The following is a 70,834-nucleotide window of genomic DNA, read 5'->3' as shown; positions in this document are numbered from 1 at the left end:
TCACTCGGAAGTGAATTATATTTGACATTTAGTCGATTGGTTCTTCGCAGAACTCTTGTGATCTTGTGGCTCGCTACTCTGAACTGGAACACAAGCACACTCAACTCGAGCTGAGCCTGAAGCTGGTTCAGGAGAAGCTGACGAAGGCAAAGGAGGATACCGAAGGTATGTTTGGTGAGACCCTGACGACTGCTTTCCCCTTGCTTGTTTCAAAATCTGATCTTGCTGTAACTTGCAGGTAAGGTAAGGGAGGCCCAACAGAAGAAAGACCTTGAACTAGCTGAGAAGATCAAGCTTGCTGACGAGAAGTTAGCTTCAGTCACCAAGCTTGAACAAGACAATACCAATCTGAAAGCTGCTCTTGGGATCGCCAACAAGGAGATCAGTCGACTAAAAACTGATAAAGCTGCCCTGACCGACCAAGTCAGCAAATTGACTGGGAAGAAAACTGATCTGGAGGCCTTCCTGAGTAGTCTTGCCAAGAAGCTGTTTCTTATGCTTGAAGGTAAACCTCTATGCTTGGCAAACATTTCCAATTGTGGTTTTTCCATTCAACCATCCCCTTGACTTAGTGATCATCCTTGCAGAATTCTGTCAAAACTTTGAAGAAGAAACTAGCCGGCTGGAGCCAAACCTCGACCCCGTCAATTCTCCGGTGAACGATGAAGTTGCCATGGATGTTTTCTGACTGGAGTCTCGTGTCGCAGCTGTCGTGGACTATCTCGCAAGGCTGAAGGCCGCCACATCTCGCATCGACTCGACGCTCTGGCCTGAGGAGACACTTCAGAATGACCTTGAGTCGCTGATGGCCCGGTTGAACACGATCCCTGGTCGAGTGCAGGAATGGAAGAAGTCCTCGGCTCGGTGTGGTGCAGATGTTGCTCTGTGTCTGGCCCGAGTCCACTGTAAAGATGCGCGAGAAGAGAAGCTGGCGGCCCTTCGGGTGGCCAATACCAAGAAGCACGACTTCAGGTCCTTTATGGAAACTTTCCTTGCAGCTGCCACTCGGATCGCCGACGGAATTGACCTTGATGAATTCGTTGCTCCTTCCAGCCCTCCACAGGAGGGGTAAAAAACTTCTTCTGGCTCGACGCTTTAAATTTGCCTCGGTATGCCGAGTGGAATTGTAACCGATAAACCTTAACAGGCTTAACGCCTGAGCACTCTCGGTTCCTTTAGATATCGATTCAAACTTGAATTTGGTGCTTGAATACGATTGCCTTTGGCTCGAAATGTCTTTTGAAGGTTCAAAGCAAGGCGCCTTTACTGCGATCGACTTTTTCTTCAGTCCACTTAGGCGAGCACTGGGCTGCAGCTAAGCCCCCGAGTGAGAGGTTTACTCTTCACTTGGCAGGATTTTGATAACTTAGGCGAGTGCTTGGACTGCAGCTAAGCCCCCGAGTGAGAGGGTTGCTCTTCACTCGGTAGGATTTTGGTAACTTGGGCGAGTGCTTGGACTGCAGCTAAGCCCCCGAGTGGAAGTCTGGCTTACCACTCGGTAGGATTTTGATAACTTAGGCGAGTGCTTGGACTGCAGCTAAGCCCCCGAGTGAGAGGGTTGCTCTTCACTCGGTAGGATTTTTATAACTTAGGCGAAACGGATTCGCAGCTAAGCCTCCGAGTGGGAGTCTGGCTCACCACTCGGTAGGATTTTTACAAACTTAGGCGAAACGGATTCGCAGCTAAGTCACCCACTGAGGGGGAATTTTATTGGACAAAAATAAAAAGTGACAGAAATTATGGAGGAACTGTGACACTATTATTTTGAGGTCCATGAACTACAGAAGTATTTTATTGCAACTCATCCGAGTGATAAAACTTAAGTGTAAAATGGGCGGAGTAGCTCCGCGTTCCAAGCTCGGGGCTCGTCGATATTATGCTCGACGTTGTAAAGACGGTACGCCCCGTTGTGGAGGACCTTGGTGACGATGAAGGGGCCTTCCCAAGAAGGAGCAAGCTTGTGTGGTTTGTGCTGATCCACTCGGAGAACTAAATCCCCTTCCTGGAAGGCTCGACCTCTCACATTTCTGGCGTGAAAACGACGCAAATCTTGTTGGTAGATGGTCGACCGGATCAGAGCCATCTCCCTTTCTTCCTCTAAAAGGTCGACTGCGTCCTGCCGTGCTTGTTCAGCCTCTGCTTCGTTGTAGATTTCAACTCGAGGAGCATTGTGGAGAAGATCACTCGGCAAGACTGCTTCAGCTCCGTAGACCAAGAAGAATGGAGTTCTTCCGGTCGACCGATTAGGTGTGGTCCGCAACCCCCAAAGCACTGAGGGAAGTTCGTCGACCCAAGCTCCAGCCGCGTGTTTGAGATCACGCATCAGTCGGGGCTTCAATCCCTTAAGAATCAGTCCATTAGCTCGCTCTGCTTGTCCATTCGACTGCGGATGGGCGACTGAAGCATAGTCGACCCGTGTGCCTTGGGAGTTGCAGAAATCTCTGAATTCTTCCGAGTAAAGTTCGACCCATTATCCGTAATGATGCTGTGCGGGACTCCATATCTGAATATTAGTTCCCTGATGAAGCTAACAGCAGTACCGGTGTCGAGGTTCTTGATTGGTTTAGCCTCGATCCACTTGGTGAACTTGTCGACTGCCACCAGTACATGCGTGAAGCCACTTCGTCCTGTTCTCAAAGGACCGACCATGTCCAATCCCCATACTGCGAAAGGCCAGACGAGTGGGATGGTCTTCAGAGCTGACGCAGGCTTGTGCGACATATTCGAGTAGAACTGACATCCCTCGCACTTATCCACTATATCTTTTGCCATCTCATTCGCCTTTGGCCAGTAAAATCCGGCTCGGTATGCTTTGGCCACGATGGTCCGAGAGGACGCATGATGACCACAGGTCCCCGAGTGAATATCATTGAGGATGAGTCGACCTTCTTCTGGTGTTATGCACTTCTGACCAACTCCAGTCGCGCTTTCTCTGTATAATTGTCCTTTGATTACGGTAAAGGCCTTACATCGACGGACGATCTGTCGAGCCTCTTCCTCATCCTCCGGAAGCTCTTTTCTCAGGATATAAGTGACATACGGAACTGTCCAGTCGGGAATGACCACCAAAACCTCCATGATCAAGTCGACCACCGCTGGGACTTCAACTTCAGTCGGATCTGTGGCACTCTTGGGCTGTGGAGTTTCTTCGGTGAAAGGATCTTCTTTGACTGACGGAGTGTGTATATGCTCCAAGAACACACCACTCGGAATGGCTTCTCTCTTGGAACCTACCTTTGCTAGATCATCAGCTGCTTGATTTTTCAGTCGGGGTATATGATGGAGTTCCAACCCCTCGAACTTCTTTTCCAGCTTCCTCACTGCACTGCAGTATCCAGTCATGGCTGGGCTTCTCACGTCCCACTCTTTCATCACCTGATTGACCACTAAATCCGAGTCGCCATAGACCATCAGGCGACGGACGCCGAGTGAAATGGCCATGCGCAACCCATATAAGAGGGCCTCATATTCTGCCTCATTGTTGGAAGAATCAAAGTGAATCTGGAGCACATATCTGAGCTTATCTCCTCTGGGGGAAAACAGGACAACCCCAGCACCGGAACCATTCAACATCTTAGAGCCATCAAAAAACATGGTCCAATGCTCCGAGTGAACTTCAGTCGGCTGCTGCTGTTCAATCCACTCGGCGAGGAAATCTGCTATTGCCTGGGACTTAATGGCTTTCTTTGCCTCAAACTTGATATCAAGGGGAAGAAGTTCAATCGCCCATTTGGCCACTCGACCAGTTGCATCTCTGTTGTGCAAAATCTCTGATAGTGGAGCGTCGCTGACGACTGTGATGGAATGATCAGAGAAATAATGAGCAACCTTCTTTGTGGTCATGTATATTCCATACACAAGCTTCTGATAATGAGGATATCTCTGCTTGGATGGAGTCAAGACTTCAGACAAATAATACACTGGGCGCTGAACTTTGAGAGCTTTTCCTTCTTCTTCCCGCTCGACTGTTAGCACAATACTGACGACTTGTCCTGTGGCTGCGATATAGAGCAACAGAGGCTCTTTGCTGATTGGAGCAGCAAGCACCGGTTGGGTGGAGAGCAGAGTTTTGAGCTCGGCAAACGCTGCATCAGCTTCTGGAGTCCACTCGAACTTGTCTGTCTTCTTCATCAGTCGGTAAAGAGGCAATGCCTTTTCACCGAGTCGTGAGATGAATCGACTTAATGCGGCCAAGCATCCAGTAAGCTTCTGGACATCGTGCACTCGCACAGGGCGTTTCATTCGGAGAATAGTGCCAATCTTTTCTGGGTTAGCGTCGATTCCCCGTTCGGAAACGAGAAAACCGAGTAACTTGCCACCAGGAACTCCAAATGTGCACTTTGATGGATTGAGCTTGATATCATATCTTCTGAGGTTGGCAAATGTTTCGGCGAGATCAGCGAGCAGGTCGGAACCTTTTCGTGATTTGACAACAATATCATCCATATATGCTTCCACATTCCGACTGATTTGAGTGAGTAGACACTTCTGAATCATTCGCATAAATGTGGCTCCGGCATTTTTGAGGCCGAATGGCATGGTGATATAACAGAAGCACCCGAATGGAGTGATGAAAGCTGTTTTCACCTCGTCGGGTCCGTACAGACGGATCTGGTGGTACCCGGAGTAAGCATCTAAAAAAGATAGCCTCTCGCATCCCGCGGTCGAGTCAACAATTTGATCTATGCGAGGGAGAGGAAAATGATCTTCCGGGTAGGCCCGGTTGATGTGCTTGAAATCAATGCACATTCGGAGCGACTTGTCCTTCTTAGGGACCATGACGACATTAGCGAGCCACTCGGAGTGGTATATCTCTCGGATAAATCCTGCCGCCAACAGTCGAGCCACTTCTTCACCAATGGCTTTTCTCTTCTGGACGGCGGACCGCCGAAGATGCTCTTTGACTGGTTTTGCAGATGAGTCGACTCTTAGGCGATGCTCAGCCAGTCCCCTGGGAACACCTGGCATGTCAGCGGGCTTCCATGCAAAAATGTCCCAGTTCTCACGGAGGAACTGGATGAGCGCTTCTTCCTATTTTGGGTCGAGTGTTGTGGAGATGCGGGTCGGAGCTGCATCGGGGTCGGTCGGGTGAATGTGAACAGGCTTCGTCTCACCGGACGACTGGAATGCAGACTCTGTGGCGGGTTTCTTTGATCGCAGCAAGTCACTCGAATCTGCGTTTTGCTTGTATTCTTCGAACTCAACCGCTGTCACCTGGGAATCGGCAATCTTGGAGCCCTTCTGAAAGCACTCTTCTGCCTTTTTCCGATCACCGGTGACAGTGATCACTTCTTTGGGGCCGGGCATCTTCAATTTGACGTACACGTAGCATGGTCGAGCCATGAACCGTGCGTAAGCTGGTCTCCCCAAAATGGCATGATATGCACTCTGAAAATCCACGACCTCAAATGTCAACTTTTCTTTGCGAAAGTGTTTCGAATCACCAAACACCACATCCAAAGCTATTTGGCCGAGTGACTCGGCTTTCTTCCCTGGTATAACTCCATGAAAGCTCATGTTACTAGTGCTCAGTCGGGACATCGGAATGCCCATTCCTTTCAGTGTGTCTGCATACAACAAATTCAGTCCGCTTCCACCATCCATCAGCACCTTTGTCAGTCGAGTGCCTTCGACCACTGGATCGACCACCAAAGCTTGCCTCCCAGGGGTGGCAATGTGAATCGGGTGATCAGATTGGTCGAATGTGATGGGTGTTTGAGACCATTTCAGATAATTTGCTTTTGCTGGGGCAACCATGTTCACCTCTCGGTTAATGACTTTCAGTCGACTCCTGCTTTCCACATCTGCAAAGATCATCAGAGTGGAGTTGATATGTGGATATCCTTCCTCACTGTCCTCCTTGTCTTCGGCTTTGTCCGACTCCTTCTCCTTGTCCTTAGACTGTTTTCCCTGAAACTGCTGGATCAGGAGTCGACAATGGCGAGTGGTGTGCTTCGGGTAGATGATATTCCCCTCTTCGTCTTTCTTCGTATGGATGTGACATGGCATATCCATTACGTCGTTCCCTTCTTTATCCTTTACCTTCTTGGGGTTCCAGGATCCTTTTGGTTTCCCCTTAAACTTTCCTTGAGTCACGGCCAGAGCCTCTCCAGGAGCTGCCGGTTCAGCCTTCCGCTTCTGTTTCCGACTGGTGTTTCCTTTTTCCGACTGACTCGGCTTGTGCTTGCCGCTTCGGAGTCGGTCTTCTTCTTCGCCGTTGGCGTACTTGGTAGCAATCTCCATCATCCGACTCAAGGTCATGTCACCGGTTCGACCAAACTTCAAACTCAGTTCTCTGTTCTTGACACCATCTTTGAAGGCGCAGACTGCCTGATGATCAGACACATTCTCCACAGTGTGGTGCAAAGTGATCCACCTCTGAATATACTCTCTGAGAGTCTCATTAGCCTTCTGCACGCAGACTTGCAACTCTGTCAATCCAGCTGGTCGCTTGCAAGTTCCTTCAAACATTCTGATGAACACTCGGGACAGATCTTCCCAAGTGTAAATGCTGCTAGGAGGTAGTTGAGTCAACCATGCCCTGGCAGAACCTTCCAGCATGAGGGGCAAGTGCTTCATGGCCACCTCGTCGTTCCCACCACCAATCTGAACTGCCACTCGGTAGTCTTCAAGCCAAGTTTCAGGCTTAGACTCACCAGTGAACTTGCTGACTCCTGTTGCCAACCTGAAATTGGGAGGGATAACTGCGGCTCTGATAGCTCTGCTGAAGCATTCAGGACCAGAAACATGCACTCGACTGCTTGTGGGTACATCTCTGTCGAGTCCACCTCGATGGGCTCTGTTCTGGTCGACCAATCCTTGCACGATAATGGATCGCGCGTCGAAGCCTGGTTCTCTGGGGTCGACTGGAACCCTACGCCCTGTACTGTACTGACGCCTATCATCTGGCTGCCGAGGAGCGTAAGACCCACCCCTCGTAGGGGAATTGGGCACTCGACGCCTATCATCTCGGTCGAGTCTGTCGCCATATTGATCTCGCCGATTCTCGCGCCCTTCACGCCGCGGAGGCGATCTGGGGCTATGAGCTGACTGAACCGTATTCACAGTGACGGATCGACTGTGAATTCTGTTGCGCGACTGAGACACGGCTGAATTCTGATCTCCTGCTGCCCGGAGCAGATCCCTGATCTGCAGCAAACCTCTGCCAGCTTCCGACTGCGAAGGCTGGATGGACTCTGCTATACGGGTCGCAGCTGCTAAATTCTGAATTGGGGTTCGATATACCTGAGTTGGCGGGTAGAGTTGACGTCGACTGGTGTCGGGAACTCGTTGCCGCGCGCGCTCGTCGAGTGCTCGATGAAGGTTCTCCAGTCGAGTGCGCTCGGCCAAATTGGCCAGACGCGCCTCCTCCAAGGCACGAGCCTCGGGGGTTTCTCCTGCGATGGGAATACGCAGGGGATCCTCGTTCCTGCAGCAAAGTTCCTCTCTTTGCAGAGAGTCGAGTGGCTCGGGCTGGTACTCTTCGTAGCCTCGTGTAGGGTCGCCGCCGTCACCTGCTCCACCACCACGGGCGAAGCCAGGGGGACTGTGGGGCCCGTCGACCATCAAGATTTCCGCCGCTGGATCACTGCTACCGCACTCGGATGCAGTCTCTACGGAGCCAGTCGACAGATCGAACAAGCCGTAGAGAGATTCGTCGGGCTCGATTGCCGCAACTTGGGTGGTGGCCGATTGGCGAGCCACCGCGTGCCTCACCCATCGCTGAAGCCTTGACCGGCCCGAGCGCTTGCGCTGGCGGGATACCGGGAGGGTGGACGATGGAGGAGCCGACCGATACTGGGTCGACGGTTGCCGCAGCAGAACGCCGCGGACATATGCACGAAAATGCGTCGCACCGCGGACAGGGAGCGCATCAACGTCGAGTGGAGCCTCATGGAGCCACACGGAGTCGTCGGCGATGAAGGTGAGAGTGCCGAGACGGATCTCTTGACCCCCGACCAAAACTCCAGCAGACACCATGATGAAAGTACTCGGAAGAATCGCAACTTCTCCACAAAATCGCTAAAACACCTGCCCCACGGTGGGCGCCAACTGTCGTGGTTCTAAGCCTGACAGTAGAGTGGGGGGTAGGTATGGAGAGGCAAGGTCCTAGCTATGGAGAGGTTGTAAACACCAGGGATGTACGAGTTCAGGCCCTTCTTCGGAAGAAGTAACAGCCCTACGTCTCGGAGCCCGGAGGCGGTCGAGTGGATTATGAGTATATGAGTTACAAGGTGCCGAACCCTTCTGCCTGTGGAGGGGGGTGGCTTATATAGAGTGTGCCAGGACCCCAGCCAGCCCACGTAGGAGAGGGTTTAAGGTGAGTTAAGTCTGGGGCGTTGCTGGTAACGCCCCACATAAAGTGCCTTTACTATCATAAAGTCTACTTGATTACAGGCCGTTGCAGTGCAAAGTGCCTCCTGACCTTCTGGTGGTCGAGTGAGTCTTCGTGGTCGAGTCCTTCAAGACAGTCGAGTGTGTCCCTCGTTGGTCGACTGGAAGGCGTCTTCTTCTAAGGGTGTCCTTGGGTAAGGTACTTAGATCAGGTCCATGACCCTACCCTAGGTACATAACCCCATCAGTCACTCTTCGAAAGAGCTCACGAGGTTCTTCGTCTTCTTTCATTGCAAACTCATCGGCTTCATCTTGCACCACCTCATAGTTGGACCGTTGAATGCTAGCACTTCCACGATAGAGACCCTCGACACATTTCCATGCTTCTTTAGCCACGACATGGGGTCGAAGGTGAGGGAGATCTTCGGGAAGGATTGCATCTTGGATGATGAAGAGAGCACTTTCATTGAATTGATTGTCCACGGCTTCTCGAGGGGTGAAGTTGCTTGGGTCATGAGGATAAAAACCTTCTTCAATGATTCTCCAAAGGTTAGTGTTCACATGTTTCAAATGACGCTTAAAGCGATAGACCCAATTATCAAAATCTTCATGTTTCTCATATTTAGGAGGTGGACCGGCATGATTCAAATGAGTGGAGGGGATAGGCCCTCCATAAACCGGTGGTTCCACATGGGCAAAGATGCCGGTGCCATTTCTACCACTAGTAGAAGGACTCTTTTCATTGTTAGCTTCCCCTTTGTCGGAGATAGCATCTGTCACCTTGTTAGTAGGATCACCCACTTTCATAGGCGCGGTAGATAGTTTGAGTCCCTCTAGGAAATCATTAAACATGCTTTTAACCTCGGCCGTCATGGAGGTTTTCAATGTGTCTAAAGCCACATTGAACTCCTCACGAGAGACCGAGGTTCCCCCTTCGGCCGAAGATGAGATGGGATTCACACCGGAGTGTTCCTCCGCACCATCGTTGGTGTCAACCATACTCTTCGGACGACAAAGTCCTTAATAAAGAGACGAGGCTCTCATACCAATTGAAAGGATCGATATGGTTGACTAGAGGGGGGGGGGGTGAATAGGCAACTAACAATTTTTAACCTTTTCTTTACCAAATTAAACTTTGCAACAAATAGGTTGTCTAGATATGCAACTAAGTGAGCAACCTATATGATGCAATATCAACTAGCATGCAAGCAAACAAGAGATGTAACAATAAGTAAGCAAGCGAGAGTAAAGGCACGAAATAACCAATAGTGGAGCCAATGGAGACAAGGATGTGTTACCGGAGTTCCTTCCTTTTAAAGGGAAGTACGTCTCCGTTAGAGCGGTGTGGAGGCACAATGCTCCCCAAGAAGCCACTAGGGCCACCGTATTCTCCTCACGCCCTCACATGATGCGAGATGCCGTGATTCCACTATTGGTGACCTTGAAGGCGGCGACCGAACCTTTACAAGCAAGGTTGGGGCAATCTCCACAACAATCGGAGGCTCCCAACAACAACCACACCACGAAGCTTCACCGCAATGGAGTATGGCTTCGAGGTGACCTCAACCGTCTAGGGTGCTCAACACCCAAGAGTAACAAGATCCGCAAGGGATAAATGGGGGGAATCAAATATCCTTTGGTGGAAGTGTAGATCGGGCCCTTGTCACCCAATCCCGAGCAAATCAACAAGTTTGATTGGCTAGGGAGAGAGATCGGGGGAAAATGGAGTTTGGAGCAACAATGGAGCTTAGAGATGGAAGAGGTAGTCAACTAGAGGTAGAAGACAACCCTTATATAGTCGTGGAAAAAATCCAACCGTTATCCACTAGTTCTGCCCGCGACACACGGTACTACCGCTCCAAGGACGCGGTACTACCGCGGCGCCGCGTGGTACTACCGTGGTCCACCACGGTACTACCGTGGCAACTGCACAGGCCGGAACAAGCCTGAAGAAGGGGTTGTACTACCGCTCGTGCGGTACTACCGCTCCCCGTTGCGGTACTACCGCAAGGCAGGAGAGTCACGGCCTGGGAAGGGCGCGGATGAAAATAAATTACATCCGTGCAAACTTCCGCAGAAACTAGGGTGGTGCGAAAACCCGATGCGGTACTACCGCCTGCGAGGCGCGGTACTACCGTGGTCGGCGCGGATGAAAAAAATTTCATCCGCGCCTACTACCGCGACACTGCGGTACTAGGCCGAAAGGGCCACGGTACTACAACTCCAAGGGAGCGGTACTACCGTGGGCCACCACGGTACTACCGTGCTGGACGAGCGGTACTACCGTGAATGGCGCGGATGTAAAAAATTACATCCGCCCCCTACTACCGCACCGGAGCGGCACTAGGCCATGGAGCCGCGGTACTACCGCACCAAGGGGGCGGTACTACCGTTAAGAGCCGCGGTACTACCGCTCGTACCTGCGGTACTACCGCAAGTACAGCAGTAGTCGCCAGTTTTCCACACAACCAAGATAATGACGGGTAGCTCCAAAGTGCAAGGAAAGGAGGGACAAGTGTACGTGTGATTCCACCCTACCTTTCCGACGCGGACCCCCTCTTAATAGTACGGCTCTCCTACGACTCAACTCCACCAAGGAGAAACGTAGAACAATGCCGGCTTCAACAGTCTCCGAGGGGCACTGAATCGTCTTGTACCTAATGATGAGAAATCTGAGGGACTCAAGGCACACGATTAGTCCGCACAAGCATTTTCATCAATCACCAAAACACTTAGGGAAAAATATGCCCTTACACCGAGGACCCCGCTCCACTCGGCCGCCGCGGAGTCGTCGGGCCCGAGGACTTCGTCGCGGAGTTCGACGCCGTCGCAGCCGCCATCGCCGAGCGGAGCGTGCGCGAGGAGGAGGAGTGTCGGCGCCACGCCGAGGAGCTCGAAGCCCTCGAGTGGCGGCAGACGGTCGCCTCCAACCTCGCCGCCAAGGAGAAGGCCGAGGAGTGGCGCCGCATCCGCGCGGAGCAGGCGGAGAAGTTCATCGATCTCTGCAGCTCCAGCAAGGACGAGTGAGCGTCCGGCTCCTCCACGGCGTCATCCAGTTGCCACGACCTCGCCGCCGTTACCCCCTAGTACTAGTTTAACGCAGTATGTAGTATAACTATGCTTGTAGTTTGATGAACTATGTAGTATGCGATGAACAATATAGTATGTGTGATGAACTGTGTTTGCGCAATTTCTCCCGCAAAAGAAGTTTTTCAAATTATGCAGGTTTAGATATGGGTTCTGCTCGGACGCGTATGTTTTTGACCCGCAAAAGCGATTTTCGTAAACCCGCAAACACGTTTTGTGGGTCGTATTTTTGCGGGATCTGCTAGAGTTGCTCTAAGGGTGGTATCATGAGATATTCTTCCTAGATCAGCCAGTTACTACTACTACTATTCGTCACGTAAAGCTACATATCAGAATTTAGTCATGAGTTAGTACTACATCCACCCGAGACATACTACCAGGTGCTATTTGCCTATTTTGTTTGATCTACATAGTAATTCTGTTAAGAATTATTCTACAGGCTTATACTAATTTATGCACAATTTATGGACTCATGGCATCCATTACTATGCGGATTTCTTAACAGACGCCGCCCCTGCCCATGCCTGACGCCGCCGCTTTCCTGGCATCTCCTGCAGTCTTGCTGCATCTCCGAGACGCCGATAAGTCGTACAGTCACCCCTACCCCCCTCCCGTTCTTTTCACTTCACCTAGCTCGGATTTGAGCTCGCCCAATAGGATGCAGTGACCGGTGATGCGTCTCCAACGTATCTATAATTTATGAAGTATTCATGCCATGTTTACAATGATTTTATATGGTTTTAGTGCATTTTTATATGATTTTCATGAACTAACCTATTAACCTAGTGCCAATGAGTTGTTGTTTTCTGCATGTTTTTGGTTTTCCAAAAAATCCATACCAAACAAGTCCAAATGCACGAAAATTTATGGTGATTTTTTATGGACAAGAAGAGACCCATAGAGCTTAGGAGAAGGACTAGATGGTGCGTCTGGCCAGATGTGACTAGGTCACAGGGATGCCAGAACATGACAACGAGAAAGAAGAACAAAACCAGTAACAAGGAGACTGGTATAATGAGCATGAGACTGACTCAAGGGGATATCGGTATATCTCATCTTGGGTTTCATAAAGTATCACGAAGCAAAGGGAATAACATACGATAACAAAAGGTTCACTCGAGTATCATTCGTGTATTCATAGGGATCAATATGGATTTCCACGGTTCCCGCTATTGATCATTGAACAAAAGGGAGTTTCGTTCACGTCGATGTTTTACCGAATCTACAGGGTCACAAGCTTAAGGGAATCACGATCTATTGAGTGCTAGTGGAGTAAGAGTTATGAGGAAAAAAATTCTCGCAATAGTTCTGGGAACATCGAAAATAGTTTCGAGAGAAACCGAAAGCTTTTTAGGGTTACCGGAAGAGTTTCGGGGTTTATCGGGTAATACTAGGAAATGATATATAGGCGAAAAATATTTTCGAAGACTTTAAATAAATGATAAAAGGTTCTAATATTGATTATGAGGCTTTTAGAATTTATTTGATATCAACGGCTAAAGAAAATACTAAAAGGCCTATTAGGGAAAAGTTAATGGTCCCTAAGGTCCATTAGTGAAGGCGCCCCAATGGGAAGCCGAATTGGGAGGTGGAGTTGGACAAAGAGGGGATAAAATATTACTCCCCTAGGCCGGTGCACGAAGAGGGGAAACCCTTCCCCAAGTTGGCCACCCCTTCCTCTCTCCTCAACCTATGTATACTAGAGGATTATGGTCTCTGGAGACACAAGTTTTGGAGCCTACTCTAATTCTCTAGTTGTAGTTCTAATTTAGAGTTGATCTAAATTAGAGATAGACCTAGTTCTCTCTAATCCTCATAATAGAGAAGCCATGTGCGGTTCTCTTCTTTTCTCTCTAATTCTCTGGCGACGATAGCTCCCGACGATGAAGCGCTGCCAGATCATGAATGTTGTACGCTTGCAACCTATAGAGAGGTCGTGCTTTTGGTCTTTAGTTTGAGGGATCGTACATGAACGGTTCTAGGGACTTCATCAACAATCTACGCCAACTCTTCTTCCGCTGCAACTCAAAGTTGGTAACTATCCAATCTAAACCTCTAATGCATCTTCATAGTGTTCCTGGATCGTGATCATAGGACGGTTTTTTTTCTACCACCTTTCCCAACAGTGTTCTGAGTAGTTCCCTTGCGTTCTTAAGGATATGGGAGAATGCTAGTTGTCAAGTGCAGTATTTAATTAAAGTAAAGGTTGTTGATTAATCTTGTTGTAGTGTAATTCTCTAGTGGTGTTGTGTGAACCTTGACTGCATAACACTTCATCTTTATATTGTGTCATAATATGGTTGGATGTGAGGTTGGAGTGACAGGTATTACCGTTTGCTGAATTAATGAGTTGTGACGTAAGGGTGAATATGGACCCTAGAAAAAGTTATAGCTATGGTTGGGTATTTACATTAATAAATCTTAGTATTTGAGTAACTCATTGAAAGAACAATCATAAGTATGTGCATTCAATGGTTTTGATACATACTAAATTAGACTCTATCCCTACAATATTGAATAAGCAACAACAATCAATGCAAGTTATATATGAAAATTGACAACTATATCGTTATCCCGCCGTCTTCAAGAATATTTAATCATCATAAGTAACACAACCAGCTTGTCTGACAATATCAAGGATTAAGCCACTTGTCGCACTCTTTAACAATTTTATTGTTGCTCGCGTTCCATTGTTTCACTACACCCATAAAACACAAAATCATCACACCTTTTAGTACTTGCAGTGAAACCTTGTTATTTTTGCGCTTACTATTCTTTCAACTCCTTGTGGGATCAATACTCTTACTTATCAAAAAGATCTACAGTTGACCCTCCTACACATGTGGGACATCAAAGCACAACCGGAAAGACCCCACACACTATGGTTGCCTCTAGCCGATGGCCCAACATCAGGCACCCCCGCACAAGCGAACAAAATAACACACGGGTCCAGGGCAACATGAGGCAGATGGCAGTCGACCAACATCCAACATTCGAGCAGCCCACTCCGACCACCTAGCTCCCAACCAGCACCTTGAACCGTTCGGCATGCACACGCACAACCGGGTAGGCTTCACGCATGGGCGTACCCTGCTGGCATGAACGAAACAACCCGGCAAGGGACAAACAATGCTGACAGGCCAACCGACACACGCGGGGCAATGCATCTGGCAACACAGGCGAGCACAACGAAAACCACCACAGAGAGGGGGGCCCGGCCGCACACGACCCATGTGTCATGGACCCTCGAGGAAAGGCAACCAGGTGCGGGGCGCCCCGGGGATCGGATGGCCGAGGGCGTGTGAGGGAGCCATACGCGGGAGGCGTGTGCGAAACAGATGGCGAGGAGGGCACTCTCGTGCCGAAGCCCCTAGGAGATGAGTACTCCAACATTCTTTACATGAGTATAAGGCCAATTCCATCGCGCGACCCCAAACGAACGTCCGTTTTGTTCGGATTCTGTCTGTTTGGGTAGGGCAATGAGGTCGTGTTCGGGCCTGTCCTCGGATGCGGTGGCCGTGCGCCCAGCGTGCGGACGCATCCCGGCCGCATCCTGTCCGCGTGCATTTTTCTTTGCAAGTATTTAACTTTTTTTCGTTATTCATTTTTGGTACATGAAAAATACATCATCACATTTTGACTAGTAAAGCAAGACAAAAAAATAACCACAAGAATACATTTTAGAAGATACCCAACTTCCATAACTTCTCCCTTAAGTTGGGTTAGGATCTTCTCGATGCACTCATTGCTGATCTGTGGAGGAGGCTCGATCTAGCATCCTCCTTTCTTCTTCAAGCCAGAAGTAGATGTTGCTTCCTCACACCTAGTGTCGTGTCTAGCCTCTAATCTAGCAACAAGTGCACTTGTCTCATTTACAACCTTTATGCTAGCTAAAAGTGCACGAACATGTACTAAATTTCGCTCTATCAATATATCGATGTACTCTTCTCCCCAATACCAAAACTTGCATCCATGCTACACAATAAAATTTGAAGTTAGCACAACTAGTCAAATCTAGAGCACAAACCGAAGCTAAAAAGAGCACATACCCCATCGTTTAAGCACTTGATAAACACCCATTCGGGATGTTCCGGCGTTGTAGACATGCGGCGCACGACCATCCTTGGGCAGTGGTCGCACTTAATGAGTGGCAACGGTGCGCCGACGAGCTTTTGGGCAAGCACCGAGCCTGGCCGACCGCCATTCGTGTATCTGCCGGCGGACCACCGACGATGCAGATCCGAGCGGCTAGAGGAGAAGCCACTACCTGCATGTGGCTTTGCGGCCCTACCAGGGCCTTTCGGCGAGGTGCCCGGCCAGTCCATGGCGCGGCCCGGCCTCCCACAGCCGGGCGAGCTCAAGACCGACCGGATCCGCCCCAAATCCGGCCGGGAGTGCGCAAGCCAGGTGGCTGTGGTTGGGTAGCTCCGCGGCGCCGAGCGAAAGGGGTTGGGCGAGCGCGCGACCGAACTGCACGGCTGCAATGGCGGCAGCGGCAGCGAGGGGAAGAGTGGAGAAGAGTGAAGGGGGGTGCGGCCGGAGGGAGGGAGGAGGGCGGATAGAAAAAGGCCCGCCCTGTGCCACCGACGGGCGGGCCAGGGGAGGACATACGAAGACGGCCTGCGCGTCCGCATGGTGTCCATTTCACCCCAAAAGCGGCACAAACTTGGACTGCGGATGGGTCGAAAGCGGACACAAAACGAACAAAGGTTCGTTTGCTCCCGCGCGCTGGGCCGCCTCGTTTGTCCGTTTTACCCCAAACGGACGGAGGCGGACAGGATAGGGTCGCGCGGTGGAGTTGTCCTAATCCATCCACTATCCACTTCCATCCACTACTAATAAAAGAGCAAACATTATCTTTGTTAAACGCACCCCACAAAACATACACGAACCCACTACTACCGCATGATTATCCCCACTAATATATATCCAACGGCTAGCCTTCACCTGATATGTTTTCTGGTGTGCACTTACTAATTTACATTGACTGACCGTACTCCACCGTGGAGAAAAACTTCCATGCGAAAGGAAACACAATCCCTACAATCACGTATCCCCCATTCCCACAAATAATAATAGACCTTCCAAATCCAAATCCAAAAACAAGAAACATATCCCACCGATATCCCCTTGCCGCTCAGAAACATCATCGCTTTCGCCTTCCTGGACGGCGACCTCGCCGCACGAAAACACCGCCGCCTTCCCTCGCCGCCCTCCACTGGCCATTAGATGCGCGGCTGCTCCTGCCTCACCTTCTCGCTGCAAACAGGTCGTCAGTTCCTTGCATCACCTGTGTCATCCTCTGAAAACATCAGGCAAGATTTTAATATTACACATTTCTTCTTGTTCTTGCAAGTTATCTTCTAACTTCCTTGTGCTTTAAGAAAATGCAATCTACAGATTTATGACAACATAACTTGAATCTAATTCTAACTAATATATGCTTCCAGTCAACCCTCTTGACAGATTTTTGACTGGAGTATTCAGTCTACGAAGTCGACGTTATGACTTCTCCAAATCACTCGGGGGCACGCACCCCATTTCAGGATATAAGCAACATCCATTCCTCGGGTAACTATCAGCCAACTGAGCGCTTCTTTTTTTCTGGGTTGATGAACACTTCTATAACAAATGTGCTAATTTCCATTGTATATTTAAACAGCCCCTAAAGAAATTAAGAGGCAGAGGGACAAAGAATATTATGCACGAAATAGAGAGGACATTCTGAAAAGACGTCGTGAGGCACGTTTAAAGAAGCAGAATGATAAACCTCTGCCGAATGATGAGCAAAATGTGCCAGACACACCCCTAGCCATGTCCCAAAGTAAGTATGGCCATATACTGCATGCTTACGTATTATTCAGGTAACTTATGATACTCTAAATCATACATGTAGACCCTACGGAGCTGAAGAGGCGACTGGATAGGGAACGGTATTCACAAAATAGAGACGAAATATTAAAGAGACAACGTCACGCCTAAAGAAACAAAAAAATGGCTGACGCTTCCGCCGATATCAGTGTCCATGAAGATGAAACACAAACACCGATGTCCATGCCCATTGGTAATGACGATCAACCAACTACAGTGAACCCTATTTGTTGATACTAACTAGCTTTCTCATCTATGTTGTAACGCCCCGAGACCGATGTGCCAGTTGTCCTCCAGTTATTCGCTATTGTTGTGTTGTCGTTGCTTGCGTGTCATGCATTGCATATCTTGTCATCATGTGTATTGCATCATCATGTTTTCAAAACTTGCATCCGTCCGGGTTCTCCCCGTTCCTTCCGTTGTCCGTTCTGAATCCAGACACACTCGCACGCGCCCGCGACATGTCCGTAATAGTATTTTATAAGTGGCCGGAAAATGTTCTCGGAATGGGATGAAAGTTGGCGTGTGGTCTTATTATAGTATAGATAGACCGCCTGTCAAGTTTCATCGCATTCGGAGTTCGTTTGACGCCCCAACGATTAACAATAGCGCCATTATTACCGGTCTAACGACGTTTTCGGTCTCCGGAAACAGATGCCGGGCCCTCTCTTTCTCTTCTTCCCCTCGCAGTCTCGCCACAACCCACCTAGTCCATCCTCCTTCCCCTCTTCGCTTCCGAAGTTGTCTGATGCGACCGCACGGTCCGAAACCCTCTCTGCACAGTGCATCGAACCCCTCACGTGCGCGTCCGAGATTGTCCCGGACCCGACCCGGGCAGTCGTCACCGTTGGATCCGGATCATCCCCAAACGTCTACAAAATGTCACCGTTTTCTTATTTGGACTCCCTAACCTATTCTTTCTGAACCATCCGATTTTGATCGGAGGATCCAAACTCCCTCTTTTCCTTATATTTATAGACCACCACCTACCAAATCTAGCCTAACCCTAAAACCTAGGAGGCTTGTCCCTCCCCGCCGCCACTCGTCTCCCACATCGGGATCCCCTCCCGATCCAGTTCCACCCGAGACGAATCGCAGCAACCACTTTCCTTCCTCGTGTTCAGATCCAGCCAATCCATCCGAGCCTCCTCTCGAGCTCCCTCAACGCCGCCATGTGAGAGCTTCGAGCAGCTTCGTCTCCTGCCTCTGCCACCTCGTCTACGGTGACCTGCGCCATCCCCGAGCACCTCAACCTTGCGCTGCCTCCAGGAGCCACCCGAGGAGAGCCTCGCGCTCGTGTGCGAGCATGCACATGAGATTCTACTCCAGCGCCTCCCTTTACCTCTCCTTTTTTTCCTCTCTGTTCCTCTCTCTCGCTCACGATCTCTCTGCCTCTCACCCCGCCTCCCTGCAGGAACGAATAGTGCCTTCGCCCATGGAACTCCTCGCCGTGGCCATGGAGCCCCAACTCCCGCCACCCTGGATCGCGTCTCCGGCAACCACACTCCCTCAGCCGCCTCCCTCGCTCCAGCTCCGCCGCCCAAGCTGCGTCGTTGCCTGCCGCAGTCTCTGTCGTCGTCGTCTTCGAGGGTTCCTGACGAGGACGGCGCCCTCCTGTCCGTCTCGAGCGCGAAGTCCCTCGCCCGCACCTAGTTCCATCGTTGTTGCTCTTCCACAAGCCGACGCCACGCCAAGTCCCTCGCCTCGCCGCCGTTTCCCACGCTCGCCGGAGCTCTGCTCCCAGCCGCCAGCGCCCCTGTTTAGTGCGAGCAAAACGAGCGCCTGCATCGCTCGGTCCAGCCACGCGTTGACCGCGTGCGCCCAGCAACCGCCTCGGCCAGGCCCAGCTCGTCCCAGCCGTCCAGTCAAGCCGAACCACTCCAGATCTGGGCCTTTGGCCCATGGTGAGCAGCACATGAGCCCCTATGCAATGTGGGCTGGCCTTTGTTTCGGCTCGTATAGTTTTTTTTAGGATCTGCGATTTATCTATTTATCCAGGAGTTTGCAGATTTACAGAAAACCCATCATAGTTCATGCATATAATAACTTATTAACTAAGCATCACATGTAAAAACTTAATATATGAATCTTGCTTAGAATTTTATGTAGATTAATAATATGTCACTTTCATCCATGTTTAAAATGTTTAAAATGATGTTTGCATGTATTTTCCCCTATGCCATGTAAAAATGATTTAATTCATAACTAAATAACCGTAGCTCCGATTCTAATAATCTTTATATGTAAATGGGGTAGAATTTTGCCTAGTTTAACACGGTGGCCTTATTTTGCATGCTTAACAACTCTAAAATTATGTTTAGGGCAGAACAGTACCAAACCTAATATATGCATATGAGGAGTTTCCGGAATTGTTGTTCGTTGTTTCCGGCCTCATTTAAACTTGACTAGATAGGTAGTTTTCATTTGCTCCACCTCTTGCCATGCTTATCAACATTTAATATTGTTGAGTACATAAACGAGAGAGAATTAAATAAGTCACGTGGTGTTTCGTCAATATGCAACGCCACTTAACTTGTAGTGTTGTTTGTGTACTTTGCCATGCCATGCTTCATTAAACCGGACATGCATCATACTTGATTGTGCATCATGCCATGATTACGTGTTGGTTGTTTACTATGCTGTGTGCTTCTTTCTGGTGTGGCTTCTTCGGGTTGTTTCCGATAACGTAGCGTTTGTGAGGACCCGTTCGACTACGTCCGTTTGTCTTCTTCATGGAATCGTTCTTCTTCCTTGCGGGATTTCAGGCAAGATGACCATAACCTCGAAATCACTTCTATCTTTGCTTGCTAGATGCTCGCTCTTTTGCTATGTCTATGTTGTGATACCTACCACTTGCTTATCATGCCTCCCATATTGTTGAACCAAGCCTCTAACCCACCTTGTCCTAGCAAACCGTTGTTTGGCTATGTTACCGCTTTGCTCAGCCCCTCTTATAGCGTTGTTAGTTGCAGGTGAAGATGAAGTTTGTTCCTTGTTGGAACATGGCTATGTTGTTCCTTGTTGGAACATGTTTACTTGTTGGGATATCATGATATCTCTTATTTAATTAATGCATCTATATACTTAGTAAAGGGTGGAAGGCTCGGCCTTATGCCTAGTGTTTTGTTCCACTCTTGCCGCCCTAGTTTCCGTCATACCGGTGTTATGTTCCTGGATTTTGCGTTCCTTGCGCGGTTGGGCTATAATGGGAACCCCTTGACAGTTTGCCTTGAATAAAACTCTTCCAGCAATGCCCAACATTGGTTTTACCATTCGCCACCTAGCCTCTTTTTCCCTTGGGTTCCGCGGACTCAAGGGTCATCTTTATTTAAACCCCCCCCGGGCCAGTGCTCCTCTGAGTGTTGGTCCAAACTAGAGTCCTGTACAGCGCCCCCTCGGGGAAACTCGAGGTTTGGTTTTAGTTGTATGGAGAGCTCATCTGAATGTGCCCTGAGAACGAGATATGTGCAGCTCCTATCGGGATTTGTCGGCACATTCGGGCGGTGTTGCTGGATTTGTTTTAACTTGTCGAAATGTCTTGTAGAATCGGGATACCGAGTCTGATCGGAATGTCTCGGGAGAAGGTTTATCCTTCGTTGACCGTGAGAGCTTGTCATGGGCTAATTTGGGACACCCCTGCAGGGATATGATCTTTTGAAAGCCGTGCCCGCGGTTATGGGCAGATGAGAATTTGTTAATGTCCGGTTGTAGAAAACCTGAAGTTGACCTTAATTAAAATACATCCACCGCGTGTGTAACCGTGATGGTCTCTTCTCGGCGGAGTCCGGGAAGTGAACACGGTGTTGGAGTTATGCTTGACGTAGATTGTTCTAGGATCACCTCTTGATCATACTTTTATCGACCGTGCTGTGCCTTCTCGCTCTCATTTGCGTATGTTAGCCACCATATATGATAGTCGCTTGCTGCAGCTACACCTCATACCTTTTACCCTTCCTATAAGCTTAAATAGTCTTTATCGCGAGGGTGTGAGATTGCTGAGTCCCCGTTACTCACAGATACTTGCAAAAACCAGCTTGCAGGTGCCGTTGAACCGTGCAGATGACGCTACCAAGCTCAAGGAGGAGCTCGATGAAGATCTTGTCCTTTGTGTTGTTTCGTTCTAGTTGAGCAGTAGTGGAGCCCAGTTGGGGTCAATCGAGGACCTTGTCGCATTTGAGGTTCTTCTTTTATTTGGCTCCATAGTCAGGCCTTGATTGTATCTAGATGATGTAATGCTTTATTTATGTATTGTGTGAAGTGGCGATTGTACGCCAACTATGTATCTTTTCCCCGTATGTATTACATGGGTTGTGTGAAGATTACCTCACTTGCGACATTGCTTTCAATGTGGTTATGCCTCTAAGTCGTGCTTCGACACGTGGGAGATATAGCCGCATCGAGGGCGTTACAAGTTGGTATCAGAGCCGACCCTTGCGGTTACACGAATGTTTGCGGACAGGTGCGCGGTCATGTTCATGACGTTTGTGACCCGTCGTGGCACCCGGCATGGCACATGTATCGGACTGGATGCACAGACGTATGTGCCAAGAGGGAGCGTTCCTGTGGCCCAACGAGGACATCGATTCCTCTGAGTGGGGGTGTATGTGATGGCCTGACTTATTAGGGATGATAGACTACTCATATCAATAAGGAATTCCTTCTTTTTCGGGAGCCCATTCGGACAGAACTCCAAAATTAAGCGTGCTCAGTTTGGAGTAGTGTCAGGATGAGTGACCGACCGGGAAGTTGCTCCCGGGTGCGCATGAGTGAGGACAAAGTGCGCAGAAAAGACTAGTATTGATCTATGGGGCCAGTCTAGATCCCGCCAGGAGTAACGACCACCGGCGGGTGTGTTCGGGGCGTTACAAGTTGGTATCAGAGCCTTCCCCGACCTTAGGTGCCCACACTGATTGATCATTTTTAGCAGCCGTTGTTGAGTCTAGAAAATTGTTTTGAGTCATCTAGGAATTATATATCGGAGAGTTTAGCAATTCTTTTTACTCCCCAGTCCCTTCATCGCTCTGGTAAGGCATCCTGATGTAGAGTTTTGACTCTTCTTTTCTCAAATTTCACTAAAAAAACATTTTAGGATCACGCGGGTATCTTGGAATCGTTCCAATGGATTTGTGACGAGAACATTGTTCTTGGTGCCTCCTGTCATTTAGGGGTTGTGGCAGTGTCCCGGGGAGTTGAGCTCCGAGGTGTTGTCGTCACAATTTTATCGTTGAAGTTCTGAAATACCTGAGTTTAGTACGCCGACATCGAAAATCTCTTTTATGCAGTTCGTTGGTGAGATAACCTCGGCGCCACCCAGTACTGGGGCGGGAGTTCGAGAGTATTGCCATAACTTGTATAACGGATGAGTTTCGAAGGTTGAGGTAGACAATTTCCGAAGGTATCTTGGTTATGTGTTGAAGGATAGATACAGCTGGATGTAGGATTTGCTAGATTTGGGTGAGCTATTATGCTTCCCCTGTATCCCTAACACCTGATTGCATAACCGAAAAATTTCGGGAATTTATAAGTGAGAATTCAAGTAGCTCTTAGGATTTCTTTCCGACAGATGTATGATATGAAATTGGGGTTCGACGTCTAGTGGTCCGCCTATTCACGGTTGATTTTACAGTGGTCTCGTTGTGTCTTAAAGAGTCCTTGGCTATGCCGACTCGGGGACGCTTCGTATGTCATGTGCACTGCCTTGTACATGATGGTGATGTACGATCGAGCCCGTGTAGGCCCCACCACAAAAACTTTGGACAAAATCTCTATTATATGTTTGTTCCGGCTTATTCTGCAAGCCAATCCTTTGTTTTGTTTTCAGTTGTGGTATTCGAGTTGCTTCGAAGTCAAATGATGATTCCATGCCTTTTTCTAAGCGGTGTTCTCTTACTTCTATGTGAGTACTAATCCTTCTCGATAATCGAGACTGTCTCGTCAATTCTTTTCCACCGGTGTGCTTCTCTTCAAGCGGGTCCGTCCATTTTCTACGTCCGTAAGATTCAATCTAAGCTCTCAACGTTGTTTGTTTCATCCATTCCCTGGTTGTCTTTGTTTTTTCCCACCCTCCCTCCCTTTGTTTCTTCAAGGACTCAGATTTCTTCATCAAGTATCCATTTTATTGATGTGAGGTCTCTTCATTCCTTTTCCGCCAATGTCCTTATCTGGTGATTCTCATGAAGATTCTAATGGAGCTCCAAGTTCGTCATTTTTCATTCTTTTCATCTCCGGTGGTTTCAGGTCAAGCTTTGTTGATCACATCCTTTTCCTCGTTTCAAATGTTTTCTCATGCCGGTGCACCTCATAACCATTCCACTTCTCGCTATTTAATTGTTCCGGAGTGCTGAAGATATCTCGAAGATTTGTGTTTTCCACTCTGCATTCGTTCAAGATCTTTCGAGGATGTTCCCTCATTCAAGTCATTTAATTCAATGGTGCTTTCTCTCTTTGAAATCATTTCAACGGTGTTTCTTTTGAGTGGGCCCTAACCCACAGGTCTTTTCCCAGGATCTTACCTGACTTTTCTAATTCTCCCAGAGAGATCCGTAAAATTCTTTTCAAAGTTTGACGTAATAATGAACTGTCATCAGTCAAATGTTTTTCGCCAAGATCTTTCAAATTCTTTTCATCATTGGTTCAACCTTTCCAATTTTAATTTCGGAGTACCTCAATAATTCATGGTGGTGTTTCTCGTCGTCATTCTCAGATTGGAAGACCGAAGAAGATTTTTTTTCTCAATATTGCTCCATTCTCTTTAAGATTCGTGATTCTAGCGTGTTGCCATCCTCTCATAATTATTTGCGATTGTGAGATATTCTTTTCATCCATCCGGAGTAATTCAGAGTATTTTCAGTTTAATTCTCCGGAGCCCACCATCTCAGAATTATTCATTCTCAGCCTTCAGCTCTCGTTCTCCAAATCTTACCGGTGCATCATTCAAATATTCTCTAATCAATTCGTGATCCTTTCGTTGTCATGTATCTAGATTGCCTCAAGTATGTTTGTTCATTTGCTAATTCTTACCGGTGATTCATCTCTTTTCTTCGTTCATTTTCAATTCTTACGGTGGTTCGTTCAAGATTTCTCTTCCTCCTTTATCATATTTATTTATTCACTATTTCCAAATCCTACCGGTGGTTCATTGAAGACCTTCCCAAGGTTGCGCAATATCTATTTTAATTCCTTTCTACGAGAATAAGTAGTATGCCAAATCCGTGCTTGTCATCAATCTAAATTGGTGAAGGATACACATAATGTAATTCTTATTATTGTTTCATCCAAGTGATCTAGTTTCTTCAACCCGGAGTTGTTCATCATATCACATTCTCGGTCCGAGGTGCTTCATCTTTTCTTTTCCGGAGTTCCAAGCTCTAATTATCACGGAGATCCGTCTAAATAATTACAAGGTTTCACCTTGTGTTTTCCGACTTCTCTTTATTTTTATTTTCGTTATTCTTTTTGTTACCGGAGTTCTTCATGAAGGTTTAATTTCCTTCTCGAAGTGTTCATCAACATTCTTTTCTAAGGAGCTTAAGTTTCTTCATCTTGCAATTAGGAGTGCAATTCTTTCTACCATATTATTGGAGATGGTATTATGTCATTCTTGATAATTTGAGTTCTTATTTCATGTTTCACAAGTTATCGAGAATGGGGTATTTTAAATCCATCAACCTCTTCGTTGGAGTTATCTTGGATTATATTTCACCTTAAGCCTTCTTTAAGGATGTTTGCTATTATGGTGCTTATAAAGGATTCAAGTTCTTCATTTATCCTTTCCGGTGCGATATACTTTCTCGTCAATTTGCTCTTATCTATCCAATTCTTTTTCCCGTGAGTGACAGGTTGTCACCTCATAATTTTGAGATGTCTTCTATAAGTCCATGTCAATCTTATCCTTTTCGTTGTTGGATTCCCAACAACTCCGTTCGACCCTTCTCCTAAAGATGCCTTGTCGAGCTCTTTTGTGGCAGGTTTTGGCATTTTCTTCTCCATTCTCCTATTTCAATGATCTAACTTCTATTCTTTTCTTCCGGAGACATTGTGATGTTTCATCTTTTCGTTTTGTCAGGATCATGTTATTTTCTTGGTTTATCCATTTAACCGGAGTGTTGTGTCCCTTTTGCTTAAGCTCTTTCATTTTATCAAGTCTTCATCTCTTTTCAACCGAAGTGCTACCCAAATCGGTTCTTTCTTATTCCTCTTTCTTAACGGAGTGCTTTCAACTTCGTTCATCTCCGTTGTATTCTTACTCGTAATGGCTTAACCTTTTCAAGGTTCTTTGTTCTCACTCGTTTGTCAAAGAAGCAACTTAGTTTTACCTCTTCTTTTCTCTTCCATTTTTCTCTCCGGTGCCATTCTAGATCTCGGGACGAGATCCTCTCGTAGTGGTGGAGTGTTGTAACGCCCCGAGACCGATGTGCCAGTTGTCCTCCAGTTATTCGTTGTTGTTGTGTTGTCGTTGCTTGCGTGTCATGCATTGCATATCTTGTCATCATGTGTATTGCATCATCATGTTTTCAAAACCTGCATCCGTCCGGGTTCTCCCCGTTCCTTCCATTGTCCGTTCTGAGTCCAGACACACTCGCACGCGCCCGCGACATGTCCGTAATAGTATTTTATAAGTGGCCGGAAAATGTTCTCGAAATGGGATGAAAGTTGGCGTGTGGTCTTATTATAGTATAGATAGACCGCCTGTCAAGTTTCATCGCATTCAGAGTTCGTTTGACACCCCAACGATTAACTATAGCGCCATTATAACCGGTCTAATGTCGGACGTTTTCGGTCTCCGGAAACAGATGCCGAGCCCTCTCTCTCTCTCTTGTTCCCCTCGCAGTCTCGCCACAACCCACCTAGTCCATCCTCCTTCCCCTCTTCACTTCCGGAGTTGTCTGATGCGACCGCACGGTCCGAAACCCTCTCTGCACAGTGCATCGAACCCCTCACGTGCGCGTCCGAGATTGTCCCGGACCCGACCCGGGCAGTCGTCACCGTTGGATCCGGATCATCCCCAAACGTCTACAAAACGTCACCGTTTTCTTATTTGGACTCCCTAGCCTATTCTTTCTGAACCGTCCGATTTTGATCGGAGGATCCAAACTCCTTCTTTTCCTTATATTTATAGACCACCACCTACCAAATCTAGCCTAACCCTAAAACCTAGGAGGCTTGTCCCTCCCCGCCGCCACTCCTCTCCCACATCGGGATCCCCTCCCGATCCAGTTCCACCCGAGACGAATCGCAGCAACCACTTTCCTTCCTCGTGTTCAGATCCAGCCAATCCATCCGAGCCTCCTCTCGAGCTCCCTCAACGCCGCCATGTGAGAGCTTCGAGCAGCTTCGTCTCCTGCCTCTGCCACCTCGTCTACGGCGACCTGCGCCATCCTCGAGCACCTCGACCTTGCGCTACCTCCAGGAGCCACCCGAGGAGAGCCTCGCGCTCGTGTGCGAGCATGCACATGAGATTCTACGCCAGCGCCTCCCTTTACCTCTCCTTTTTTCTTCTTTGTTCCTCTCTCTCGCTCACGATCTCTCTGCTTCTCACCCCGCCTCCCTGCAGGAACGAACAGCGCCGCCGCCCATGGAACTCCTCGCCGTGGCCATGGAGCCCCAACTCCCGCCGCCCTGGATCGCGTCTCCGGCAACCACACTCCCTCAGCCGCCTCCCTCGCTCCAGCTCCGCCGCCCAAGCTGCGTCGTTGCCTGCTGCAGTCTCTGTCGTCGTCGTCTTCGAGGGTTCCTGACGAGGACGGCGCCCTCCTGTCCGTCTCGAGCGCGAAGTCCCTCACCCGCACCTAGTTCCATCGTTGTTGCTCTTCCACAAGCCGCCGCCGCGCCAAGTCCCTCGCCTCGCCGCCGTTTGCCACGCTCGCCGGAGCTCTGCTCCCAGCCGCCAGCGCCCCTGTTTAGTGCGAGCAGAACGAGCGCCTGCATCGCTCGGTCCAGCCACGCGTTGACCGCGTGCGCCCAGCAACCGCCTCGGCCAGGCCCAGCTCGTCCCGGCCGGCCAGTCAAGCCGAACCACTCCAGATCTGGGCCTTTGGCCCATGGTGAGCAGCACACGAGCCCCTATGCAATGTGGGCCGGCCTTTGTTTCGGCTCGTATAGTTTTTTTAGGATCTGCGATTTATCTATTTATCCAGGAGTTTGCAGATTTACAGAAAACCCATCATAGTTCATGCATATAATAACTTATTAACTAAGCATCACATGTAAAAACTTAATATATGAATCTTGCTTAGAATTTTATGTAGATAAATAATATGTCACTTTCATCCATGTTTAAAATGTTTAAAATGCTGTTTGCATATATTTTCCCCTATGCCATGTAAAAATGATTTAATTCATAACTAAATAACCGTAGCTCTGATTATAATAATCTTTATATGTAAATGGGGTAGAATTTTGCCTAGTTTAACACGGTGGCCTTATTTTGCATGCTTAACAACTCTAAAATTATGTTTAGGGCAGAACAGTACCAAACCTAATATATGCATATGAGGAGTTTCCGAAATTGTTGTTCGTTGTTTCCGGCCTCATTTAAACTTGACTAGATAGGTAGTTTTCATTTGCTCCACCTCTTGCCATGCTTATCAACATTTAATATTGTTGAGTACATAAACGAGAGAGAACTAAATAAGTCACGTGGTGTTTCGTCAATATGCAACGCCACTTAACTTGTAGTGTTGTTTGTGTACTTTGCCATGCCATGCTTCATTAAACCGGACATGCATCATACTTGATTGTGCATCATGCCATGATTATGTGTTGGTTGTTTACTATGTTGTGTGCTTCTTTCCGGTGTGGCTTCTTCGGGTTGGTTCTGATAACGTCGCGTTTGTGAGGACCCATTCGACTACGTCCGTTTGTCTTCTTCATGGAATCGTTCTTCTTCCTTGCGGGATTTCAGGCAAGATGACCATACCCTCGAAATCACTTCTATCTTTGCTTGCTAGATGCTCGCTCTTTTGCTATGCCTATGCTGCGATACCTACCACTTGCTTATCATGCCTCCCATATTGTTGAACCAAGCCTCTAACCCACCTTGTCCTAGCAAACCGTTGTTTGGCTATGTTACCGCTTTGCTCAGCCCTCTTATAGCGTTGTTAGTTGTAGGTGAAGATGAAGTTTGTTCCTTGTTGGAACATGGCTATGTTGTTCCTTGTTGGAACATGTTTACTTGTTGGGATATCATGATATCTCTTATTTAATTAATGCATCTATATACTTGGTAAAGGGTGAAAGGCTCGGCCTTATACCTAATGTTTTGTTCCACTCTTGCCGCCCTAATTTCCGTCATACCGGTATTATGTTCCCGGATTTTGCGTTCCTTACGCGGTTGGGCTATAATGGGAACCCCTTGACAGTTCGCCTTGAATAAAACTCTTCCAGCAATGCCCAATATTGGTTTTACCATTCGCCACTAGCCTCTTTTTCCCTTGGGTTCCACGGACTCAAGGGTCATCTTTATTTAAACCCCCCCGGGCCAGTGCTCCTCTGAGTGTTGGTCCAAACTAGAGTCCTGTGCAGCGCCCCCTCGGGGAAACTCGAGGTTTGGTTTTAGTTGTATGGAGAGCTCATCTGAGTGTGCCCTGAGAACGAGATATGTGCAGCTCCTATCGGGATTTGTCAGCACATTCAGGCGGTGTTGCTGGATTTGTTTTAACTTGTCGAAATGTCTTGTAGAACCGGGATGCCGAGTCTAATCGGAATGTCTTGGGAGAAGGTTTATCCTTCATTGACCGTGAGAGCTTGTCATGGGCTAAGTTGGGACACCCCTGCAGGGATATGATCTTTCGAAAGTCGTGCCCGCGGTTATGGGCAGATGGGAATTTGTTAATGTCCGATTGTAGAAAACCTGAAGTTGACCTTAATTAAAATACATCAACCGCGTGTGTAACCGTGATGGTCTCTTCTCGGCGGAGTCCGGGAAGTGAACACGGTGTTGGAGTTATGCTTGACATAGGTTGTTCTAGGATCACTTCTTGATCATACTTTTATCGACCGTGTTGTGCCTTCTCTTCTCGCTCTCATTTGCGTATGTTAGCCACCATATATGCTAGTCGCTTGCTGCAGCTACACCTCATACCTTTTACCCTTCCTATAAGCTTAAATAGTCTTGACCGCGAGGGTGTGAGATTGTTGTGTCCCCGTGACTCACGGATACTTCCAAAAACCAGCTTGCAGGTGCCGTTGAACCATGCAGATGACGCTACCAAGCTCAAGGAGGAGCTCGATGAAGATCTTGTCCTTTGTGTTGTTTCGTTCTAGTTGATCAGTAGTGAAGCCCAGTTGGGGTCGATCGGGGACCTTGTCGCATTTGGGGTTTTCTTTTATTTTGGCTCCGTAGTCGGGCCTTGATTGTATCTGGATGATGTAATGCTTTATTTATGTATTGTGTGAAGTGGCGATTGTAAGCCAACTATGTATCTTTTCCCCTTATGTATTACATGGGTTGTGTGAAGATTACCTAATTTGCGACATTGCTTTCAATGCGGTTATGTCTCTAAGTCGTGCTTCAACACGTGGGAGATATAGTCGCATCGAGGGCGTTACATATGTAGACCCTAAAGAAATGTGGAGGAAAAGGGACAGGGAGCGGTATGCACAAAATAGGGATGAAATATTAAAACGACAACGCCCATCACGTGAGCAGAGAAAGGCTACTACGACCCTACTCACCAGCGATAGCACCGTGTCACACACACCAGCTACAGGACAATCCGGTGTCACCCAGCTACAACAAATAGCGTCTGAAGGTTCTGTGCTACCATAACATATTGATTGCATGGTGTTATCTTATCGAATATAACAAAAAAAAATTACTGATGTTATCTACAATTTTCATGCAGTAGCATCAAATATACCAAATTCATCTCTATCAGCTGAACATGCCCCCACGACAAGGAGAATACTTTAACATACGACGAGGAGTCCGATTGGTTGCACCGGAATGATGCATATCAGATACAACAAATTGGTGGACGCATTAGAGCTGTTGCTATGCCTCTTGGTCATAACATGCAATCAATCTCCACCGTCGTAAGAGATATTGCACAAGGTATGCTTTAATGGCTTTGGTTTGTAATCTTCTAAACAAGAACAAAACTATAATCAGCTTCTAAATGAAAGTTACTGTCAATTGAACACAATGCAGAGCCTCTCACACAACTTTCAGGGGTTCAGGCACCCCAACTTAGCAGAATACGTAACCCAGATTTCTCAATTCAAGGTCCGGTTTAGTTCGTCCATTTAGTTATGGTGGAAGTGTGTCCATAGTGTTTATTTGACCGCAATTCCTGGTTCTCTTTCGTCTATTCAGGTATAGAGCCTTTTAATGGCTCCAGTCAACCAATGAAGACACCAACTAATGATGAGAGACACCCTGCAGAACCGTCTCCAGATGATACTCAAAGCACTCAAGATCTACAAAGTAATTTTTATGACCCTAGACTACTATAGTACCTGATTTTGTATGCTCTACTTATCTTGTGGTTTTTCGTAGTGGGCAACGACCAGATAGAAGATCCATATGGAATATTTGAGCCTGTTGTTCAACAACCCAATTTTGAAGGTACATTATATGTTTAGTCGTTCACTGTTCAGGTTCTTCGTTGACAATTTTGTGGCATTTATGTTTGACCAATATATTGCCTACTAGACTGCTTGGCGCCATTGCAAAATGGAGAATCTGTGTACCATGAGCCTGATGAGGAAGCTAGAATATTTATGGCCGAAGGTATGTCCATTGTCTATTTCCAAATTTACCATGAGCCTCATAGGTATTCATTCATAATTTAATATATATTGTTCTTTAATGCTAGGTCTTGCTTATGAATCTTACCAACTTGGACGCCCATGAGCAGCACCAGTATCAAATACCGATGAATTCATTTACCGAAACCTACCTACAAAGCACCATGTCCTAAGAAAGGTTCCCGACTGCCGCCATTGTGGGGCATTGCGGTTTCCATTTGAGGGCCCAGCATTTTGTTGCAGAAAAGGAAAAGTCGATATTATTACTCCAGACGTTCCAAAAGAGCTGAAACGGTTGTTTACAAGTCAAGATGACGAGGATGCTAAATATTTCAGAGAGCATATACGATATTTCCACTCGCACTTCTCATTCATAACTCTAGGAGTCACTCTTGATCATCGAGTAAGCACTGCGGTAGGAACTGGAGTATATACATTTCGTGCATGTGGTGGCTTATACCACGCTCTTGATGGTCTGGTGCCGGCTGATAATGGACCTCGCCATTTGCAGCTCTATATTTATGATACAGATCAAGACTTGGTTCACAGGGCTATGAGGTCTCCAGATCTTAATATAGAACTCATACGAAAGATTCTGCGAATACTTGAGCATAACCCTTATGCACAAGTTTTAAAGAGTCTTGGGTCTGTTCCAAATCTAGATGAGTATAGGATCTCACTAAACACGGATATCAACTTGGATCAACGAAGGTACAATGCCCCAACGACTTCTCAAGTGGCAGCGATATGGGTTGAAGGGAGCGACCCAAAGAATTGCTTTGATAGAAGTGTTGTCGTACATGGAAAAAAAGGAGACCGGCCCCTATATATTAGAGCATACTATGGGTGCTACGACCCATTGTCATATCCACTATTCTCCCCACATGGGGAGACTGGTTGGAATCGTAGGATGCCATATGTTGGCCCCCTCGATGACACCACACAATGTTCGTCGGGTGACCCTGCACCCCAAGTAAACCAAACCTCTGATTTATATACAGGTATGAGGTTCATTATTCATTTATATACTTGCTATTTATGAATGAAGACTTATGTTCTCATTTTTCTGTTATATGAATACTTGATTACAGAAAGTGAACAAGTTGGGAATTTTGAACCACATGAAGACCATGCCACAAATTTACCTGCAGGTATCGGTCATCATTGCTTATTCTTCAATTCTTATGTGGTCAATTATTATCGGTGCAAACAACGTATTGAAGGTGAAATGTTGTCAATCTTGTAGATGACACGACCCAATATTCAGCGCATAATACTGCACCACAAGTAAACCAAACCTCTGATTTATCTACAGGTATGATGTGCACTATTAATTTATATACTTGCTATTTACGAATGAAGACTTATGTTCTCATTTTTCTATCACATGAAAACTTCATTACAGAAAGTGAACAAGTTGGGAATTTTGAACCACATGAAGACCATGCCACGGATTTACCTGCGGGTATCGGTCATCATTGCTTAATCTTTAATTCTTATATGGTCAACTATTATGCCTGCAAACAACATATTGAATTTGAAATGTTGTGAATCTTGTAGATGACAATGAATATAACCCAGATGAGGATTTTGGTGACAATGAGGTGAATGCAACAAAGGCCAGGAAATTTGTTAGTGCGAGGGAGTACTACTGCTTCAAACTGCAGGTCAGGAAGAAGCTTTTTAACATCATCTTGTTCGGGGTGCACCTTTTCCAACAGTGGGCTGTTGACATGTATATCAAGATGGAGACTATGAGGCTTGACTGGTACTCAAAGCCGGAAAATCAGAAGGTTATACGCGCTGACCTCTACCAGGTAACGTGCTTTTGTATATTCTAATAGATCATAATGCAACGACTTTATGGACATTCCATGCTTTTCTATAACCTTGTATACTATTATAGGGTCTTGTTGACACTGTCGTTGTCGGCGAGTCACGCTGTGATCGGATTGGCAAGAGAATCGTGCTCCCACGTACATTTCCGGGTGGTGACCATGACATGCAACGGAGGTTTCTAGATGCAATGGCAATAGTCCAGCGGTGGGGTAAACCGGATTATTTTATCACAATGACTTGCAATCCTTATTGGGAGGAGATAACTGAGAAATTGTTGCCTAGACAACTGCCACAAGACCGTCCAGACCTGGTGGCAAGAGTATACAAAGCTAAACAACGAGATATGATGGACTTACTGACTAGAGGTAAGCATTTCGGAGAAGTTGCGGCTTATGTACATGTCACGGAGTTTCAGAAACAAGGTCTCCCGCATGAGCATATACTTCTAATCATGAAAGCAAAAAGAAAGTTAGCGACCCCGGATGCCTATGATCGGGTGATATCTGCAGAGATACCTGACAAAGAAAAATACCCCATTCTACATGATCTGGTCATCAAACACATGATGCATGGACCCTGTGGTGAGTTGAAAAAAAGTTGTCCTTGCATGATTAATGGACAGTGTCGATTTCATTACCCGCGAGATTTTTGCAATGCCACACAACAAGGGAAAGACTCATATCCCATCTATAGGAGGAGGGACGATGGACGTGGAGTTAGGATCAGAGAAGCAAATTTGGACAATAGATGGGTGGTCCCTTACAACCCTTTTCTGCTTATGCGATACAACTACCACATTAATGTCGAAGCATGCTCAAGCATCAAGGCAGTCAAGTACTTGTTCAAGTACATCTACAAAGGGCATGATCGGACATCCTTTGCATTCAAGCAGGATATCATCAATGATGGTGGAATCATCAATGAAATCCGACAATATAGAGATGCACGATATGTATCTCCTCCAGAGGCTATTTACAGGATTTTTGGTTTTAAAATGTTTGGTGTCAGTCCATCTGTGCTGCAGCTCCAGCTTCATTTGCCAAACATGCATACAATTGCATTTAAATCTTGTGAAAATCTGGAAGATGTTCTCGCTCGACCATCTTCTTCCAAGTCCATGCTTACCGAGTACTTTGAGATGAACCGAAGGTTTCCAGAGGCATGAAAATGGTTGTACAGAGAGTTTCCAAAACATTATAGATGGATAGCTGGAAACAAGGAGTGGCAGAACAGAAGAAATAAGAGATCACAGGTCGGAAGGCTTGTGTATGCACACCCTACTGAAGGAGAAAGGTACTACTTGCGTGTCCTACTAAGTCATGTCCGGGGTGCCACTTCATTTGATGATTTAAAAACAGTAAATGGCAAGGCATGCAGTTCCTTCAGGGAGGCATGTGAGCACTTAGGCCTCATTGAGCACGACAGGACTCTTGATGATTGCATGACGGAGGCAGCCACATTTCAGATGCCTTGTGCCCTAAGACGGTTGTTTGCGACTATACTGGTATTTTGTGAGGCAACAGAAATCCGACAAATGTGGGACAAGAATCTAGCATCAATGTCTGAGGATTACCGTCGTAACCAATCCAATGAGGCAACACTTGAACAGATGGTGCTTAGAGATATCAGGGATATGTTGCAATCCATGGGAAAGGATATTACAACCTATGGACTTCCAGATCTGGTTGAGACCGATGGTTCTTATGATGGTGAGCACAGAGAGGTAACAGAGGAGAGGCAAGTCACCGTGGACAAAGAACATCTAGATCTATTTAGCAGTTTGAACAGTGAGCAGCTGGCTGGTTTCAATGACATAATGGATCATGTGATGAACCAAAAAAGTCAGGTGTTCTTTGTTGATGGTCCAGGAGGCACTGGGAAGACGTACTTGTACAAGACATTGCTTGCAAAGATGCGTTCCATGGGCCAAATAGCAATTGCAACTGCTACATCAGGTATAGCGGCGTCGATAATGCCTGGAGGACGGACTGCACACTCTAGGTTCAAAATTCCAATAAAGCTCACTGACAACAGCATGTGTAGTTTCACAAAGCAAAGCGGTACAGCGGAGTTGCTTAAACAGGCGTCCTTAATAATTTGGGACGAAGTCGCTATGACAAAACGTCAAGCTGTTGAGACGCTTGATAGATCGTTGCAGGATATAATGGAATGTCCTTTGCCGTTTGGGGGAAAGGTTGTCGTCTTTGGTGGGGATTTCAGGCAGGTCCTTCCCGTTGTGGCACGTGGGACAAGAGCGCAGATCACAGATGCTACACTTCTGAGATCATATTTGTGGGAGAAGACCCGCAAGATATGTCTCACGCACAATATGCGTGCACAGGCTAATCCTTGGTTCTCCAAATACCTCCTAAGGATCGGCAATGGAACAGAAGAGACAATTGGCGACGACTATGTGCGTCTCCCTGACAACATTGTGATCCGCTATACTGAGGATGAAAAAGCTATTAACACGCTCATTGAAGATGTCTTCCCATCGCTGCATGCCAATGCTAGATCGAGAGAGTACATGAGCGCACGTGCAATTCTTTCGACCAAGAATGATCATGTGGATGACCTGAATGATAAGATGATCTCCAGGTTTCCAGGCGAAGAAAAGTTATATCATAGCTTCGACTCAATCGAGGATGACTTGCAAAATAATTACACAATTGATTTTTTGAACTCGATCACACCAAATGGCTTGCCACCGCATGTTTTGAGATTAAAGGTCAACTGCCCAGTCATTCTGCTTCGGAACCTCGACCCTCATAATGGCCTATGCAATGGAACACGACTTATAATCAGAGCCTTCCAGGATAATGCAATCGACGCGGAGATTGTTGGAGGTCAGCATGCTGGAAAGAGGGTGTTTATACTTAGGATCCCTATGTCGCCCTTGGAGGACATCTCACTTCCCTTCAAACTTAAGAGAAAACAGTTCCCCATCCGCCTAAGTTTTGCGATGACAATTAATAAGGCACAGGGTCAGACCATCCCAAACGTTGGTATTTACCTTCCTGAGCCTGTATTCTCACATGGTCAGCTATATGTTGCATTGTCAAGGGGAGTGTCAAGAGAGACGACATGGATTTTGGCCAAGCCAAACAAGGAGGTTGATAAATCCGGGAAAAGCACCAAGAACATTGTCTACAAAGATGTTTTAGAGAGATGAGGCGGGTGTGTCATTCCATTACTTCTTTGCAGCTACTATGTTGTTGCATCTATAACTATTTTTGGAACTAACATTATTTGTTTTTCATTTGCAGGTTTAGCCTACCATGATACGGTTACATGTATATTTTATGGATACATGCACATGATATTTTATTGTACCACACAGCACACTTTTGGAAGACAAATTTAGTTTCAGGGGCGAATTGGGGTGCCGCTGAGTAGCAATTACTTCCATTGTGTATGCCTCATTTTGTAATATACAATGGTACAATTTCTCAGTGCAGAAAAACGAGTAAACATATGTATGTTCCACAAGATCTCTTTATGCTGTTTTAAATGCAGAACATTACTGCATTTAAATATGTCAAAGGCTGTGAAACTCGCCTTCGTGGAAAGCTACCAAAGGTAATTTGTCCCAGGCACCCATTTGTAGGGAATACTTTTTACTTGAAACTGGGAAGAAGCTACATTCCAGGCACCCATTTGTCCCAGGCATGAAGTTGTGGACACCAACCAAACTGGCCCTTTATACACGCATGAATTTGATGTGGTATGATTGAGACGTGAACCTTGACCACAAATTCTAATGCTAAAATGTTATAAATTGTTTTTTCACTCTTCTACATACTAATATCATTTACATAAGTTTAGTCTCAATTCTCAAATTCCCAATAGTCATGTAGATACAGATATATAAGTTTAAAAGTTTGAGTACGCACACACCCAACTGATAATACCTCTTGACCGGAGCGAGAAGCACGTGCAGGTAGTAATTAGTATGTAATAATTAGTGCTAAGGAGTGACAGCATGCTGAAACAAAACCTGAAAGCTAACCTTTTTCATATCACCAAGTGCAAATGCTTTATTTTTGCCTTGAAGAAATCTACAACTGCTACAACTCCAACAGTCTGACCTTCCCAAGCTACATCCTGCAAACAAACAACATTCTTAAGAATGGCTTGGCAGAAGTTAGCAACAGGTCATCATTACCTCCTGATGTTTATTTGGCATGAACATACATAACCCAGTTTCCTTTCTTGCATGTATGACTAGAACTGAAGTGTGAGAAGAAAAACACAGGAATTGCCCACTCCAAACAACAGACACACATAAGCTATCCCGCACGCTCAAACTGATCGACATCTATTTGTCCTTTCTAAACAACCAGAAAGAATGAATCTTCATGTGAAAGACAAATAACATACAAATAATAATGAACTGGTTATATTAACCGGAGAGACTAAAGAGAACCACAAAGTGCCAAAAGAGTTCACATATATTCAGGATAAGCTTACTCCAAGATTAGACAGTAGGAAAACAGGATCACCCCAAATTATATTTTTTCTCTCCAATTCGAAAACGACTCTCATGCTCGAACCTAGACTACTGAGCTACATAAGTATTGTACTGGAATGGATAGCAATTAGGATTTAGCAAGCAGATACAGCCATTTTCAATCTAAAGAAACTTTTAAGTGTGTGGTCTCTCATTACAGGATGCATTGTACACTCAAAATTCTAAACTGCACCTAATAAAAAATCATCATTTAATTTAATATATCATATAACAGATGACCGCCTGTTATTTCTGCTCAGCATACTTATCAGAACGCAAGTATCTAAGTCATCATTTCTTCGGCTCACAAATTTGCAAGATCATCAGAACAGTAAATGTGTTACTGAAACACACACACACACAATAAAACTGACATGAGACACCAAGATAAAACTTGATCTCCAGATGCAGAAACTCTACCATGAAGTAATATCATTCTGTCATACAATCCCTTTCTTGCAAGTCATGCCCCAAGTTACCATTTCTTACAGTAGCCTCTTAAGAGAAAGGATCCTGACTTTCTATCAATAAAAGCACCACTGTGTGTGTTCACCATCCAGCAGTGATATACCGTTTGTTAAACTCGAGTTCACAGTTGCGAATGCCTGAATCCACAAGTACCTGGAGCAACCGACCACGTAGGCAAGCTGGGAGCGCCTTCTCGGAGCAGGTGTGGGAGCGAAGCACGAGGTCGACTATCACGGTGGGCACGTAGACGAACTGGAACTCGGCCCGCTCCGAGATTCCCGCTGCCGCATCGTTTCCAGGATGCTCCTCTAGCTCGCATCTTGATCTGTGCTGGAACATGTGGACGGCGGCGACAGAGTCGATCTAGGGAAGAACGGCGGGGTTAGCGGCAAGGTGAGGTCGTGGTGGAGAGAGAAGGCGGCGGGCCGAGGCCATGGTGGGGAGAGGAGGCGGCGGCCGACGGGGCGAGGCCGTGGTGGGTAGATGAGGCAGTGGGGAGAGCAGGCAGGGCCACCATGGAATGGGGAGCGGTGGGGAGAGAGTGAAGGTATGAGGAGAACAGGTAGGGAGCGTCTGGCGTGTCTTCCTTTTTTTTCTTGATCGATGGCCCATTCATTTTGGTCAAGTATTTAGTATTTAGTACTCCCTCCGTCCGAAAAAACTTGTTCTTGAAATGGTTGTATCTAGACCTATTTTAGTTATAGATACATCCATTTTATCAATTTTTAGAACAAATATTTTTGAACAGAGGGAGTACTATAGGTTATCGCAAAAAAAAGTATTAAGTATGGGGGTTCCTTTGTCAAGAAAAAGTATAGGGGTTCCTCTCGAAAAAATATATGCTTTGTCCAATTCAATTTTTTACTTATGGATAGCTTTTTGGTCATTTGGTTTATATTAGGGTCGGATGTTGTCCAATTCTTTTTTCTTATCAGGTGTGTCCATATGGCTGTCTCGTTGTGATCTTTTTCACGAAATAAGGGTTTAACAAAATATTCAGTCATGATATTTGTAAAAAATGATTGTTCTTATTGAATATATTTAAATTCTGTAATCATGCAAGTCATCTTGTGGTTGTGGATATTATATTTTATGGAGTAGTATTTTGTCTGACACTCAATTAGGTATTTTTCGTTCTGTATCATTATGGTTATTCTGTGTTGTACTATTATTTCAAAAATAACTATAATTATCGGTTAATAGGCTCATATGACATATTTTAGAAAAAACTACTCCCTCCGTCCCAAAATTAGTGACTCAACTTTGTACTAATTTTAGTACAATGTTAGTACAAACTTGAGTCACATATTTTTGGACAGATGGAGTATTATTTTAGTGGACTCAGAATTGAATGGTGATAATATAAGACATCGAGACTTTGGAAAATGGCGAAAATTACACAGACGTCACGATTGTATGATTCTGGATAGATCCCCCCTAAAAACCTCAAAACATCACATATATCATCTAAAGTTTAGCTCATCACGCATGCATTTCTCCTTTGACCGTCTGTCAATTCAACAAACCGCGACTTGATAGATGAACTTTGCTTGTGCATCAGCATGCTTGATGATGTCCCTTTACTGGAGTAAGCGATATTTTTTAAATGGCTTGGTAAAAAGACTCTCTAAAGGAGAAATAAGACTCAAATTAAATATTTTTATAGATTAGGATACGTGCGTTGCACGTGCATGCTTACTAGTGTATATAGGATTGCAATAGACAGCGACGGTTCACTGGCCATGATGGCATTTGCAAACGCCGTGTCCGGTAGTTTTAGTGTTTGGGATGCCATTTTTTATTAAAAAACATGGCATTTTGTTTAGTTTAGTGCATTTTTTCCCCCGAAAAACTGCCACCGTCACAGCTTGATTCTGTGGCTACGAGGGGGTTCGCTTTGGATTTCCTCCTGTGAATGGTCGCCAAATAGCATTAGGGAATATCCCTTAAAAACATTAGGGAATATGCATGCATAGTACTCCTACTAGTATTAGTACTTGTAATAATAATAACAAGCAGTTACTCTTGCTTAACCGTCTCAACTTCTTCCCTCCACGGATCCAAAACCTCCACGCTAACCCAACTCCGAAGGCGAAGCGAGATCAATCACCCACCCCCACCCACGCCCTATTTAGCCCCGTCATCAGACTTCTATAATCTTGAGCACGCTATACATACACGATACACAAAAACAGAAAAAAGGTCAGGACGACCCCGACGCGCCACCACCTGCTCCTCCCGGCGGCTGCCTGCTCGACTCGATTCCCCAACCGCAGCAGGGTAGGTTTGATTCTCAGCTCGCTTCCAGTTTCGTTTCTCCCCGTGAGCCTCGGATTTCGGATCCCGGCGTTCCCTCACCCCCCTTGCTCGAGCTTTCCGATTCGTTCGGTGTCATCGCGCCTTCCCCGATCGATCCGCTTCCTCATACTGTTGATGATTCTGTTGACCTGGCCCGGTCGATTCGATCGGCTTTACCGGTCGGTTTCATGGCTCCTTTGCGGCGTTGGCTTTGTTGTTATGTGAAATTTTCTGAAATTGGAACGGAGATGTTACAGGCTCAGCTGCTGTTCATGAGACCAATTCACCCCTTCCGTTTTCCTGCGGTTTCCTGATCAAAATTGATTGATGGGTTTGCTAATTCCGTATGTGTTGATTCCTATTTTTTGCAGGTCAACGACAGAACCTATCGCGCGATGGGCTTGGGACTGAGATTGCCGTTCTTCCTACTCCTCTTGCTGCTGGTCAGCCTGGGAGCCGCACAAGGCCGGAGCACAGGTATATCTCACACAACAGCCCCTTTCCAATCCCATGATGCTAGTTATGTTGTTTATTCATCTCTAAATCGACATCAGTGGCTTGGGATTGGAATTAGAACTGGAATTAAGGATACACCTGTTATGAAATCTTCTTATGCGAATTCGTAGTATTGGTGTCGAAATTGAAGTTGTCATATCGTCCAATTGCTTCCATGATATCATGTGCTTGTAAATCATGCATGGCTGTATAAGGATAGAATTTGGACAGCCTATGTCATTGTTAACATCGTCAACTTCTAGTATATGTTGATGCTTGGTTTTCTAATTCCTTATTATGCTGTTAGTTCGCTTTCTGTAGTTCAAGGCTTAGATGGGGAATGTGCATGAACAAGATACACACATGAATACATGATAGTGCATATCATCTTCAGTGTTAGAAGGTTCAGGTTTATAGAGATATTCCTCCTTGTGTTCGCAATTGTTCTGGCCAGTAACATCTGATTTGTTTGTTCCCAGTTTTTCTTGATATCCAGGAGGAGGCTCGAGGCTCTGGTCAAATCATCAAGGATCAACTAACTTTGAGCAAAATTCCCGTGCGTGTTGAGAGGGGCAGCCCACTATGCCCAGCTTGTGAGAAGTTTACAGAGGAAGCTCTTAGCTATCTTAGTCAGAAACAATCACAAGATAAGATGATGGAGGTCCTTCATGAAGCTTGTTCTCAGACATTCTCGTTGGAAAAGAAGGTAGTAATTTTGAACACTTTGGCCTGTAATTCATTACATAGAGTTTTAGTTACTGTAGAAAGATTGATGAAAAGATACTATATGCATAGTGATTATATTTTCTTGATAAAAAGATACCCTAAACAGAAATAGTTTATAGATTTTTCTAAGCAACATTCTGTCTCTGCAGTGTGTTGAGTTTGTGGACTCCTATGCAACTCTCTTATTTGCCAAGATCGCTGAGATCAAGCCAGAAGAGTTCTGCAAACGAAATGGCCTCTGCAGGGACAATGCTCTTCTGTCTGGTGTGAGAAGTGAGAGCACATGCGTGTTTTGCCACCACCTCATGGATGAAGTTTTGTCCAAACTGAAGGATCCTGATGCTGAGGTATTTCCTTTATCTCACTTGCATCGTTGGTGTCTTCACCTTTACCTTGTGTCTGCCTTTAATAATTTCCATATGATATCTGTAGTTTGAGATAATTCAAATTCTCCTCAAGGAGTGCAAGAAGATCGAAGGTCATGAACAGCAGGTAAGCTATATCCGGCTCATCTTTTAAAAACAAAATAATGCGCAAAGGAGACATCTCAGCTTCTTCGGTTAATGTTCAATTCAATATATAGCACGCAAAGGATGCACAGGCTGATAATTTTCTTGTTCGACAGTGCAAACGACTGGTCCTGCAATACATCCCTCTCATCCTGGTGAACGGAGAGAAGTTCCTCGAGAAGAACGATATATGTACCATTGTCCAAGCGTGCGATGCTGGCAAAAAGACAATGGTCGGGCCATTCTCCGAGGAGGGTTTGTTGCGTGATGCATGAAGGTAGAAAGACCACACCAGGCTGCGTAAACCCAGACGAAACATTATGCACTAGTTCTTCCTTGTTGTACATAGGTGTCCAAAAATTCGTCTGGCTTTTGCCTTGTACTGCTGCTCCTGCATTCTGTGGATGCTTTGTATTATAAAGGGAGCGGCATGACAAACAGTTTATTATGTCAACTTGAAGCCGTGTTGTACTTATTACTTCGTCAGTGTTTAATTTGTAATGACATTTGAACAACTGTAGATACTAAATCGAGTTTCAGTCTGTCTGCTAATAATGGGGCTCTAGTCTCGTCATATGCCTTGTTTTGACTATGAGATTTCGGTCGGTGAAGAGCTAGATTTTCTGTCCCCTTTGCCGTTGAACATGCTAACAAGTGGATTGCCCCTACCAAAGAGTTGGTGCCAAATTTTTGGTTGAGGTTTTGCTTGCCAATGGATTGGCCAGTTGGCTAGAAAAACTTTGGCCAACTACCATAGAAAATAAAAAAACACTATTGCAAACATTGGTATTCTATACATAAAAAACATGTTAATAAATGCATGCGGGGACATGATTTTCTGAATTGTCTTTATGCAACAAAAATATCATGAGATGATACATTCTTTTAGGTCATTGAGCTTTTTCTTAAGTGAAGGACTCCACGAAAAGAATATAACATTTCAAGCACATAAGAGAAATAGAATAAAATGTTGTACTCCCTCCATTTTTCTAAACAAGGCCACTTTGTTCAACAAAATATGGATTATATGTCATCAAAAATATATCAGCAAAAAGTTCTTTGAAATATACATTCAATGACATACTTTTTGTTGCATATAATTCATTGTTAATCGAAGTTAGACATAAAAATATGAAATAGCCTTATATATAGACATGGAGGGAGTAGGTAAAGTGCAACCAAATAAAACCCAATAATATCTCGAGTTCTCGACCGCAAGCACAAGCAACCGTGCAATGTGAGTGAAGAGAGGGGTAGAGTGACTTCGGATCAAATCATGCTTACCCTATACCACCACCGACGTCTTGGAATAAGGTTGTCCATAGTTGGACTATCATACCTAATACTATTGTGCATGTCAACTAGGCAATTTTAATGATGTGGCATAGAATACAAAAGAGAGGCATATCATGATACCGTACCATAACAAATACTCCTTCCGTTCCTAAATATTTGTCTTTCTAGATATTTTAACAAGTGACTACATACAAAGAAAAATGAGTGAATCTACGCTCTAAAATATATCTATATACATCCGTATGTGGTATCCATTTGAAATCTTTAGAAAGACAAATATTTAGGAACGGAGGGAGTATTATACTATATATGTTTTGCATGACAGTAAATAAGATCATCTAAGATACTAAATCTATGATACTATGACACTAACTTATGATACTACCAAATGCTGGTCTCTTAGCATGTTATTATAGGCAAAATGCTGATGTAGCACTGCAATTAAAAAGAGGGAGTGGAGTTGTATCTTACCTAAGATCGACTCTTAGCTCATTTTTATGTGTAGTGCAATTAATGTTTTGATCTTTTGTGCCTTACCTTCTTATTTTTCACTTCTTTTCTTCTCTCTGCAACTAGGAAACAGTGTTAAGATTCCAAAAAAATCCTTAATAAACTGATTAAATACAATATCACTTAGATACAACCCCTAAATACAATGCATTGAGGTGACTGTCTTTTATTTATTTGTATATATCTATGATGACGTGTTAAGACTTTGTTTTTTGCGAGCCTTGCCTTTCTCTTTTTTTTTGCGTAAATCAGGCCTTAGAAATGAGAGCATAGAAAACTGCAGAGCTGGCTAATTAAATGAAAGGATTTCGAACCAATTGTTTTGCTAATTCAACAAGAATGACATGTTAAGAGACAATGCATTAGGAGTGCCGATCAAATACTATAATATTCTCTCTCTATTACTTTTTATAAAACGTTTTAGACAACTGATTTTGAACTGTTTGTGAGCTGTTCGAACTATCTAAAACATCTTATAAAAGTGAACATAGAGATTATCAAATACTCCGTATTATAATATCTCGAGCAGGAGCAACATTACAACGCGAGCGAAGAGGCGATGGGGCTGACAAGGAGGGAAGGGAGGCAGAGGCGAGTCAACTCCAGCCCGCCCGGTCACCGGCCGGAGGGGAGAATGGCGGAGACAGGACCGACCCACCGGCTCCGCGCGCGCGCCGAGGCGGCGGTGGCGTCCCTGGTGGACGTCCGCCCCCACGAGATGGCCCCGCTGACCAGCGCCGCCTCCACCTTCTTCTTCGTAAGCCATCTCTCTCGTCGAATCTGTACCTTCCAAATTCAGCCACCAGCGGAGAACGGAAAATCCTCACTCTATGGGTGACGCAGATCCTGAGCGCCTACTTCGTGGTGCTGCCGCTGCGGGACGAGGGGGCCATCTCGCTGGGCCTCGGCGCCCTCCCGGGCCTCTTCGCCGGCTCGCTCGTGCTCACCGTCCTCGCGGCCCCCGTCGCCTCCCTCGCCTTCTCGCTCCCGTCCGTCCCCAAGTCCAGTGTCCGTGCCTTCCTCACTTGGGTCGTTTCTGTTTGCTTGTGTTTAAACGGGAACAATTCAACCACAGCAGACAAAAGCAATGCAAATAATGCAAGGATCCAACAGAACAAAGACTGTACTTCCCTAAACACCACACCACCAGTTTTTTTTTTAAAAAACACCACACCACCAAGACAAGAATTATAAACCAAACGCCTAGTTGGACTTAGTTTAAAACACACACACACACACCTTCGCCAGAACCTATTTACTTTAGCAGAAATAAAATGTATGTTTTTGCAATGATCTGCTATTTCATGTGGTTTATGTCTAGGGCTGCAAGTCAATCTTAAATATAAGCTTCTGTTATTTTCCTTTGACGCGCCCCTGTTTTTATTCAGGTAATTGGCGATGATTTTATGAAGTCGAAATTTTCCAGTACTCCCTCCGTTCCAAAATAAGTGTCATGGTTTTAGTTCAAATAAGACTTACTCCCTCCGTCCCATAATATAAGAGCGTTTAGGGAGTATTTTGGAACAGCGGGACTAGCAATTATTTTTCCTTCACCGACACAAGCTAATTCCTATCACCTGTACCTTCAATTTCAGGCTTTGGTTTTGATACACAGGTTCTTCAGCATATCCGTTCTTGTATTTTTTGTGCTTTGGTTTGCCTCGAAGCCGGGCTCCCCATCTACCGCCCAGGTAACACACACTGATAACATGGTGGATTATTTTCTCTTTTTCTGTATGCATGTTTAGTTTCCCTGGAGTTTGCAAGTATCCCATGCTGATATTACACCGGAAAAAATATTTTTGAATCCATCTGCCATCTTGCACTCCAGCCACTTTGCTCGCTTTCTAAATTTCCTAATCGAAGAAGGCAGGGCCAAACTTATTTTTGTTTCTTTTTGTCGATATTATGATCAAGTCAAGTGAAGATGGTTCAAATAAACCTGCTGGCTGGGGAAACCACAGCTGGTTATACATAGTTGTGAGAATAAGCTTCTTTCTCTGGGTAAGCCATTTCCTGTTACATGATCCTGTCCATGTTTTTGAGATTTAAGTTATCGTCCATTTGAATTACTCTCTTCATCTGAAGGTTGCTTTGCTTAATCTCATTACAATATCATCCACTTGGGCAAGGGTAATTGATGTCATGGACAGTGAGGTATCATTTGACAACCGCACCAGAAAATATCGGTTACCCCTTAGACATTTCACATGTTCTTTTCAAATCCTTATTTCTCTTTTGATTCAGTCAGGTTCAAGATTGTTTGGTTTTATCGGGGCTGGTGCTACGCTAGGGCAACTTTTTGGTTCTTTGTTTGCTGCAAGCATGGCATGGATGGGACCCTGTATGTATCTAGGACGTTCCTCTGAATAACATAATGAGCTCCTGTCTGATTTTTCATGGATGCAATGTCATATTTACTAAAATTTCCTCAGTTCTGCTCCTATTTTCCTCCCTCTTGATGGAACTTGCTGCACTGTCATCTAAAGGAATTTGCATTGATGCTAATCATGGTTCAACAGAATTGCCATCAACAGGGTATGTAATCCTTCTGGGCATGAGTTACAAGTTCTTGACTTATTTTCCTGTTAATTTTGACATGAGTAACCAGCATGTTTTATGTACAAAATTTCTTTCTTGATTAACCTTAGCGAATTTTGAGCCACAAATACAGTCTCTGAAATCTGAATAGTCCACTTTATGACTAACTTGGAATGATTTTATTAGTTTCAAAAAGTTATGATAAAAAATAGGAGTTAAAATGGTGGGCTTTTACATTATTTTTTAGGTGTTACTGATGATTTTATTCGACTTGTTGGTGCTTCCTTTTGTTCACAAGCGAGCATTTAAGACATTCCAATTTATTACAAACTGCAGAGCAGAACCAAGTCAAAATACCGAGCTTGGTGATGAAATGTCTTCGCTGGTCACTTCACCTAGAACACCTTCCCAATCTCAAAAGACAAAGCCTGGGATTTTTGTGATGTTTGAAGGTTTCTGGCTGATCATGCGCTCGTCTTACCTGATATACATATCTCTGTTTCTATGGCTGAGTGCAGTTGTCTCATCCTTCTTTTACTTCCAGGTATGATTGTTCTCCTTTCGTGTATGACATTGATGATAAGTTGTGCAATCCCGGGAGCATGTTGCTTCCTTAAATAAATTGTACTCCCTCCGTCCGGAAATACTTGTCATCAAAATGAATAAAAGGGGATGTATCTAGATGTATTTTAGTTCTAGATACATCCCTTTTTATCCATTTTGATGACAAGTATTTTCGGACGGAGGGAGTAGAACACAAAGGATCCTCCATTTTCTCACCCAACCTTTTCTCCTTGATTTCCAGAAAGTAACTATAGTTGCTACTACAATATCAAGCCCAACTGCCAGAAGGAGAACATTTGCACTGATAAACAGCTTTATAGCAGTTTTTATTCTTGCCGGACAGCTCACTTTGACGGTATCTTTTTCATCTCGATATTATCCTCGTTTTACTCTACTTCATTACCCCCTTTTCAGTGTGAATAAGTGAATATCAGGCAGATAAGTTGTCACCAAAGAATTACCTTATTAAAAGATATAATAAATATAATCAAACTTATATCACCCTCTCTTAATATCTATGCTGTTTATTTCCTTAATGCAAATCATAATTGCAATAGTAATTCCATAATAACTTCCACTTCAAGATCAGCATGTCAACAATGTAATTGCCGTATAAGATTACTGAATAAAATTTATAAATGTGCACCTCCCGTTTTTGCTATTTTTTCTGTGTATAGTGTTTGCTGAATATTTTTTTGTGGGACACCCGGTTATTACTTTCAAGAAAATAACCTTCCATCATGCGATGGAATCTCAATACGCTTCCCCTTCGAAACTAATTCCCGTGCACATTGAGATAATTCCAATTAGACACCCATGAGTTCTGCATTTCTATTATCTGTGTCAAGGGACAAACTTCATGCAGTGTAGTCCAACTGATGCATGCTGTGACTCTAGCTGTCTAACAATTCCACAATGATATTTGGTGGTGAATAAAACAATATAAATTGACAAATCAAGATATGCCTCAGCCAAATGGTAGTTAGAAGACTCTGCAATGACCAACCTAGATTAGTGTTTTCTTTTCATTCGTATGACCTGTTTAGATCATAGGTATCTTGTCGCCCTATCAATTTCTGGGTATATGATTTGAACAAGTATTTATTTCAGGGTCATATCCTTACAGTAGCTGGTGTAACGGTTGCTATTTGCGCATCTCCATTTATTGCTGCCTCAAATTTGGTTGCCCTTGCTGTATGGCCAACTTGGTTTGCTGTTGCTGTCACTGAAACAATTCGAAAGGTATCGATAGACCAGGGCATTCTTACTGAACTCTCGATGCCATTTTCTACCATTAGATGTTGATATAAAAAGATGCATGTAAAGGTAATGCATATGCAAAAGCTGAGTAGCCATTACCATTGAATTTATGCAGACACACTATCTTTAGTTTGGTTTAGTACCCTCAAATGATTTTGTATGAAAGAGCTTATGTGTTTTAGTATATTTTTCCTATTGTTAATAAGCTGAGAAATCATCAACGGCAGGATTCATTTTCGCTTCAGTTCGAATATTAGTGCAGCTTCATCTAGTTGCACCTGGAACCAATGCATGATAACATCTGTTATACTCAAAATTAATCAAGGCGCTGGCTCTGTATGTAATTAATATATAAAAAATCATTATACTGCCAGTGGTTTGCAAAATTCTTGTTTGGTAAAAGGGTTATAGCCACAACCGATTTTCTTCATCTACCAACACTGATTTAGGCAAAAGAAATACTGATTTAGGGCATACTGATTGTTTTTTGGTACTAGGTGATGTTTGTGAGTACCTACTATTTGTTGTATTTACTACTCCCTCCTTTCCAAAACACTTGTCATGGTTTTAGTTCAAATTTGAACTAAAACCACGACAAGTATTGGTTTTAGTTCAAATTTGAATTAAAACCACGACAAGTATTTTGAAACGGAGGGAGTACATGTTATTATTTCTATCTTCAGGTATACTCTGAGATAAACACATAATTATTCTAATTTGTTGTTTCTCAATCTTTTAACTTCGTTGCAGGTAACTACCTATGTTTTGACTAGACCGGGAAGGGAGTTATTATTTACTGTTGTCTCACAGGATGAGAAGTACAAAGCCAAGGTAAAAAATGAGTTATGTAATTTGAGCATGCTAACTACTAGGAAACATGATGAGGCATGACTTGGTCTCCATAGACGATCAAATGATAATAGCATATAAATGGGATATAACCCTTTCGCTCTCATTTTGACCGGTTTCCACCTGATTTTATTTGGAGGTGACGTCCACTAGCTGTCCACCTGGGCCCAGAATGATTTAGTAACTTGGATCACCACAGTAGGGATCAAATTATCGTTTTTAGACACATGATACTCGGCGTCAAGTGAACAATTTAAGCATTCAACATTTTTCCTTCTAATTAATCGCGGCGCATCAGGGGAACTACTGCTCTCTGCAAATAGTAGGAGTACATCAATAACCTAAAAAGTCTAATTCGGAGACAGTATTTGCCACCGAGGAGTGCTTTTGCTACTGTTGAGTACTCACCTTATTGCAAGTGTAATATTTTTTTAAAGCATCTTGCCTGATATTGGCAAATCATGTGGATTTTATCTTGTTTTGCTGCCCATTTTCTGTGTTGATTTTGTCTTATTAATTTGGCTAAATAAACGTTTTCCTGTAGGTCTGTATAGATGTTATTGTTCAAAGGCTTGGTGATGCGACAGCTGCTGGAATTTACACATTACTTTTCAGCAGCTTCGAGAAGAAAATATCCATTGTCAACCTCTATGCATTGCCGGTATGAATCATGTCTGATCATTTACTTGCTCATTTCCGTTTACCGTATCATATTGTATGTTTATTGTGTTTTTTAATCTCTCAAAGATAGCTCCTTGGCATTGTAGTCTGTTTGATCATGCCTCAGTAGGTAATTCTTGATGCAGATGTTGCACTAATACTTTGCTAGAAACTAATTAAGATACACTTTTCTCGTGTGAAGATGCTTTGAATGGAAAAATGTCCATGTCTGGATATTTGGCTGGTCAAAAGTGTGTATACTCCCACCAAAGCGTTCAAAGTCTGGGGAGTTCTTTGCTAGCTGAACTGCTGAACACAACTGAATATATAATCCATGCTGAAATTTAAAATATCTTGCTTCAAACCTTTTACCTATCTCTACTTGTATGTTAAAACCTGGTTAACTTTGCCAACTACTGCTGACCCTTCTTATTCCACAACTAGTACAATTTATGGGTTTGCTAAACACAATCGCCTGATTTTTTGATAACTCTGTCGATTTTGTGGTTGCTGGATCTGCACAGAGATGCGTGTGGGAGATGTGCTTTTAGGAATAATCAATGAATTGGGTGGGGTTGAACCTATGACCTCTCGCTGCACACCTTACTTGACTACTGCCACCATACCAGTTGTACTAGAGCTGGGTCGATTAATTTGGATCGGAGGGGGTAGTTAAGTTACACCTTTTGTTTTTTTGTTGCGTAATTACACACCCTTTCGGAATCGACTGTGTTTCAGTGAACTCTCAGTGATTAAGTTCCATGCGGTCCCTACAAATTTCCAGACAAATATCTTGGTGTTAACTGTGCAGCATTTTTTTTTTGCCTTTTTTGGGGGTCATGGGACATGTCTAATGATTTGTGCTTATTCCTTTTGTTACCAGCTCTGCTTTGTCTGGCTTCTCATTGCATTTCATTTGGGACGGCTCCAGACAAATCTTGCCAAGCTTCAGGCAGCTTCTGACCCGTCCTAGTTCCTCCCAAACATGTACCTGGAACCTAAAAAATAGGTATCGTGGTGCTTCTTGACATCTATCAAGACATGTGGCTGAGTAAGGCTGTTTGTGCCTGGCTTTTACTTTTCTAGGATATCGACTCAAGACAGTGAAGTTGTTCGAGAATGCAGAAGTACAGTATGTCCTGAAGACAATGTTTTTGCCACCAGCATTGATTTTGTCTGCACATTTCAAAGGAGCTACAAATTGACGAACGGACATTCGAATATAACACTGGAAGTAAAGTAACTACCCGAAGGGTGAACATAGAGGAAGACATAAATAGTACTAGCAGGCTAGCAGCTTAGAGTATAAGAATACACGAATTTTGTATCTGCTTTTAGTCCATCCTTTCATGGTGGAAAATTGTGTCATGCAAACTTTAAGCATGTTAATTCATTGTTTATGGGGAAAAGTAGGCATTGTTCTGTTGTGCTGCATAAAATAATGTACTGTCCAATACCACTCCCAGACTGCATATCATTTGCAGAGATGTGTAATACCGACAACCATCTGATGAACCCGGACTACTGATGCTACGATGAAATATTTCTGTATTTTTTGTGTGATTTGAACTGGCTTCCCTGTGAAACTTTCGTGAAATTTGGAAGTCTTAAGAGCATCTACAACCGAGCACCCCAAACCGTCCCCAAATGCCCGAGCGGACGGCCCGGTCACTTACCGGTTGTGAAAAACCGACCCAGACGGGTGTCTTAAATTATCCTCAAACGCCCGATGCTCCTCATATCCAACCCAAATATGAGGTGGATATGAGGCGGCCCTGGCATGTCCGCCATGTCTGTTTGGCCTAGCCCGGTCTACTCGTGCCCCACAACTATCCCCATCTGAAAAACCCTAGACACCGGTCAATCTGAACTCCACTTCCCTTCCCTCTCCGTCCACTCCATTTCCGATCCCCTCCCCTTTGATCCGATGGCCGGCGAGGAAGTAGCGGTGGCTCCGATGCCGACTCCGACGGCTGGAGCATCGATGTGGAGGATGTGGCCCTCCGCATCGCCTTGAGGAGGTCGTTACTCGAACAAGGCGGCCCTAGCAGCGACATATCTTCTTCCTGAGCGCCCGTCGATGCAGCGCTGACGACGTCGCTGGCCCGTCTTGCCCGGCGCGCAGCTCCGCTCCCGTCCTTTAGGTACGCTGGCAACCACCACCCTCTATTCCGGAAGTGGTACCCGGCCACCGCTGGGTCCTCGTGCCCGCGCAGGCGTCGACGCGCATGAGAAGGCCCAAGTCCGAGGCACGAGCAGCCCGCCGCGAGCAGTAACGGGTAAGGGAGAGGGCAGCGGCAGGAGAGGCGCTGACCAGACGCCGGGCACGCGCGAGCATGCTGGCTGATCTCGATGCCACACTCCTCGTGTCAGTCCTCCGCCACTCTCTCACGGCGGCGAGACAGATGCACGGTGCCTCCGCTGCAAGAATGTCAAGGCACTCTGACTTGCATCAAGTTGTTAGAGCGTGAGGCAAGCACGGAGGTGGCGACAAAAGCGGCCCGCCATGCGAAGGAGCAGGACTGCTTGCTCCGCAGGCTGTCGTGCCGAAGCTGCTGCTCAGACTCCGACTTGACGGGCGGCTCCACCTCCAGCTTCGACGACGACGCACCACCGCACACCTACGCCTACACAGAGATGTGGGGCACAACCGCATCGACGACCGGAAGGGGAAGGGGCCGACGAGGAAATGGTGATTTCCTCCGCCCTTTGTAGTATTGATTTGCACTCTCCGCCATTGAACTCCGATGAACTATGCTCCTTTTGTGCGGCGACGAAATGTCGATCCGATGAACTGCATGCGTTCAACGTCTTTTATGTAGCTGTGCATGGGTTGTATGGTTTTGAGGTTTCGAAAACGAGGGACGTGGGTGTGGAAGCCAATAAATAAGGCATGCCCGGTCAGTGCCCGCGGACGCGGCGAGGGCCTCGATTTGCTATCTCTTGTTGTAGATGCTCTAAGAGCAACTCCAACACGCCAACCCAAACAAATGCACGCTTTGTCCGCTTTTCTCCGTTTGGGTCGGCCACGCTCTCGTTGTCCGCCCTCTTTTTCATTTGGGTCGGCGGTGTGCCTAGCTGTAAGGGCATATTTATCCCTAAGTGTTGTGGTGATTGATGACAACGCATTTGCGGACTAATCGTGTGCCTTGAGTATTCCAGACACTTCATTGCTAGGCACAAGACGATTGGGTGCCCCTCGAAGACTGATGAAGACGGCGTCTTTTCTACGTTTCTTTTTGGTGGATTTGAGTCGTAGGAAAGCCGTACTATTAAGAGGGGGTCCGCATTGGAAAGGTTTGGGTGGAATCATCATGTACACGTCTCCTTCTTGTCCCCTCCTTTTTCCTTGGAGCTTCCTCCATTTTCTTGCCTCCCTTGTCTGGCTGCTGTGGTTGGTCGCGGTAGCCATGCATGAAGAACTCAACAACTTCGAGCGCAACAAAGTGTGGAGATTGGTGCCAAGACCGACGGGGAACCACAATGTCATCGGAACCAAGTGGATATTTAAGAACAAGCAAGATGCCCATGGGATTATCATTCGCAACAAGGCTCGTTTGGTAGCACAAGGCTACTCCCAAGTCGAGGGTATCGAATACGGTGAAACCTTTGCTCCCGTTGCTCGTCTTGAATCTATTCGCATGTTGATTGCCTATGCTTCTCATCATAACTTTAAGTTACAACAAATGGATGTGAACAGTGCTTTTCTTAATGGTCCCATTAATGAATTGGTTTATGTCAAGCAACCCCCCGGGTTCGAGGATCCCTACTTTCCGGATCATGTGTATCAACTCGATAAGGCACTCTATGACCTTAAACAAGCCCCACGTGCGTGGTATAACCACCTTACCGAGTTGTTACAAGACCGTGGTTTCGAAGTTGGTCTAATCGACCCCACTCTTTTTACTAAGAAGGTCAAAGGGGAGTTGTTTGTGTGCCAATTATATGTTGATGATATTATCTTTGGTCCCCCTAACAAAGCTTTCAATGAGGAATTTGCTGCTCTCATGACCTCAAAGTTCGAGATGTCTTCCATGGGAGAGTTGAAGTTCTTTCTAGGGTTCGAAGTGAAGCAAAGAAGAGAAGGAACCTTCATCAATCAAGCCAAATATACTCAAGACATGCTCAAAAGATTCAAGCTAAGTGATGTCAAGCCGGCTTCCACTCCCATGCTCACCAAGTGCCAACTTGACATAGATCCCAATGGTAAAGCGGTGGATCAAAAGGTATATCGCTCCATGATAGGTTCCTTGCTTTACCTTTGTGCATCTAGACCGGATATCATGTTGAGTGTGGGAATTTGTGCACGTTTTCAAGCCGCACCTAAGGAAAGTCACTATGTGGCGGTCAAACGAATCTTTCGATATTTGGCTCATACCCCAAACTTTGGCCTATGGTACCCAAGAGGAGCAAACTTCAAGCTTGTAGGGTATTCGGATTCCGATTGGGCGGGAGACAAAGTGGATAGGAAGTCCACTTCCGGAGGGTGCCAATTTCTTGGTTGCTCTTTGGTAAGTTGGTCTTCCAAAAAGCAAAGTTATGTGTCTCTCTCGTCCACCAAAGCGGAGTATGTGGCGGACGGTAGTTGTTGTGCACAACTCTCATGGATGAGGCAAGCTTTAAAGGATTACAGTGTCATTTGTGACAAAGTGCCTCTTTGGTGTGACAATGAAAGTGCCATCAAGATCTCTCTCAACCCGATGCAACACTTCAAGACGAAGCATATTGAGATTCGGTATCACTTCATCCGGGATCACATTAGGCGAGGAGAGATCGAGCTCAACTATGTCAACACTCATGATAACCTTGCAAATATCTTCACGAAGCCCTTAGATGAAGCAATATTTCGCGAGTTAAGGCATGAGCTAAATATCATTGATTCGAGCAATGTTGCTTGAACCCTTGCACACCCCACCATACTCAACGTGTTGTCCTGTTTAGATGTAGGCATGGACATAGGGGGAGTGATGTTCTCTCAATGAACTCTCCCTCCCCCCATTATGCATAAATCAATCAAGTCTTTCACATTAGCCATGTTCGATGGTACTTGTGCTTCAAAGACGAGTTTTGGTCATGGACCCAAGGATAATTCTTCGCGGTGCCATACCAATTGACTCAAACATAGGTGGCTACGGCCACCGCCCTCTCTTTGGAGAGGTGGTGTCTCGTGGTTGTTTCGTTTGTCGTGTGCCTTTCTGGCTTTTTGTGTTGCGTGGTCTTGTGGTGTCGTGTTGGCTCGGAGTGTTTGTGCAAAGACCCAGTTTTTCGTGTGCTCGAAACGTGCATCTTCTTGAGCTCACGGTACTACCGCGGCTGGTCGCGGTACTACCGATTTGGGAGGCATGGTACTACCGCACCACAGCACGGTACTACCGCTCAGGTGCGGTACTTCGGAAGTACCGCACCGGGCGGTACTACCGCGTTGGGGCACGGTACTACCGCGCCGTCGAGGGAGCGTGGGGGTTATGACTCGGGCAGGGGAGTTCCAACTGCCCATACCCATTCATTTGTCTCTCTCCCCACGTCTCTCTCTCTCTCGCTCAAGAATGGCGTCGGAGGCCCTCGCCGGATCTCCGTCTCCGGCCACTCTCCTCGGATTCTGACCAATGGGATCGTTCCCCACCACTTCCTCTTGCCATGGACCAAGGTTTTTCCCCAAATCCCTCTTTTTCTTGGCTGTTCTTTTGCTTCTAGGTTTTTGGGGAGAAACTTGTTATTCTTGAGATTTTAGGCCAAATCTATGCAAGAGTAGGATGTAGGAGAGTCGTGATGCGTAGGAATCATACTTGATATGCTGTCTTGTGGTAGCTTTGTCCAACCGTAGTACCGCCGTGGTTTCGCGGGTTTTTCTCAGATTTGAACTTGTTCAGATCTGACACGGTGCGGCACTACCATGTCTGATGTGCGGTACTACCGCCCGTCAGGTGCGGTACTACCGTGCTAGCTTGTGCGGTACTACCGCTCAGCAGACGCGGTACTACCGTGCTAGCCGAGGCGCTAAGGTCGTACTACCGCTCCTAGACCCGGTACTACCATGACCTTGCACGGTACTACCGCGTCTAAGAGCAGTACTACTATCTTAGCTTCGCAGCACTTGGCAGTACTACCATAGGGATCAAATCTCTCTCTAGGCATTTATCATGTGTGCTTTCTGCTTGTTTCTCTTTCTTTGTTGTGGTCTTTGCATTAATCCCTCTTGGCTGTTGTGGGTGTTTTGCGTTTTTGTGTCTCAGGTGGTGGCTCTCGCCGTTCCAATCCCAGTCGTGACACTGGCTCCAAGCGTCTGCGCAACCCCCAAGATGAAGCCCCAGAGGGCTCCAATGCCCCCAAGCGCAATGTCAAGACCACTGCCAGCAAGCAAGAGGAACCTGCTAAGGGCATGGACGAGATTTCTGTCTCTGAGTATGTCGAACGCCGGAGAATCAATCCCTATGTGACTCCTTGGGTTGTGCTCAGAGGCACCGAGATGTTCTGGAACAAGCAACAGGTTCTCATCTATCTGGATGTGATCAAGAGCAAGCAGAATACCTTCGTGGATGTCAAGTGGATAGACATGCATCACATGCGGAAGGACAAGTTTCGTGACTATTTTGGAGAGGCTCTGGACTTGGTGGAGCAGTTTGCTATTGAGCCGGTGATCTCTTTTCACCATGACTATGACCCTGAACTCATCTGTCAGTTCTTTGCCTCAGTGTACTTTCATCCCGAGGAGGAGCGGAGGATGACCTGGATGACCAACGGCCGTCAGCTATCTGCTACATGGAAAGAGTTCATGGATCTGCTGCACATTCCTGATGATGGGCTTCACACCCCCGTTGGTGTTCGCCCCCATGCCAACTCTGAGTCTGCCAACAATAACCTGCTTCAGTCTTTCCTTGCTGAGAAGGTGCTCCCTAATGGTGAGTCAACTTGGGTGTTAAACTCCTTTCTGGATATCATGCATCGCATCTTCCGCAACACTCTGTTCCCACGCATTGGTGACAAGGACAAGGTCCATGCATATCTAGTGGACATGTTGCACCTATGTGCTGAGGCACGTTCTTCTCAGACTCAGCCACTTGATGTCTCACACATCATGTGGTGTGAGCTTCGGTTTGTGATGTTCACTCGCAAGGTACCTATCTATGGCCCGTACCTGTTTCAGCTGCTCTCCACCACTTGGGAGAAGATGTACCCTGGTGATGAGTTCCTTGCTCCAGACTGGATTCGCCATGAGTCCATCAGCCTCCGCGTCAAGCCCAACTGGGCTAACACCACTACCCGTGCTGAGGCCTCTTCTGCTAGGAGGGCTGCTGGTGAGGAGGTGGCTGCTGCTGAGAATGTTGCTGAGGACCGTGCTGCTAGGTCCACCACTTCTTCCTCTGAGCCGTCATGGGCCAAGAAGCTAAAGGACAATATGAAGACTCTCTTCTGCATGCAGGAAAAGGGACAGTACAGGGCTCACGTGGCAGACAAGGAGAGTCGCCGCCGTGACAAGAAGGTTATGAGGCTCTTTGGAGAGGATGTGTCTGGCGGGTCTGAGGACGTCATCACACCTGAGGCTGCCTGGATGTCAAAGCAAGGAGTGGACCTGTTCAAAGGATGACTTCGAGGAGACTATCCCCGCCACTGAGTCTGACGAGGAGCACGAGGAGCAGTAGGACGACTTCTCTGCCTGAGCCACCCCGTGTGTGTAGGTGTCCTCTCTGCCTTTTTGGCGTCTCGATGCCAAAGGGGAGAGAGTGTAGGGATTTGCGTTGTGTCGTGCTTGGTGCGTCTATTTGCTTTGTCTTTTGTACCTCGTTTGTGCTTGTTTGCTCTTGTTTGGTTTGTGCTTTCGAGACCTTTCCTCATATGGTGTAAGACATATGCACTTTATCTATCGTAGTTAACTTATGTGTGTGCTATCTTGTCTAGTGATAGATATGTCTTGTCTCTATAATATAGGGGGAGCTTTGATCCTAGTATTCGTGTGCCGTGCAGTCCAAAGCACTCATCTAGGTGGCACATATCTAGGGGGAGCCCGTCTATATTCTAGAGAGGAGGGGTTTGCATTTACTTAATTTTATTTTCCTTGTGCAAATCCCGTATTGTCATCAATCCACCAAAAAGGGGGAGATTGTAAGGGCATATTTATCCCTAAGTGTTTTGGGGACTGATGACAATGCATTTGCGGACTAATCGTGTGCCTTGAGTATTTCAGACACTTCATTGCTAGGCACAAGACGATTGGGTGCCCCTCGAAGACTGATGAAGACGGCGTCTTTTGTACGTTTCTTTTTGGTGGATTTGAGTCGTAGGAAAGCCGTACTATTAAGAGGGGGTCCGCGTTGGAAAGGTTTGGGTGGAATCATCACGTACACGTCTCCTTCTTGTCCCCTCCTTTTTTCCTTGGAGCTTCCTCCGTTTTCTTGCCTCCCTTGTCTGGCTGCTGTGGTTGGTCGCGGTAGTACTGCTCCCAGGAAAACGGCAGTACCGTAGGCATCCACGATAGTACCGCGCGGTGGCGCGGTAGTACCGCAGGTGCCCACGGTAGTACCGCTCCCCTGGAGCCGCACTACCGCTGCCCACCAGGCTAGTGCCGCCCCTTTGCGGTAGTAGGGGCGGATGTAACTTTTTACATCCGCACCTACCGCGGTAGTACCGTTTTCGCCGAGCGGTAGTACCGCGCTATGCAGTCAGGCAGTAGTACCGCCCCTCAGCGGTACTACTGTGTCGGGTTTTTGCTACTTCCGTTTCTTTGCGGAAGTAGGCACGGAAGTTCCCTTCCCCCTGGCTGGGGTTTTTTGCCTTGCGGTAGTACCGCATGGGGGGCGCGGTAGTATCGCGCGTGCGGAAGTACCGCCCCCAGCTCTGGCGCGTCTGTTTATCTTTACTGTCGCTGGAGTTGCGGCAGTACCGTGGGTCGGTACAGTAGTACCGCACAGCCGTGCGGTAGTACCGCTTGGTTGCAAGCAGTAGTACCGCGCGGCCTTGCGGTAGTACCGCTGGCCAGGCGCGGTAGTACCGCTGGCCGCGGGCTGGTTGGTGGGTAACGGTTGGATCCTTTTCCCACACTATATAAGGGGTCCCCTTCTTCCCCGTTGACTCACGTCTTCCACCCCTAAGCTCCATTATTGCTCTAAGCTCCATTTTCGCCCAATCTCACTCCCTAGCTGACCAAACTTGTTGATTTGCTCGGGAGTGGTTGAGAAGGCCTCGATCTACACTTCCACCAAGAGATATTTGATTCCCCCCACTAATCCCTTGCAGATCTTATTACTCTTGGGTGTTTGAGCATCCTAGACGGTTGAGGTCACTGCGAAGCCATAGTGCATTGTGGTGAAGCTTTGTGGTGTCGTTGGGAGCCTCCAATTGAGTTGTGGAGATTTCCCCAACCTAGTTTGTAAAGGTTCGGTCGCCGCCTCCAAGGGCACCAATAGTGGAATCACGGCATCTCGCATTGTGTGAGGGCGTGAGGAGAATACGGTGGCCCTAGTGGCTTCTTTGGGAGCATTGTGCCTCCACGCCGCTCCAACAGAGACGTACTTCCTCTCAAAGGGAAGAAACTTCGGGAACACATCCTCGTCTCCACCGTCTCCACTCTTGGTTATCTCGTGCCTTTACTTGTGCAAGCTTATTTGTTTCATATATCTTGCTTGCTTGTGTTCCTATCCTTGTTGCATCATATAGGTTGCTCACCTAGTTGCATATCTAGATAACCTAATTTTATGCAAAGTTTAAATTGTTAAAGAAAAGCTAAAAATTGTTAGTTGCCTATTCACCCCCCCTCTAGTCAACCATATCGATCCTTTCAATTGGTATCAGAGCCTCGTCTCTTTATTAAGGACTTTACCATCCAAAGAGTATGGTTGATACCGTAGACGGTGTGGAGGAACACTCCGGTGTGAATCCGACCTCGTCTACGGGCGATGGGGGAACCTCGGTCTCTCGTGAGGAGTTCAATGTGGCCTTGGAGACATTGAAAACCTCCATGACGACCGAAGTTGAAAGCATGTTTACTAAATTTCTTGAGGGGCTTAAACTATCCACCGCACCGTTGAAAGTGGGTGACCCCACCGACAAGGTGATGGATGCTATCCCCGACAAGGGGGAAGCTAGTAGTGAAAAGGCTCCTTCTTCTAGTGGTAAAAATGGTACCAGCATCTTTGCTCATGTGGAACCACCACTTGTTTATGGTGGACCGGTTCCTTCCACTCATTTGAATCATGCCGGTCCTCCCCCTAAGGTTGTGAAAAATGAGGACTTTGATTCTTGGGTTTACCACTTTAAACATCATTTAAATCATGTGAACACTAACCTTTGGAGAATCATTGAAGAAGGTTTCTATCCGCATGATCCAAAGCAACTTCACTCCTCGAGAAGCCGCGTACAATCAATTCAATGAGAATGCTCTCTTCATCATTCAAGATGCAATTCCACCCGAAGACCTACCTCATCTTCGTCCCTTCGCCTTGGCCAAAGATGCATGGCATTGTGTTGTCTCTCTCTACCGGGGAAGCGCAAGCATTCAACGCTCCAACTATGAAGTGGTGCAAGATGAGGCCGATGAGTTTGCAATGAAAGAAGATGAAGAACCTCGTGAGCTTTATCGGAGAGTAACCAAACTCGCGGTCTCACTACGAGATCACGGGAGCAAGGACACGGATGACAATTGGATCAAGCGCAAATTCCTCAAGGCAATGATGCCCTATCACAAGGCCATGTCCTCCGTCATTCGTCAAAGACCGGACTTCCACACTTTGACCTCAAGCGAAGTGTTGGATGAGTTTGTGGCCATGAACATTTTGGACAAGACCGCTGACAATGCGGTGCTTCGTTCTCAAAGGGCAAAGAAGCCAGACCTTGCATTGAAGGCCAAGCTCACCGTTGAAGAAGAAGAAGTGGAAGAAGAGGAGAGCAACCCCGAAGATACGAAGTACGCGTATCATGAACACATGGCACTTGCTTCAAGGCAATTTTGGAGCAAGAAAAACTCGAGGCCAAACTTTAGCAAAAACAACTCAAGTGGCACGAAGAGCAAGCAACGTGTAAGGACTTGCTACAATTGTGGCAATGTGAGTCATTTTGTTGCGGAGTGCCCATATGAGAAGAGGGAAGACAATGGTGGCAAGCTCATCCGAAAGGACAAGGCCAAGTCGTTCCCCAACAAGAGCATCTTCACCAAGAAGACTCCTCCCAAGGCATTGGTGGTACAAGAAGAGTACAATGAGGATGATGACGATGATGGAAGTGATGAGTCGGTTGCCATGGCCTCCGTTGCCATTGCGACGACTCCACGGGTGTCTCTCTTCGACTCACCCAATGAGAGCATCACCGCCAAATGCCTCATGGCTAAAGCCACCAACAAGGTAACCTCCAACATCAAAACTACCATCATTAATCATCCTTCTCTGACGGATAGCATTAATGAACTTGAGGAAGCTAATGTGGAGGCTAATGAGTTTGAGGCCTTTATGGGCAAACTCAAGGGAAATCCAAGAAGCACTTTGTTGCTCTCTTGGAACAACTTGGTGAAGCCAATGACATGATCGAGGCTCACGAAAACACCATCACTAAGATGGAAGGGCATAGTCGTGACTATGCCGATGAGATTTCGGATCTTTCCAATGCTCTTGAGGAAGAGCGTGGTATTCGTTTGGCTCTTGAGGAGTCACACAACATTGATCATGCTAAGTTAAAGAAAGATTATGATCATGTCCTCATTGTTTCTCATGTGCTAAACTCCGAGAAGGCCGAACTTGAGGTTGATTTTGCTAGACTCAAAGAGGAGTTTGATCTACTTGACAAGGCTCACAAGGTATTGAAGGGTGCTCATGCTAGCCTCAAAGAGTCTCATGATCAACTTCAAGTAAAGCTAACCAAGGAAAAATCCACTTTCCCTCATATGATGTTAATTCATAATGCAAATGCTAATAACCCGTGTTGTGAGCATGTGCATCTCGTTGAGGAGAATGCTAAGCTAAAGGGGCAACTTGAGAGAGGTCTTGCGACTTGCATACAAGGCAAGAAGAACCTCAACGATCTCTTGATCAACCAAAAGGGAGTTGTGGACAAGGAAGGGGTTGGGTACGTGCCCGACTCCAAGAACAAGAAGAAGAATGACAAGACCAAACGACCTCCTCCTCTCATGCAAACCTTTGTGAAGGAGGGAGAGAGTGCCTCCGAGGAGAAGAAGAAGAACAATGCAAAGGGTGGCAATGTCAAGAAGGGCAATGCCACCCCTCCCAACAAAGCCGGCGATTTTAATCCTTCTTATGTGTTATGCCGTGCTAGTGATGGGCATGTTTATGCAAAATTTGTTGGTTCTCTTCATGAATACATTGAATGGTCTATTTGGGTTCCAAAGACCCTTGTTACTAACATCAAAGGACCCATTACAAAATGGGTACCTAAAACCAAGCATTGATCTCTTGTAGGTGTTTGCTTCCGGTGAGGGATCATGGTTGCTCGATAGCGGAGCTACAAATCATATGACCGGAAGCAAGGACTTGGTGGTGGACATGCACAAGGTTCCATCTATGCCCACCAATGTCGAGTGGGGTGACGCCTCATCTTCTAAGGTATTGGGACTTGGCAAGGTGGTCATCTCTCATGATCTCACGATCGAGAAGGTCATGCTTGTTGAGTCCCTTGCATACAATTTACTTTCCGTTCGTCAACTTGCAATCATGGGCTTTGCCACTTTCTTTGATATCAGATACCATGGCCCTCTTGTGGAGCAAGACTCTTAAAGTAGCCTTTGTTGGGCATGTCGAGAACGGTCTATATGTGATTAACTTTTCGGAGCGACCCACTAAGACCGCGACGTGCCTAATGGCTAAAGTTGATGTGGGATGGCTTTGGCATCGGCGTTTAGCCCACGTCAATATGAGATCTTTGCAAAGTCTCCTTAAGGGGGACCATGTCCGTGGACTAACGAATGTTAGTTTTGCTAAAGATCGTGCTTGCAGTGCTTGTATCGAAGGAAAGCTACATGAGAAGGCTCACCCTCCCACGACTAGCATTTATTCAAAGAGGCCTTTGGAGCTCCTTCACATGGATCTCTTTGGGCCTCCATCCTTCGATAGTCTTGGAGGTAGGAAGTATTGCTTGGTGATTGTGGATGACTACTCAAGGTACACGTGGGTGTATTTCTTCAAGAGGAAGAGCGAGACCCAACAAACCGTCATTGACTTTGCAAATGAAGCACAACGTCAATACAATGCAAAGATCTTGACAATAAGAAGTGACAACGGCACCGAGTTCAAGAACTACACCTTGGATGAGTTTCTTAGTGATGAGGGGATCAAACATCAATATTCCGCACCTTACACCCTTCAACAAAACAGTGTTGCGGAGAGGAAGAACCGGACATTGATGGATGCGGCAAGGACCATGATGGCGGAGTTCAAGTCTCCGTACAACTTTTGGGCCGGAGCCATCAACACCGCGTTTCATGCATCCAATCGGCTCTACCTCCGCAAGGGCTTGAACAAGACTCCATATGAGATACTCACCGGTAACAAGCCCAACCTCAAGTACTTCCGGGTGTTTGGGTGTAAGTGTTTCATTCTCAAGAAAGGTGTTCGGTTGTCTAAATTTGAGGCTAGAGCTTATGAGGGCATATTTGTTGGTTATGCTACAAACTCTCATGCTTACCGTGTCCTCAATAAATCCACGGGACTTATTGAGGAGACGTGTAACGTGGAGTTTGATGAGAATAACGGCTCCCAAGTGGAGCAAAGTGGCACTTGTGATGTAGGTGATGAAATTTCTCCCCAAGCCATAAGAAGAATGAGTGTTGGCTTTATCCTACCCATTGAGCAACCCCTTGTGGCCGAAGGAGAAGGACAAAGCTCCACTCAAGCGGAGCCATCACCAACCCAAGGCCCACACACTTCCGAAGAACAACATGAAGGCCCTCATACTCAAGAACATGACCAAGGGCAAGATCACGCTCAAGACGGTGTTGACACATCAAGTGATGCCCAAGGTCAAGTTCTCTCCTCCGAGCAAGTTCAAGAACAAGAACAAGCTCAAGACGACGCTCAAGATGATCAAGTGACCACTCCTCGTCTCACCCCCGAGGAGGAATTAGAGCGTCGTGCCACCAAGGTTGCTTCCAAGCTCTCCACCAAGGATCATCTCATGACGAATGTGCTTGGAAGCTTATGAAAGGGGGTAAGCACTCATAGACAATTAGCAAATTATTGTGAGCATCACGCGTTTGTCTCTTGTGTGGAACCCCCACAAGGTCTATGAGGCGCTAGAAGATCCCGATTGGCTCAATGCCATGCATGAAGAACTCAACAACTTCGAGCGCAACAAAGTGTGGAGATTGGTGCCAAGACCGACGGGGAACCACAATGTCATCGGAACCAAGTGGATATTTAAGAACAAGCAAGATGCCCATGGGATTATCATTCGCAACAAGGCTCGTTTGGTAGCACAAGGCTACTCCCAAGTCGAGGGTATCGACTACGGTGAAACCTTTGCTCCCGTTGCTCGTCTTAAATCTATCCGCATGTTGATTGCCTATGCTTCTCATCATAACTTTAAGTTACAACAAATGGATGTGAACAGTGCTTTTCTTAATGGTCCCATTAATGAATTGGTTTATGTCAAGCAACCCCCCGGGTTCGAGGATCCCTACTTTCCCGATCATGTGTATCAACTCGATAAGGCACTCTATGACCTTAAACAAGCCCCACGTGCGTGGTATGACCACCTTACCGAGTTGTTACAAGACCGTGGTTTCGAAGTTGGGCTAATCGACCCCACTCTTTTTACTAAGAAGGTCAAAGGGGAGTTGTTTGTGTGCCAATTATATGTTGATGATATTATCTTTGGTCCCCCTAACAAAGCTTTCAATGAGGAATTTGCTGCTCTCATGACCTCAAAGTTCGAGATGTCTTCCATGGGAGAGTTGAAGTTCTTTCTAGGGTTCGAAGTGAAGCAAAGAAGAGAAGGAACCTTCATCAATCAAGCCAAATATACTCAAGACATGCTCAAAAGATTCAAGCTAAGTGATGTCAAGCCGGCTTCCACTCCCATGCCCACCAAGTGCCAACTTGACATAGATCCCAATGGTAAAGCGGTGGATCAAAAGGTATATCGCTCCATGATAGGTTCCTTGCTTTACCTTTGTGCATCTAGACCGGATATCATGTTGAGTGTGGGAATTTGTGCACGTTTTCAAGCCGCACCTAAGGAAAGTCACTATGTGGCGGTCAAACGAGTCTTTCGATATTTGGCTCATACCCCAAACTTTGGCCTATGGTACCCAAGAGGAGCAAACTTCAAGCTTGTAGGGTATTCGGATTCCGATTGGGCGGGAGACAAAGTGGATAGGAAGTCCACTTCCGGAGGGTGCCAATTTCTTGGTTGCTCTTTGGTAAGTTGGTCTTCCAAAAAGCAAAGTTATGTGTCTCTCTCGTCCACCGAAGCGGAGTATGTGGCGGACGGTAGTTGTTGTGCACAACTCTCATGGATGAGGCAAACTTTAAAGGATTACAGTGTCATTTGTGACAAAGTGCCTCTTTGGTGTGGCAATGAAAGTGCCATCAAGATCTCTCTCAACCCGATGCAACACTTCAAGACGAAGCATATTGAGATTCGGTATCACTTCATCCGGGATCACATTAGGCGAGGAGAGATCAAGCTCAACTATGTCAACACTCATGATAACCTTGCAAATATCTTCACGAAGCCCTTAGATGAAGCAATATTTCGCGAGTTAAGGCATGAGCTAAATATCATTGATTCGAGCAATGTTGCTTGAACCCTTGCACACCCCACCATACTCAACGTGTTGTCCTGTTTAGATGTAGGCATGGACATAGGGGGAGTGATGTTCTCTCAATGAACTCTCCCTCCCCTCATTATGCATAAATCGATCAAGTCTTTCACATTAGCCATGTTCGATGGTACTTGTGCTTCAAAGACAAGTTTTGGTCATGGACCCAAGGATAATTCTTCGCGGTGCCATACCAATTGACTCAAACATAGGTGGCTACGGCCACCGCCCTCTCTTTGGAGAGGTGGTGTCTCGTGGTTGTTTCGTTTGTCGTGTGCCTTTCTGGCTTTTTGTGTTGCGTGGTCTTGTGGTGTCGTGTTGGCTCGGAGTGTTTGTGCAAAGACCCAGTTTTTCGTGTGCTCGAAACGTGCATCTTCTTGAGCTCACGGTACTACCGCGGCTGGCCGCGGTACTACCGATTTGGGAGGCACGGTACTACCGCACCACAACACGGTACTACCGCTCAGGTGCGGTACTTCGGAAGTACCGCACCGGGCGGTACTACCGCGTTGGGGCACGGTACTACCGCGCCGTCGAGGGAGCGTGGGGGTTATGACTCGGGCAGGGGAGTTCCAACTGCCCATACCCATTCATTTGTCTCTCTCCCCACGTCTCTCTCTCTCTCGCTCAAGAATGGCGCCGGAGGCCCTCGCCGGATCTCCTTCTCCGGCCACTCTCCTCGGATTCCGACCAATGGGATCGTTCCCCACCACTTCCTCTTGCCATGGACCAAGGTTTTTCCCCAAATCCCTCTTTTTCTTGGCTGTTCTTTTGCTTCTAGGTTTTTGGGGAGAAACTTGTTATTCTTGAGATTTTAGGCCAAATCTATGCAAGAGTAGGATGTAGGAGAGTCGTGATGCGTAGGAATCATACTTGATATGCTGTCTTGTGGTAGCTTTGTCCAACCGTAGTACCGCCGTGGTTTCACGGGTTTTTCTCAGATTTGAACTTGTTCAGATCTGACACGGTGCGGCACTACCGTGTCTGATGTGCGGTACTACCGCCCGTCAGGTGCGGTACTACCGTGCTAGCTTGTGCGGTACTACCGCTCAGCAGACGCGGTACTACCGCGCTAGCCGAGGCGCTAAGGTCGTACTACCGCTCCTAGACCCGGTACTACCATGACCTTGCACGGTACTACCGCGTCTAAGAGCAGTACTACTATCTTAGCTTCGCAGCACTTGGCAGTACTACCATAGGGATCAAATCTCTCTCTAGGCATTTATCATGTGTGCTTTCTGCTTGTTTCTCTTTCTTTGTTGTGGTCTTTGCATTAATCCCTCTTGGCTGTTGTGGGTGTTTTGCGTTTTTGTGTCTCAGGTGGTGGCTCTCGCCGTTCCAATCCCAGTCGTGACACTGGCTCCAAGCGTCTGCGCAACCCCCAAGATGATGCCCCAGAGGGCTCCAATGCCCCCAAGCGCAATGTCAAGACCACTGCCAGCAAGCAAGAGGAACCTCTAAGGGCATGGACGAGATTTCTGTCTCTGAGTATGTCGAAAGCCGGAGAATCAATCCCTATGTGACTCCTCAGGCTATGCTCAGAGGCACCGAGATGTTCTGGAACAAGCACCAGGTTCTCATCTATCTGGATGTGATCAAGAGCAAGCAGAATACCTTCGTGGATGTCAAGTGGATAGACATGCATCACATGCGGAAGGACAAGTTTCGTGACTATTTTGGAGAGGCTCTGGACTTGGTGGAGCAGTTTGCTATTGAGCCGGTGATCTCTTTTCACCATGACTATGACCCTGAGCTCATCTGTCAGTTCTTTGCCTCAGTGTACTTTCATCCCGAGGAGGAGCGGAGGATGACCTGGATGACCAACGGCTGTCAGCTATCTGCTACATGGAAAGAGTTCATGGATCTGCTGCACATTCCTGATGACGGGCTTCACACCCCCGTTGGTGTTCGCCCCCATGCCAACTCTGAGTCTGCCAACAATAACCTGCTTCAGTCTTTCCTTGCTGAGAAGGTGCTCCCTAATGGCGAGTCAACTTGGGTGTTAAACTCCTTTCTGGATATCATGCATCGCATCTTCCGCAACACTCTGTTCCCACGCATTGGTGACAAGGACAAGGTCCATGCATATCTAGTGGACATGTTGCACCTGTGTGCTGAGGCACGTTCTTCTCAGACTCAGCCACTTGATGTCTCACACATCATGTGGTGTGAGCTTCGGTTTGTGATGTTCACTCGCAAGGTACCTATCTATGGACCGTACCTGTTTCGGCTGCTCTCCACCACTTGGGAGAAGATGTACCCTGGTGATGAGTTCCTTGCTCCAGACTGGATTTGCCATGAGTCCATCAGCCTCCGCGTCAAGCCCAACTGGGCTAACACCACTACCCATGCTGAGGCCTCTTCTGCTAGGAGGGCTGCTGGTGAGGAGGCGGCTGCTGCTGAGAATGTTGCTGAGGACCGTGCTGCTAGGTCCACCACTTCTTCCTCTGAGCCGTCATGGGCCAAGAAGCTAAAGGACAATATGAAGACTCTCTTCTGCATGCAGGAAAAAGGACAGTACAGGGCTCACGTGGCAGACAAGGAGAGTCGCCGCCGTGACAAGAAGGTTATGAGGCTCTTTGGAGAGGATGTGTCTGGCGGGTCTGAGGACGTCATCACACCTGAGGCTGCCTGGATGTCAAAGCAAGGAGTGGACCAGTTCAAAGGATGACTTCGAGGAGACTATCCCCGCCACTGAGTCTGACGAGGAGCACGAGGAGCAGTCAGACGACTTCTCTGCCTGAGCCACCCCGTGTGTGTAGGTGTCCTCTCTGCCTTTTTGGCGTCTCGATGCCAAAGGGGAGAGAGTGTAGGGATTTGCGTTGTGTCATGCTTGGTGCGTTTATTTGCTTTGTCTTTTGGACCTCGTTTGTGCTTGTTTGCTCTTGTTTGGTTTGTGCTTTCGAGACCTTTCCTCATATGGTGTAAGACATATGCACTTTATCTATCGTAGTTAACTTATGTGTGTGCTATCTTGTCTAGTGATAGATATGCCTTGTCTCTATAATATAGGGGGAGCTTTGATCCTAGTATTCGTGTGCCGTGCAGTCCAAAGCACTCATCTAGGTGGCACATATCTAGGGGGAGCCCGTCTATATTCTAGAGAGGAGGGGTTTGCATTTACTTAATTTTATTTTCCTTGTGCAAATCCCGTATTGTCATCAATCCACCAAAAAGGGGGAGATTGTAAGGGCATATTTATCCCTAAGTGTTTTGGTGACTGATGACAACGCATTTGCGGACTAATCGTGTGCCTTGAGTATTTCAGACACTTCATTGCTAGGCACAAGACGATTGGGTGCCCCTCGAAGACGGATGAAGGCGGCGTCTTTTCTACGTTTCTTTTTGGTGGATTTGAGTCGTAGGAAAGCCGTACTATTAAGAGGGGGTCCGCGTTGGAAAGGTTTGGGTGGAATCATCACGTACACGTCTCCTTCTTGTCCCCTCCTTTTTTCCTTGGAGCTTCCTCCGTTTTCTTGCCTCCCTTGTCTGGCTACTGTGGTTGGTCGCGGTAGTACTGCTCCCAGGAAAACGGCAGTACCGTAGGCATCCACGGTAGTACCGCGCGGTGGCGCGGTAGTACCGCAGGTGCCCACGGTAGTACCGCTCCCCTGGAGCCGCACTACCGCTGCCCACCAGGCTAGTGCCGCCCCTTTGCGGTAGTAGGGGCAGATGTAATTTTTTACATCCGCACCTACCGCGGTAGTACCGTTTTTGCCGAGCGGTAGTACCGTGCTATGCAGTCAGGCAGTAGTACCGCCCCTCAGCGATACTACTGTGTCGGGTTTTTGCTACTTCCGTTTCTTTGCGGAAGTAGGCACGGAAGTTCCCTTCCCCCTGGCTGGGGTTTTTTGCCTTGCGGTAGTATTGCGCGTGCGGAAGTACCGCCTCCAGCTCCGACGCGTATGTTTATCTTTACTGTCGCTGGAGTTGCGGCAGTACCGTGGGTCGGTACAGTAGTACAGCACAGCCGTGCGGTAGTACCGCTTGGTTGCAAGCAGTAGTACCGCGCGGCCTTGTGGTAGTACCGCTGGCCAGGCGCGGTAGTACCGCTGGCCGCGGGCTGGTTGGTGGGTAACGGTTGGATCCTTTTCCCACACTATATAAGGGGTCCCCTTCTTCCCCGTTGACTCACCTCTTCCACCCCTAAGCCCCATTATTGCTCTAAGCTCCATTTTCGCCCGATCTCACTCCCTAGCTGACCAAACTTGTTGATTTGCTCGGGAGTGGTTGAGAAGGCCTCGATCTACACTTCCACCAAGAGATATTTGATTCCCCCCACTAATCCCTTGCGGATCTTATTACTCTTGGGTGTTTGAGCATCCTAGACGGTTGAGGTCACTGCGAAGCCATAGTGCATTGTGGTGAAGCTTTGTGGTGTCGTTGGGAGCCTCCAATTGAGTTGTGGAGATTGCCCCAACCTAGTTTGTAAAGGTTCGGTCGCCGCCTCCAAGGGCACCAATAGTGGAATCACGGCATCTCGCATTGTGTGAGGGCGTGAGGAGAATACGGTGGCCCTAGTGGCTTCTTTGGGAGCATTGTGCCTCCACGCCGCTCCAACGGAGACGGACTTCCTCTCAAAGGGAAGAAACTTCGGGAACACATCATCGTCTCCGCCGTCTCCACTCTTGGTTATCTCGTGCCTTTACTTGTGCAAGCTTATTTGTTTCATATATCTTGCTTTCTTGTGTTCCTATCCTTGTTGCATGATATAGGTTGCTCACCTAGTTGCATATCTAGATAACCTACTTTGATGCAAAGTTTAAATTGTTAAAGAAAAGCTAAAAATTGTTAGTTGCCTATTCACCCCCCTCTAGTCAACCATATCAATCCTTTCAATTGGTATCAGAGCCTCGTCTGTTTATTAAGGACTTTACCGTCCAAAGAGTATGGTTGATACCGTAGACGGTGTGGAGGAACACTCCGGTGTGAATCCGACCTCGTCTACGGGCGATGGGGGAACCTCGGTCTCTCGTGAGGAGTTCAATGTGGCCTTGGAGACATTGAAAACCTCCATGACGACCGAAGTTGAAAGCATGTTTACTAAATTTCTTGAGGGGCTTAAACTATCCACCGCACCGTTGAAAGTGGGTGACCCCACCGACAAGGTGACGGATGCTATCCCCGACAAGGGGGAAGCTAGTAGTGAAAAGGCTCCTTCTAGTGGTAAAAATGGTACCGGCATCTTTGCTCATGTGGAACCACCACTTGTTTATGGTGGACCGGTTCCTTCCACTCATTTGAATCATGCCGGTCCTCCCCCTAAGATTGTGAAAAATGAGGACTTTGATTCTTGGGTTTACCGCTTTAAACGTCATTTAAATCATGTGAACACTAACCTTTGGAGAATCATTGAAGAAGGTTTCTATCCGCATGATCCAAAGCAACTTCACTCCTCGAGAAGCCGCGTACAATCAATTCAATGAGAATGCTCTCTTCATCATTCAAGATGCAATTCCACCCGAAGACCTACCTCATCTTCGTCCCTTCGCCTTGGCCAAAGATGCATGG

General features: G+C 46.5%; 3 protein-coding genes across 9 annotated transcripts; 2 read left to right on the top strand and 1 right to left on the bottom strand.

Annotated features, from left to right (window-relative positions):
* Positions 1 to 16,242: 16,242 nt before the first annotated feature.
* LOC123086480 (uncharacterized) lies at positions 16,243 to 38,444 on the bottom strand. Of its 4 annotated transcripts, none has more exons than XR_006440901.1 (3): positions 38,012 to 38,440; positions 36,890 to 36,984; positions 16,243 to 16,711 (listed from the first exon to the last, which is right to left on the bottom strand). XR_006440901.1 is itself a non-coding variant. In XM_044508248.1 (3 exons), exons 1-3 carry the CDS (start codon positions 38,175 to 38,177, stop codon positions 16,468 to 16,470), a joined length of 474 nt encoding a protein of 157 aa, XP_044364183.1. In that variant the 5' UTR covers positions 38,178 to 38,444; the 3' UTR covers positions 16,243 to 16,467. The 4 variants fall into 4 exon arrangements, 3 of the variants coding, with proteins under 3 accessions (XP_044364183.1, XP_044364184.1, XP_044364185.1); XM_044508248.1 differs by having other exon boundaries at positions 16,243 to 16,680; positions 38,012 to 38,444; XM_044508249.1 differs by having other exon boundaries at positions 16,265 to 16,723.
* A 1,448-nt stretch (positions 38,445 to 39,892) lies between these two features.
* Positions 39,893 to 42,460, top strand: LOC123086478 (proactivator polypeptide-like 1). 2 transcript variants are annotated; one of them, XM_044508246.1, is made up of 6 exons: positions 39,893 to 40,138; positions 40,528 to 40,633; positions 41,131 to 41,357; positions 41,527 to 41,724; positions 41,810 to 41,869; positions 42,003 to 42,460. In XM_044508246.1, exons 2-6 carry the CDS (start codon positions 40,552 to 40,554, stop codon positions 42,159 to 42,161), a joined length of 726 nt encoding a protein of 241 aa, XP_044364181.1. In that variant the 5' UTR covers positions 39,893 to 40,138; positions 40,528 to 40,551; the 3' UTR covers positions 42,162 to 42,460. The 2 variants fall into 2 exon arrangements, with proteins under 2 accessions (XP_044364181.1, XP_044364182.1); XM_044508247.1 differs by having other exon boundaries at positions 40,123 to 40,335.
* Positions 42,461 to 44,202: 1,742 nt separating this feature from the next.
* Positions 44,203 to 51,129, top strand: LOC123086477 (uncharacterized). 3 transcript variants are annotated; one of them, XM_044508245.1, is made up of 14 exons: positions 44,203 to 44,449; positions 44,536 to 44,700; positions 45,288 to 45,383; positions 45,610 to 45,696; positions 45,781 to 45,849; positions 45,940 to 46,036; positions 46,128 to 46,230; positions 46,570 to 46,777; positions 47,039 to 47,152; positions 47,908 to 48,039; positions 48,808 to 48,888; positions 49,451 to 49,567; positions 50,450 to 50,553; positions 50,653 to 51,129. In XM_044508245.1, the coding sequence occupies exons 1-13, from the start codon at positions 44,252 to 44,254 to the stop codon at positions 50,537 to 50,539; spliced, it is 1,557 nt and encodes a 518-aa protein (XP_044364180.1). In that variant the 5' UTR covers positions 44,203 to 44,251; the 3' UTR covers positions 50,540 to 50,553; positions 50,653 to 51,129. The 3 variants fall into 3 exon arrangements, with proteins under 3 accessions (XP_044364180.1, XP_044364179.1, XP_044364178.1); XM_044508244.1 differs by having other exon boundaries at positions 50,450 to 50,575; XM_044508243.1 differs by having other exon boundaries at positions 50,450 to 51,129.
* Positions 51,130 to 70,834: the final 19,705 nt, after the last annotated feature.

This window comes from Triticum aestivum, chromosome 4A (assembly GCF_018294505.1).
Source record: "Triticum aestivum cultivar Chinese Spring chromosome 4A, IWGSC CS RefSeq v2.1, whole genome shotgun sequence".
NCBI classification, from domain to species: domain Eukaryota; kingdom Viridiplantae; phylum Streptophyta; class Magnoliopsida; order Poales; family Poaceae; genus Triticum; species Triticum aestivum.
This window is presented reverse-complemented; position numbering and strand designations above follow the sequence as displayed.

Excerpts from the sequence above, each read along its gene's own strand:
- LOC123086477 (XM_044508245.1), top strand. The coding sequence starts at position 44,252 with ATGGGGCTGACAAGGAGGGAAGGGAGGCAGAGGCGAGTCAACTCCAGC. Across the intron at positions 44,701-45,287 it reads CGTCCGTCCCCAAGTCCAGT|GCTTTGGTTTTGATACACAG; the intron begins GTCCGTGCCTTC and ends CTTCAATTTCAG. Across the intron at positions 47,153-47,907 it reads CCGGACAGCTCACTTTGACG|GGTCATATCCTTACAGTAGC; the intron begins GTATCTTTTTCA and ends TATTTATTTCAG.
- LOC123086478 (XM_044508246.1), top strand. The coding sequence starts at position 40,552 with ATGGGCTTGGGACTGAGATTGCCGTTCTTCCTACTCCTCTTGCTGCTG. Across the intron at positions 40,634-41,130 it reads CGCACAAGGCCGGAGCACAG|TTTTTCTTGATATCCAGGAG; the intron begins GTATATCTCACA and ends GTTTGTTCCCAG. Across the intron at positions 41,358-41,526 it reads CATTCTCGTTGGAAAAGAAG|TGTGTTGAGTTTGTGGACTC; the intron begins GTAGTAATTTTG and ends CTGTCTCTGCAG.
- LOC123086480 (XM_044508248.1), bottom strand. The coding sequence starts at position 38,177 with ATGCGAGCTAGAGGAGCATCCTGGAAACGATGCGGCAGCGGGAATCTC. Across the intron at positions 36,985-38,011 it reads TACGTGGTCGGTTGCTCCAG|GATGTAGCTTGGGAAGGTCA; the intron begins GTACTTGTGGAT and ends GTTTGTTTGCAG. Across the intron at positions 16,681-36,889 it reads CACTTGGTGATATGAAAAAG|CGAGAAGGTGAGGCAGGAGC; the intron begins GTTAGCTTTCAG and ends ACCTGTTTGCAG.